The sequence below is a fragment of the Phoxinus phoxinus genome, assembly GCF_949152265.1.
Source record: "Phoxinus phoxinus genome assembly, chromosome: 17".
Lineage (NCBI taxonomy): Eukaryota > Metazoa > Chordata > Actinopteri > Cypriniformes > Leuciscidae > Phoxinus > Phoxinus phoxinus.
In genome coordinates, this window is record NC_136892.1 from 7,485,464 (window position 1) to 7,549,336 (window position 63,873).

A 63,873-nucleotide genomic window follows, 5' to 3' on the forward strand; every position below is an offset into this window, starting at 1 on the left:
CCAGACGTCATATAGTAGGGGGAGTCCTCATTTTTTGTTACCATGTGTGGCGAGGGGGGGGCGTGGTTCCGCGACATCTGTAACGGGAGAGAGAGAGAGAGGAGATGAGCGGTGCATAAGTAGGTCAAGTGCAAATGACCAAAGGACCAAAGGGAGATGAGCCTTTGAACAGGTCCGTTCCATCGACGGGCAGCTTCTCCAACCAGATCGACCGTTCTCATATCCTTATTTCGCTATTTTTAAAAAAAAGTTGTATCGAGTGACCCAAGACACTCAGTCAAAACAAGATACGACGCTGTTGAAACTAAAAAGATTGTAATCATTGTAATCCAATGGCCGGGCATTTGGGACAATCAGCAACACTTAATTGTCTAATGACCCGATTTTTCTGGCCGGGCATTCACAAGAACGTGTGCAGGTGGTGCGGGTCTTGTCGGGAATGTCAGTTGGTGAATCCACCGGCCACCCCAAAAGCACCATCGTGCCCACTTTCTCTTATGCAGGTCCCCTTCGAACGAATTGGCATGGACCTCATCGGGCATCGCTTTGCATTAGTTCTGGTGGATTATGCAACACGATGAGGTAGTGCCGCTACACAGTATTTCCGCAAAGAGTGTAGCAGGCGCGCTGTTTCAGTTAATCTCCCGGGTGGGAATCCCGAAAGAGATTCTCACCAATCAAGGCACAGGGTTTATGTCACGCACTATTTGCAAACTTTACGTATTGCTGGGCATTAAATTGATTCGCACCAGCGTCTATCTCCCACAAACGGACGGCCTGGTGGAACGATTTAACCCCACATTGAAAACCATGATTCGGAAGTTTGTGCAGGAAGACGCTAGAACTCCTCTTGTTCGCTGTGCGCGAGGTCCCTCAAGCCTCGACAGGGTTTTCCCCCTTCGAGCTTCTCTATGGCGTCAACAGTAAGAACGAAATTCAATATGTACTGGACCTAAGAACAAAACTCCAGACATTGGGGCGGCTCTCTATGGAGAATTTGTTACAGGCTCAGGACAAACAAAGCCGGCTATACAACAGGGGAACTAGACTTCGTGAATTTGCACCGGGAGATAAAGTGCTTGTATTGCTCCCAACTTCTAGCTCTAAATTACTTGCGAAGTGGCGAGGACGCTTTGAGGTCACACGGCGATTTGGGGATCTCAATTATGAGGTAACGCAAACAGACAGGAACGGGGCACATCAGATTTACCATCTCAATCTCCTTAAAAAGTGGAGCGAGGCGGAATCAGTGATGCTGGCGACGGTGGTGACCAGAGAGGAAGATCTCGGGCCAGAGTTGAACACAAAAAGGCAAACTCTCGTGCTGGCCCCAGGAGGAGATCACCTTTCACCCTCCCAGCTCACTGATGTGACCAATTTACAGGCAGAGTTTGCCGATGTGTTCTCGTCCCTGCCTGGGCGAACGGACCTTATTCAGCACCATGTTGAGACGGAGCCGGGCATGGTAGTGCGTAGGCGGCGGGATATTATAGAAGGTTTGTACCTAATTATTAAGACTTTACCAGCTCGCTGACTGACCTCACTAAAAAGGAAGCGCCAGATCCGGTCCAGTGGACGGAGCAGTGCCAGCAGGCTTTCACCCAGGTAAAGGATGCCCTGTGTGGTGGGCCGTTCTTACATTCTCCTGACTTTTCTCTCCCCTTTTTGTTGCGGACTGACGCATCGGACAGGGAGGGGGCTTGGAGCGGTCCTGTCCCAGGAGATAGAGGGTGAGGAACGGCCGTGCTGTACATCAGTCGGAAGCTCTCGAAGAGAGAGACGATGTACAGCACCATAATAAAAGAATGTCTTGCGATCAGGTGGGCTGTCCTCACCCTCCGCTATTATCTCCTGGGATGGGAATTCACTCTCTGTTCGGACCACACGCCCCTGCAGTGGCTCCACCGCATGAAGGATACCAACGTGCGAATCACTCGTCGGTATCTAGCACTACAGCCCTTTAAGTTCAAGGTGGTCCACAGGCCGGGGACGCAGATGGCTGTAGCTGACTTTCTCTCCAGGAATGGGGGGATGCAGGCCGGATCGCTTCCCGGCTTGAGTCGGGCGGTGGGGGTATGTGGCGAGGGGGGCGTGGTTCCACGAGGTCTGTAACGAGAGAGAGAAAGGAGACGAGCGGTGCGTAAAGTAGGTCAAGTGCAAATGACAAACACCTGTGTCCTTTTCTAACAATTCACCCTTTAATATTCTTTTTTAAACAGATGTGTTACTATAAACACACAAGGGGGTCTTCGGAATGAAAGCAAGTATCACAAAACTTCAGCAATGTCGCATTACTCACTGCTTTCTTGAACATATAAATATGCATATGAGCAGACGTAAGGGAGTGAATAAAACACAGCAACAAAATAAATATTCAGACGGCGCTGAACAAACACTCCACAAAAGACGCACCCAACAGTTCAATTGAATGACGCGCTTAGCGCGGTATATTATCAACCAAAATCAATTGAACCGTGCACCCTCACAGTTTTCCCTTTTTTTTTTGTCCCATTCCACTAAATTAAACTAAAAGAAAAAACTTCCAGGCTGGCTCATGAGCGTGCAATAGTCGTTTCAGCCAGGAAACAGGTAGTCTGCGAGAAATATCCTCTAGAGTTAGAATGTCCCGAGAAAAAAACTTAATCCACAACAAAAAAGGAAAATGTAGAGTGTCGATCCAGCGGTATACCACACCAAAAAATACAAAGAAATGAAGCTGATCTCACCAGATCCGTAGATCGCCGGGCTGTTATCCCACACTATTAGAAAGTTTGGGTCCGGGCTCGTCCTCTTGCCGGAGACGCGCACACGAGAAAACAGTCCAGGTGGTTCAACAATTTTCTGTCCTTCTTCCCCCCATTAAAGCCGTCTCTTAATGTATCATTTGAAAATGCCCTCAAACCATCAGGAACAAGCTCTAACTCTCTATAGCCGCAGCAAACAACACTGGCGCTCCTCCCTCAAAAACACCCCAAAACACCTTAAGTAAGCTAGGGCGCGCCCTCCTAGAAATTACGGGCGGCCAAGCCCTTAAAGAGACATCCTCCCATCCATACCAAAATACACAGTGGAAACCAAGTATATTACACAGGACTACATACGAGTATTCTTCCTCATACATAAACATTATATATAACCAATGTAACATGTCTTGAGCAACAACAACAAAAACAATACTGTTTCCCAAGGAACACTCAAATTAATGTGACACTTAATGTCACACTTTTGCAGTAATTAGCGTGGAGAGACCGGATATAAGCCGCTGTGGAGTGAGAGACGAGAGAGAGAAGGACTGGGGACTCGTACGCTGTCAAGTGGAATGAGAAGTGGAAAGAGTTAAGCTGATCCAGCGGAAAGAGTTTCTGAGTGCAAGTGATTTGAGCTGTGGCTTGTGGCTACGGTGAATGCGCTGTGGGCGCGCCTTTTGTTATGTTTATTGTTGTCTTGAGTTTGGACTAATGAAACGTACGAGTCCCAGTCACGCAGAGTCGCCGACCCTGTCTTCTTCCTTCCATACACTGAACCTCATCACACCATGGTTTCAGTTTCACCTGTTCCTTGTTTCATTGATCATCATCCCTGTATATATACACGAACTTGGTTTTCTCAGTTTCTTTGTTCGGAGTTGTAAATGGTAGTTGTGTTGTGTGCTTAAAGTATCTTGGTGTTCATTATAGTCTCCTTGTTCCTTTCATTCTGCGTTTATTGTGGATTGCAGTACACAGCCCATGACACATGGCTGACAATAATTCTGCTTGAGGACATGTTAATATTTTAAAGTAATTGCCAAATGACATCAGAGGAACATCTGGGAAAAAACTGAATAGAACTCACAAGACACTTGACAAACTTTTTAGATAGTTTTTTCTTTAGCTGTGTTGAATCGACTGTACTGTAAATGCATTTTACATTTAATGATTACAGTGATAATCATTACAGCTTAGGTTAAAACTAACAAAACGAACAAGTAACTATCTGCCCCTAAAATTTCCCAGCTTAAAAGTAGGGGGCAGGTTTGTGGTTTCAATGAATCTGCATTGAAAAGCAAAGGGGAAATAAACAGTATTCTCCCCACCCTAGAGGAGCCAGTAAACTCAATGTAGGTCATCTTTACTGTTGAAATAACTGACCTCCCACCATTTACAAAGATATTTACTTGCTTGTCTTTGCAAAAGGAGCATCTGCAATCGAATTCACTAGTAAATTTCTTCAATAAGCCGACACTCTCTCTATCCCAAATGTACTCTACACACAACTTGACATGTATCTACTAGATATTTTATTTTAGTCAAAAGAAGAATAGCATATTTAACAATAAAATTAAAACAGCAGTGTGTAACACATATTAGGAATTTATATACTCGCACAATGGAATTTAGTGCGTTCTAGTGAAAGGGGTGAAAAGAATGTAAAAGGAATGCTGTATACTCTCAAAAACAAAGCAAACAGTCCCTCATGCCTTTCCAAACCAGTAAGATTTTGTTTATCTTCGGGAACACAAATTAAGATATTTTTTATGAAATCTGATGAGCTTTCTGTCCCTCCATTGACAGCCTTATTATTACTACCACAGAAATGTATTAAAGACATCATTAAAATAATCAGTCACACATTACAATAAGGTTTCATTTGTTAACATTAGTCAATTTGTTAACTAACATTATTAACTAACCGAGCAATGGATTTGATACTGTATTGTTCATTTTTGTTAACGTTAGTTAATAAAAATACAGCTGTTCATTGTTTGTTCATGTTAGTTCACAGTGCATTAACAAATACACTTTTAAGCAATGTAAATGTTGAAATTAACATTAACAAAGATTATTAAATGCTGTAAAATTTCAGTTCATTATTAGGTAACTAATGTAGTTAACTCATTTTAACTAATGACCCAATTGTAAAGTATTACCAAGTAATCCATGTGACTCCATGGTTTAACCTCAATTATATGAAGCTTCGCGAGTGCTTTGTTTGCCGGGGGAAAAAGAACAAAAAAACATAATTTATGCTGAAGTCACAATGGACTCCTACAATCTCCCACTGGAATCTTACAAGAATCCTACAAGAATCTTACATATATGTGTAACAGTGATGTTAGTCTTCTGAAGAACTGAGAGGAGGCAAGGTGCTGACCACTATGCCAAAATAAATAACCATATAAGAAATAAGCTTAGCGAAAATGATCTGTATTTAATTATGTATTAAAGTTTCACAAAAAGGCGGAGAAAAACAAAACAAAAAAACAAAAAAATAATAAAGAAAAAAAGACACATGTGTGGTCCGGATAACCGTATAGTTCCAGTAATTCTTTATAATTAGTCATAGTTAGCTATTAGTTCTTATTAATGATGCCAATCTCATTCAATGATTATTGATTACCTATTAAGGAACTATCTCAGTCCTAAATGTGATATTACTTACTGATTACTGTTTCCATATTAGTTAATAGTAGTATCTGAAGTGTAAATGTACTGCTCATTAGTCCTGCATTACTTCCTATAAATGATGGACCATTGTTCTAGTGTTGCCCTTGTCCTTCTCTGGATGTTGTGTGCTGTGGAGTTCAGTGCCTGTGTTCTTTGAGGTTTCCGCAGTTTATCTTGTTTGTAATTATTTTTGTTTTATTTATATATTTGTTATGTTTGTTTTATACGTTTTGTTAAAAAATTTACATCTTGTGCATAGATCCTGCTCTCTCATGTTTTCTCTGCTCATGGCACATTAGAAATAATATAGATCAGGATTCAGGGGTCAAACTCAGTACCTGGAGGGCCACTGTCATTCAGAGTTTAGCTCCAGAAGTTTAGAAGTTTCTAGGTCAGTGTTGAGTAGCACCGTTTAAGTGCATTTCTCAACTCCAGTACTGGGGACTGGTGCTCTGCATATTGTGTATGTCTCTCTAATCTGAAACACTGGGGGGCCATTTACACGTTACACTAAAAATGGGCTTTAAAGTGGAGGTTTTTGAAAACAATACACTTATGAGCTGATGATCTGAATCCGGTGTGTTAAATAAAGATATTCAAAGTGTGCTAGGCAGTGGGTTTATGTATTAAACTTTATGTATTAAAGTTTCACAAAAAGGCGGAGAAAAACAAAACAAAAAAACAAAAAAATAATAAAGAAAAAGAACATTTGCAAACACAAAGTTACAGTAGTGCAAGCAAGATCATTGAACTAATGGCCCTGTCCCAAATGGCACACTCCGGACTTGTGGACTTCCTCAGAGTCCACACTTTGGTGACGTCATGTAGTGCAGACCTATAGGGCCTTTGGCGCGAGTCCACGAGGGCGCATTGAGAGGTATTTTTGGGACAGACTCGATCGTCACGCCGGAAATAGGAAGACGGTCCGGTTGTTGTTTAAATATTATATTTCTACATTTACATATGATTCAGTAAAGCCCTGACATTCGGTTATATTTATTTAATGAATCATAATGTGATCGTAGCCTATTATTCAGTGCACTATTTATGTTTATATTAAATATAAATATATATTTATGTTTGAGACATCAACCACTGGTTGATGACGATATGACCATATGTTTGTATAAACTGTAGGTAATAACTTGTAAAATGTACACATAGGTCATAAAAACCATAATGATATTTACACTTAAATATTTTCTTCTCATGTTAACGTGAGCGAAAGCTCCTCCCATTCGTTGTCTGATTGGCCTTTCGCAAATTCGCAAGGATTTCTGGGTAGTTAAAGTGCGTGAAACCTGCATCTATGCGGGCTTCGCGGAAGACCGCTTCAAGGGTACAAAGGGGGCGCTGCTGAGCACACTTCAGAGCGTTAAAATGATGAATGGGACGGTCTACGGACTCGTAGACTCAGCGAGCACGCGCAATTTAAGTCCACGAGACCGAAAGTCCACATGAAGTGCGTCATTTGGGACAGGGCCAATAAAGCAAGTGTGAAGTGTACCTGTGAAGAGCCCATGTTTACCATAACCATAAATCATAATTACCAGTGAAGTGCTCGTGATCGCCACCAGAGGGCACTCCTTCCATCTCCTTTGTTTCCTCATCATGAACTCAATTTCCCATAACCCATTGCCTGACTCATTATGTGTGATTATGTTCAGCTGTGTGTGATTACCTTGTTAATCACTTTTTTTAATTATTATTTACAGTTAATTACTTTAAAAGCTCTGCCTTTATAAGCCCTCATCCATTGCAAAATCTTGATATTATGAGAGTTCTTTGGTTTTAATATTTTCCTGTTCTTTAGACTACCTTGTTTGCCTGTGTTTCTTGGACCTTTTTTGTAGCCTATGTGTGGATCGTTTTTCTGACCCTGTGCCTGTTTATGGATTACGACTGTGGATTACCCTAAATAAAAGCTTGGATCTTCAACCTGTGCTTCAGAGGAGTTTTGTAACAATAGGTAACTATGTAGGACAAATGAGTTACTACATTAACACTTCAGCTACTACTATTACCATATATGGAAAAAAGCTTAACTGTAGCTTAATCAGTAAATAATATAAAATTTAGGACTAAGATAGTATAGTAATGTAGGACTACTATTAACTAATTTTGAAACCGTAATCAGTAAGTAATATAAAATTTAGGACTGAGATAGTTCCTTATTAGGTAATCGATAATTACTGAATGAGATTGGCCTTTAAGAACTAACCACTAACAATGACACATTATAAAGAATACTAATTACTAATCACAAGATTGTGTCTGAGATGTGAGTAATTGTCTTTTTTTTTTTACTCAAGTGGTCATAAAATGCATCACTATTTACTCAACTTTTTTCACTTTAAAATAATATTCCAGATAACTAGTATAGTTCCCGTGACTTGGTAACATTTGAGTAATTAGTGATGCATTTTATGACCACGTTGAGAGTTAAAAAAAAGACAATTTCTCGCATCTCAGACACCTTAATGTTGTAATCATTAGTAATTCGGTACTATACGGTTATCCGGACCACACAATGGCCTACCCACAACCCCGCCCCTAAACCTTCCCGTCACTGGGGTTAAGACCAATCATACGATGGCCTACCCATAACCCCGCCCCTAAACCTACCCGTCACTGTGGTTAAAACCAATCATACGATGGCCTACCCATAACCCCGCCCCTAAACCTACCCGTCACTGTGGTTAAGACCAATCATACGATGGACTACCCATAACCCCGCCCCTAAACCTACCCGTCACTGGGGTTAAGACCAATCACACGATGGCCTACTCCTAACCCCGCCCCTAAACCTACCCGTCACTGTGGTTAAGACCAATCACACGATGGCCTACCCATAACCCCGCCCCTAAACCTACCCGTCACTGGTTAAGACCAATCACACGATGGCCTACCCCTAACCCCGCCCCTAAACCTACCCGTCACTGTGGTTAAGACCAATCATACGATGGCCTACCCATAACCCCGCCCCTTAACCTACCCGTCATGGGGTTAAGAACAATCAGGGATGACTATACGGACTATACGGGACTAAAAGACACATGTGTGGTCCGGATAACCGTATAGTTCCAGTAATTCTTTATAATTAGTCATAGTTAGCTATTAGTTCTTATTAATGATGCCAATCTCATTCAATGATTATTGATTACCTATTAAGGAACTATCTCAGTCCTAAATGTGATATTACTTACTGATTACTGTTTCCATATTAGTTAATAGTAGTATCTGAAGTGTAAATGTACTGCTCATTAGTCCTGCATTACTTCCTATAAATGATGGACCATTGTTCTAGTGTTGCCCTTGTCCTTCTCTGGATGTTGTGTGCTGTGGAGTTCAGTGCCTGTGTTCTTTGAGGTTTCCGCAGTTTATCTTGTTTGTAATTATTTTTGTTTTATTTGTTATGTTTGTTTTATACGTTTTGTTAAAAAATTTACATCTTGTGCATAGATCCTGCTCTCTCATGTTTTCTCTGCTCATGGCACATTACAATAATATAGATCAGGATTCAGGGGTCAAACTCAGTACCTGGAGGGCCACTGTCATTCAGAGTTTAGCTCCAGAAGTTTAGAAGTTTCTAGGTCAGGGTTGAGTAGCACCGTTTAAGTGCATTTCTCAACTCCAGTACTGGGGACTGGTGCTGTGCATATTGTGTATGTCTCTCTAATCTGAAACACTGGGGGGCCATTTACACGTTACACTAAAAATGGGCTTTAAAGTGGAGGTTTTTGAAAACAATACACTTATGAGCTGATGATCTGAATCCGGTGTGTTAAATAAAGATATTCAAAGTGTGCTAGGCAGTGGGTCCCCTGGACAGGAGTTGAGAACCACAGGTTTAGTTTGATGGTGAATTTGTCTGTCCTCACTGGTTCACATCACATGTTTAAGTGTGTGTACCCCATGGTTTATACCTCTTCTGTTCCAATAAAACTTATTGTAAATCCAAAATAAAATCAAAGTAATACTGAACTCTGTACTGAAATATCTGATTTTATGCAAAATGTTGCAAATGTGAATCAGCTAAATGTGAGATGAATGTGTTCACCATTCAGTTCTTCACCAAAATTGCATGCATGTTCAATAATTATCCTTCTTTGTATTTGCTATATGAGTTGATCCCTCACATTCATTCTCTGTTCGGTGCATTTAGTGTGTGTTGCCCTTCCGGTCTGATTATTATTTTGTATTATTCTCATTAAACTTTGTATTGGAACTTTATTCTTCATCTTCGTCTGCCTTCCTGCCACCACCAGTGACACCAAACCACTATCATGGTGCCTAAAACCCAGGGTTGGCACAAACTAAACTGAAACATACCTGGCTATCATGACTTCATGGTATCGGCCCCAGGTTTAGCTGAGTAAGGAATGAGATGCTCAAGTCAAGTCACCTTTATTTATATAACTGCAGTTGTTTCAAAGCAGCTTTACTGAGATAACAGGGAAATTATGACTTTCGGCTGTGCTATAGTGCCGATTGTCTGAAGCCTGTGGAATCACACAATTTATTGGCTGATGCTGTAACTGTTTGGGGTTTATGACCGGATCCTCACAAAATGTTCCTGTCTTGTGTTTGGTTGACACATTTTTCTTAAGTAACACTGTCCAACAGCGACACCTGCAGGTAAAGTCACGTGAGAGGAGGCAACGCCTCCATCAGTCTCTGATTGGATATGATTGGTTTGGGCGATTAATCCCACACTTGTTTTTCCACCCGCTTTATATCACATTATCTTTATCACTATCAAACTTGAAATGGCCTCAAAACATGATGACTGTGGGGGGTTTAGTGAGCAATCACATACTAGCCTATATAAAACATACTTTTTTAGGGGTCGTGAATTAATTATTCAAAACAAGTACCTACTTAAAAGAGTATGCGATTTTGGATGCAGCCAGAGTCATTGAGTTATTACCTAATGATTTATTAAAACAATTTGTTTATAAAGTATTTTTCGAGCGCAAGTGGAGGCCCCTTGTGTTGCAAGGCCTGTTGCGGGTGTAACGCATGAAACATAGCAAAGGCCGCTACTGTTAAAGGTATACTTCTCTGTGTCTGTGACCAGTGCTTTCTGAGCTTGATGATCTGAAAATAAGTTGACTATTTAAAAAAAAAAAACACTGTTAAATTGTTACTGCCTTTAGTTGTTATTTTGGAATAAATATAAAAATGATTAAAAACACTAACTTGATGAGATTCTTGGTCTTGATAAACAGAACATTAATTACATTGTTGTCATGTACTTTACATATGTAAAGTGATGTTTATTTAACCAGGAAAATGTGACAACATTAAGTGTAACATTAAGTCAACATGAGTTACATTTTATTAAAAAAGGGGAGCGAATGTTTCAGTGCTCTGGAAGGATTCTGCGACTGATACAGCCCTTAAAATGGCCGACTCCCTGATCAGTGCCCTGACTACTGAATTAGGGAGCTGATTGAGACGCCCTTTGTAAGCTGTTGCCATCCTGGTTTCCCCTGTGTGCATTATGTTCCTGTCTCTGTTTTGGATTATCTTGGTTTGTGGTTTTTTTATATACACTGTTGCTGCACTTGGAGTCTCCCCTCTCCTCATTCCTGCTTAAAGCGTAACAATAAGAAACCTAAATAGGAACAATTTAATATATTGACATATAAATCAAGCCAATATATTATGTTAATGTATAGGCCTATATAATGTATATTTTGAAGTATACACGTCTTTGTATAAATGTGTATTGTACAAATTACACACATTGTTTACATATGACATAGAAGTCATATATTTTTTAAATAAAAATTACAGGTATTTGTATAGGCCTAAATGTAATGTAAGCTTTTCACAAATGTATTGTTTATATACATGTGGCATAAGTTATATATAGGCTATATATATATATATATATATATATATATATGTGTGTGTGTGTGTGTGTGTGTGTGTGTGTGTGTGTGTGTGTGTGTGTGTGTGTGTGTGTGTGTGTGTGTGTGTGTGTGTGTGTGTGTGTGTGTGTGTGTGTGTGTGTGTGTGTGTAAGGGATAATCCACGGCTAGCCATGCATAGAGAAAGAGAGAGAGAGAGAGAGAGAGAGAGAGAGAGAGAGAGAGAGAGAGAGAGAGAGAGAGAGAGAGAGATGCGTGCGCGAGTTACCTGTGTGCGTCTCTTCTCTAAAGTCTACAGTTCCCTCGTTGCTTTAAAATTATTTATGAATGACAGGGAACACTGACAGTGACAAGGCAATCTTTATTTGAATCATGTCATTTATTTAAATGAATTATGTAGAGTGTGAAATAAAACGGCGTCTCTAACCACGATTACTAGCCTATATAAAGACACATTACATTTATTGAAATGCATTAAATTAAATGAAAACAAAAAAATAAAACAGTGGGAAATTTCGATAGGGGATTGTTTTACTCATCATTAATTGATGGTAAACTCCACATTTCCATTTATCGTGAAGTTAGACATGGAAAAGGGTAAATAAACCTAAATAAACGTTTTCATATGTGTCTCTCACTCTGTTTGCAAGTGTAACTGCTACTATGGTTAACAATGTTTATAGTAGCAGATTAATTTCGAACTGTAATCAAACTGACTGGAACTGTTTATTAAACGGTTTTACTGCACACCTTCCAGCTAATCAGAATCGAGTATTTAAATATAGTAGGCTATATACACGTACACACACACACACACACACACACACACACACACACACACTTATATAACTAACATGTCTCTGAATAAATGTCTAGCATACAAATTCAATACAAATACTTTTTATGCCTCTCCTGTCATTAGTGTGCCCTTTTAGAAAATGTGACCCTAGTACAGCTACACCGGCAGTGAGAGAGTTAACAAGTACATACTTGTGAAAAGAAGGCGGGGCCACCGCGCTCGACCAGTCCCATTCCAGGAAATGTGCGGCCACATCGATATGCTGATAGTTTTCGGGGGAAACAGCGCGCAGGCGTGTTGCAGTATGGGTGCTGGGTGGATGTGGGGCCCCGCGTGAACAGGACGGCGTTTCTATGGTTTCTCTTTTATTCGCCACATGGACCTGGACACATCGCATCTTCTGCATCTGCCTTTAACGCATTTTATCGGATGATAGGTTGCAGCAGCGAGCTACACCGAACTCTGTCACACCGGTCGTGGTCGTGTTTTACAGTGTTGTTTATATATCTAAGGCCTCTCGCGCGGAACAAGAGCCTCTTTGAAGCTTTTATGTAATGGTCCGCTCTGGCCAGGAATATTCTGTACTCTCCTCTTAGCGAAGAAACCGTTTACCAGGCAAGACGTTACGTTTGGAAATGCGTCTTCCTCCTTGCATACAAACTCCAGCCCAGCCCTGACGATCATCTGTGAATAACACACCGCATCAGAGTGTGTAACGTTAGGTCTCTCACACAGGTGTCTTTCACATAAAGGATGCCGATCTGTTGAAACGGCTGAGTACGCCCTCCTCCTTGAGCATTTTATTATTCTTGCACCGAAGACAGATTTGAAGTTAATGTTTCGCCAGGAGGTTGGTGTCCTGTCCTTTATACCGTCTTGTTCGTACCTTTTTCAATACGAGCAGAGGAACATGTCTCGGTATAATATCTACAGTCTGCTGGACTGGATCTATGGAGGTGTGGACCCCATGTTTGAGGGTAATGGAGGGCCAGAGTGCGCAGCCTTCCTCTCTCCACGGCAGAGAATACTGGAGACTCTGGTCATTGTGTTGTTCTCTATTCTGGAAGTGGTGGTGGCCATGAAGAAGCTCAATGTCCCTAAAGAGGTCCGAGATGTTGGGAGAGATGGCAGGAGGAGTAAGGAAGACAGCTGGGGCAAGAACCTGTTGCTTGTGGCTCTGTGCATGACTTTTGGTGTTGAGGTTGGGTTTAAGTTTGCCACAAAGACTGTGATCTACCTCCTCAATCCATGTCATGTGGTCACAATGGTGCAAGTAAGTATATTTATGATACAATCATAAACTATTATAATTTGTGGAGATGTGGTTCTGCTTTTATTGCAGATTATTTGGGCTGGTAACTGAAAGATTGCAGATTCCAAAAAAATCCCGAAGGGTTGCTTCATCCATCAACACTAAGGCCTTGAACAAAACACTCAACTTCAGGTTACTTGAATGACCTGAACCCGTATTTAGTGTATCATAAGTTGCTTTGGTTAAACTAGTTAATGATTTTGAAGTAGTGAAGGGTTGCAGCAATTTATTTCCTTTAGTTTCCAAGCTTTGAGTGTCATTGGATGTCTTTTTTTTTAATTGCATACCACAAGCTAGAGGCAAATCATAACTTGTTATAAAATCATAACTCCATGGCTCTCAGAACATATGAAGTAAATGATAGATCGGTTGTAAAAATAAGTATAGTGTACATTTTTGCACTGCTTATTTACAGCTGTTTAAACTAGTGTACAATTTCTCCTCAGAAATTTTACTAGCTGAATGAAGAGGAATCTGTTTCCCAGTCATGCTTTTTTTTCTGTCAAAAGGATTTAATAACTACTGTCCAAAAGCAACAACTCAGACTATATAGTGAATAATAGTCACTCGTCTATAATAGTCACTTAACCGCAGTCTTTAACTTTGACTACATTCACTTATAAAATTGCCTCTCGTTCCTTATAGTTATAATAATAATCTTTAACTTTCAGTTTGATTTATTTTTTTCCAAAAACTTTAAAGGCTCATGTCCATGTTATTTGTGATTGATTTTTGCCTATATATATTTGTCTAAAGGTCAGCAGTGCTAGCACAGATTGTGTGTAGGTTGACACTGGACACATTTGAGTCCAAATAATCAGGGCTCACCTTTATTTACGGTCCGATGTGACCGTTATAGACTCAAAACATTGAGTATTTTGACTGTAGCCCTTTTAAAGCTGAGCTCTATTACAATCCATCTACAAACAGGTTCGTTAATGCTTCAAGTACAGCTCTGTGCATTACTGAAAACCTTATTTCTTTCATTGAAATAGAAATCATGATGCAGAATACCCTAAAGTAACGCACCCATGTAACTGGCCCAAATTTGTATATACAGTAGTCAACATTTGAAGTGGACCAAAACCAAAGTTATACATGAATTTTGAACAATACCCGTTCTTGTCTTAGGACAACTTTTTTGATCCACTTCAAACGTTGGTCTACTACAGATTATTGTAACTGGTCCAAATAAAAACATGAATTGTGATGGCCCAACCAGATGGACATGACAGTTGAAATAAAGATTTGTGATGGCTGAAGCCTTCCTTCAAAATTCAGCTTCAACCCTAATCATAATCAAACACCCGAATCGGCTTATTAAGATTCCCAGAAACCGTTGATAATCGCAGACAGGTGTGTTAGAGAAGTGTTGGAGCTGAATCTAAAACTATTTTAGATAAAGTATAGCATGTCACTGTCCCTGTCATCTACTTACTGATGTATTATATACGGATGTTTAACTATAATATGCGTTTTAAAATATACTTCTTGAATTGACGGAAATAAGACTAATAGGGTGTGATGATACCAGAAACATAGCTTCTATAAACAGCCAAGCTCATTTGGCAATTGAAAAGGGGTACTGGTAATTCCTCTTTAACCTCTCAAATATACAGGGTCCCCGCGGATCCTTAAAAAGTCTTAAAAGGTCTTAAATTCGATATTTAAAATTTAAGGCCTTAAAAAGTCTTAAAGTCTTATTTTTACTTATGAAAAGTCTTATTTTTACCTATGAAAGGTCTTAAATTTTAGATGACACTTTGACTTAGACGTATCTAAATACTTTCCAAATGAAAACGATCTTATTAGCGTACGTAGCCTATTGTTTTTTATTATTCTATCTTGGTGCATTTGCTTGCTCACGTGACAATTCGCGTCATTTACGGCAGCGTATTAGCCTTCGTCTGTCTCCTGCACGCGAGAGGAGAGGATAAGAGATTGAGTAAATGTCAGTTCAAAAGTAAGTTCATTTTTTGTGCTTAGGATTGTCTATGAACTATGATGATATTGTAATCATTGTTTAAACTACGTACGAGGCACTGCGAGTGCGAGCTGACATCGCGTTTGTCTCTCATGCTCCTTTCACTGCGTGATGTGTCAGTGCAGTTATAGATATGTCCCCAAATGAGTATTTGTCTTATATTTCTATCATATTATGTTGTTATATTAGAATATCACGAGCAAGAGTGCCGTTTTCCTGTGCACAATTGCAAATGTGCTATTTATTTTATACAACAGTTAAATTAACAATAACGTTAACATTGTGTGATATTGTCAATATTGTTTGTTTCCCACTTTATTTCGCCGACGAGAATTTCATAATGAAACTGCAGTCCAACAGACAGCGATGTTTTTTTAAAAACTGAAATCCGCGTTTTGAACGAATCATTTGATTCAATGAACAATCACTTTTTTTGAATGAATCGGCCGTTTGAACAAATCGGTTGAATAAAACTCCAACAACTCGCTTATTAAGACAGTGACTTACTGCCACCTACTGGCGGGTTTAGTTTCATATTTAAAGTACCCTTTAATTAAAATGTTAAAATTATAAATAATTTCATATTTAAATATTGAAAAGCTTTATTTATGCAATTGCAAATTAAGTGTAAATGTAGTAGGCCTAATGTCAGTTCGGATGGCCATTCTGTGTCACCTCTGCAGTGCAAGGATGGATTTTAATTTAATTATTTAATTTGACAGTGGTACTGTGTTATTCTAATAGAATTTAATTTGAATGTTAGAATTTGACATAAAAGGTGATGCATACCTCTAAATACGTTTAGAAATAATTTCCATAAATAGGTGAAAATGCCCCTGGAAATCAATTTAAAGGTGGCAAATATTGCTCCTTAATAAAAATGTTTTAAAAAAAATTCACGACTGTAAACTGACCACTGCATATAATGTTAAATGTGAATATCTTAGTGAGTCTGCTGTCAACAACAGGCCTAAACCAGCCATCAGTTGGTACCAACCACCAAATCAGTAAAATATCATCTAATTATTATCCACAAAACTTTGAAAATATCGATATATATTTTTGTTAATATTGCATACCCCTAATGTACGGTATTAATTTTGATTTCTTCAGGTCTTAAAAAGGTCTTAAAAAGCCTTAAATTGGACTTTAAAAAATGTGCAGATACCCTGATATAACTTGTACTCAACTGGTTCTGTTTTTGGTCAAAGTGGCTAAAAACAGAAGTGGTTAAATGCAGTGGCTATTTGTAAAAGGAGTTGTTTGTTGTTTCCACAGAAATTCTTTGAGGAGGTGTTTTTTTATGTGTGAAGTTTTGTTTTATGTACTTTTTTTGCACAAAGATAGCTAATCTCTTCATCTTTGCACTGTTTGCAGTAACTGATCAAAGTGGTCTGTGATTCAGTTGAACTAACAATGAATTGATGAATAATATATTTGACATTAATTAGATTAATCTGTCCCAAACTGAGGTTTGCAAATCCCTGGGTGTTTGTGAGGGAACTGCAGGGGCTTCGGTCATTATTATGCTAATTATTACTTAACATGTAACATTAAAATAAACAAATGCAAAATTAATTTAACTGAAATGGTAATATTTATTTGCATGTTATGTGACCTTTAACCAACATTAGAGAACAGTGAGGATGCAAATGTGTTAAAAATATTATATATTAACTTAAAATCTTAGTACTTTAAGTAAATATTGAATGGTTTTGGAGTGCAGCTGACAGAAAAGTTTGGCAACACCTGACCTGGTTCAAACCTTACGTGCTGTTTGTTTAGGTGTACACCTCAGGATGTTTAGGGTTTTTGTAACAAAATAATGTCTTTTTTTTTTTTTTTACTGAAAAAATATTATCATTTTATTATTTTTTTTTTTTTTGTTACTAAGCTGTTGTACAGTTTTAGGAGGTTTACTCCTAAAACTGGTATAATTTGGTATAATTTATTTGCCTTAATTTGTAATTGTTTAAATATGTTCACTTATTTAAAAAAAATTCAATTTCATTCATGTGATAACGTGCCATAGTTGATAATAGTTAACATAGGAAAAAAAAATTGCTGCCATCTACTTCCAAACGAACACTTTTAAAATGAAAATAACATGAAATTTCAAGTGCAGCCAGACTGGGGTGCGTTTCCCGAAAGCATCGTTAGCCAACTATGGTCGCAAGTTCCGTCGTTATCAGCATAGTTCAACGATTTGGTGTTTCCCGAAACCATCGTTCCAACGAACGTTCGCAAACAGCATCGCAAACTTGTGTGGTTGGAACGACAGCTCTCGAGCTGTGGTTAGAAGCAGAGTTTCTAGTTTACATGAGATGTAGACTGAATAAATCCTTATCTTTAGCAAATAAGCAAGCTGACATTCAGTACAACCCGTGTTATTTATTTAGAATACATACAAATGTCATTTACGTCTTTTAGTTTGTCAAGAGATTTAAAGCACCGTTTTTGAAGACTGCGCATGTGCGAACGTGCTCTACTATGTAAGAACGAGCCAAATATTGAGTTTGGTAATAAAGCAAAATAACTGAGAAAAATTAGAAATGGTCTTCAGATGCCATGTCTGTAAATTATATGACAAAATCTAGCGTTAATTCGATCTCAAACAGATTAATTAAAATAAGTTATTAGTCCACCACGTGCGAGAGGTCATTAACCAACGTGGTTGAACCATACTTTGCGACATACGGTTTCGGGAAACAGTCGTGACTAGCTAGTTGATTTCTCCAACGATGCATCGTACTATGGTAGTAAAGCAGTGAGCTATATAGTTGTACGGGAAACGCACCCCTGCATAGTCTCAACGTCTCATATGCCATTCCCAAGTTTTCATTTAGATTTGATTAGACATTATAAAATCATTATTATATAACAATAAAAAATGTCTAAATTAATAGTTACTAAAATTTAACACATGCCACATGGAAAATTATGCAAACAATTTTCAGTGATGGTGCAAACAAATAGTAATGCTAAAATGCGTATCATTGCTAAAATATTTTAATATATGAAAAATCACACATGCAAACTTTTGGAACATCTCTCTGTCTTGATGTTCTCATACTTGTTGCAAAAGACACACAGAAGTTAGTGGACAAATGAGAAGCATCATCAAATTCAAGTGTTCCTTAATTTTATTCTATCAACTATATTAGTGTAAATATGTGATACATTACCAAGTCCTACTCCGACATAAGCATTTTTTATTTTAAATGACTGGTTTATGAGAATGTTCCTGTCATCTATGTGAGTTTTTTTTTTTTTTTTGTATATTGAGCAACTAGATCAGGAAATCCTTGTTCCGTTTGCACAACCCAGCCCCCGGTTGCCCTTCTTTCACTGCACGCTATGATGCCACTTTACTAGGCCTCCAAATGTGTTCTCGCCTTGGTTCTCATAGTAACCTCATAGTTCCACTTAAGTCAATACACTTATTTGTACAGGTCTTTTAGTATTTGAACAAGGTCACAGTCTTATCATCTGGTAAATAATAAAGCCAGAACAGTGGAGAATTGTAAACAGATTCAATGAAGTGCAAAACCAATAATATACACAAGGAGTTGAGGGGAAAGTAACTGGCTTTATAAATCCTTCTGTGCATACAGATGAAACTCAAACATTTTATTTTAAGTACCTCCTTCTTCCAAACCTTATTGTCATGATATTTTATCTTCTGTCTCATGAAAAACAAAGCAATCTAATTGTTAATTTGACAGTGTAATTGCACCAGATAGGGCATGTAAAGCAGAATTATGTCAGCCTCAATAAATGCCAAAAAAATGGAGCAGGAGTAGCTAAAGGTGTAGTAGTTAAGAAGACACTGATGTATTGTAGATGCCTACAAGGAAGTTGCCTACAATTTGTGTTGTTGTTGGATGAGATCAGTATATATGGTGTACAGCGTTAGTCAGCAGAGTCTGTCAATCTCTTCAGTAAAACAAAATAAAAAGAATATAAAACTGATTTGTTGCCCATATATACTGAAATTTGTGTGATTTGAATGTCAATGTCATGATCAGTTACGAGACATGAGATGACACCAATGATGTTTGCGCCTATTTGAATATGTGCAAACATGATTGAGATTTCAGAGCTTTGATGGAGAAGACTAGAATTGAATGGTGACAAGGAAGTTATCAATAGCCCTGGTCTACATTCACTTTCAATCACTTTTTTGTGTTCCGGGTGAGAAAGATAAACAACAAAACATGGTTTGAACGACATATGGGTGAGAAAATCATAATGTTTCTGATGTGAATGAGGCTTGTTGATGGCTGAGAGACATATGATTGGTTGTACAGATCTTTTTTAAAGGGTAGCCTATAGGCTGAGTGAAATCCTTTTCTAACTAATCTGGGTGTAACTCGGTTCAGTATTTTTACACTCACTTTTTACACCCAGAGGAATAACATACTTCCTTTTTTAAATGATTAACTAATAGATGTCTTCACAGTTATGCTATGTTGTTGCATTAGTGGTCAAAAGAACAAATTGCACATTGCACCGATCACTGTTACATGGTGAGATGTAGTTAACAGATTATTTACACATAATCAGGATAAGTTCAAATAACTTTTATTTGTAAAGTTTACCTTTGAAGCGGTTCACTAGGGATTTAAGACGTTCATTAAACTGAGGCATACCAAAACACCCTTGCATCATGTCAGCAAATTTTGCGTGGGCAAACACCGTTATATATTCTTCAGAAAATGTCCACATCGAGTTTAGACTACCGTAAAATTAAATAAGCACTTACATTTTAAAAAAAATGGAAAAAAAACATTGTTTTATGATCTTAATTGCAGTATTGCTGTAACAGTGTTATCCAACTTTTCACTCCATCCCAGGATGAACGTATTACACAAGAAAGTGAAAGCGGTATCATCCTGTAGCGTGACGTCAGATTGTGCTCTAGTTTGACTCACCTGGGATGATGACATCTGCTGACAGGATTCAACTTTCTTCCTTCCTTCCTTCCTTGCTTCCTGTGTCATCCTCCCAAAGAGGGAAACGCTGGCTACCCTCCCAACAGATCCTAAACAATGTCAATATGTGATCTCATTAACCCTGTCCCTGGAGTAGATATGGCTCACAGTAGGGGTGTAACGATACCTTAATTTCACGATTCGATATATATCACGATACTGAACTCACGATACGATATTATTGCGATACTCCCAAGACATATGATAAAAGGTTAACAAAAAATGTACTGTTGATTAAAATGCTAACTTTGATATTACATTGTGGGTTTAAATGAACAGGTTTGGACTTGGTGCTTGTAATTCAAAGACAATGGTGACACCAGAATAAAAATATTCATGATTCTGAAGCTGACCATTATTATACATTATAATCAACATTATATAGTAGTTTAATGTAGTACTGACACTAAAACTCTGAAAACATGATTTTTTTCTTATACAGTAATTTCTATTTTGGGTGAACTGTCCATGATACATTTTGTCACGATCCACGATACGTATTGTTGCATTTTTGTATTGCGATATATTGTGGCACGATATATTGTTACACCCCTAGCTCACAGCCATCCTTAGTCATCCTTATCACTGAAAGAAAAGACTGCATTCTCATAGTGTTCGTAACCGACAAACATTTTTTTATCATACGAAAGTAAACAAATGTCTCTAGAATTTTAAACATTGAAATTTACTTTAATATTGACATTTATCTGAAATTTATAAATGAAACATCTGAAATAATTCTTGAAAAAGATTGTCTAAAAAACTCTTACAAATGCAATTTTATTTTTAGATTTGTCATTTTAACAGTTTTTTTGCTGATGGTGTTGTTGTTAAATTGGTGTGTTTGCATTGGTACATGAGAACAAATAAGTAAAATAAAGATGATCAGAGAATTTATACATTTCTGCCATAATCAAAGTGCTACATGATCCAAGTTGGTTTGAAAGTAGTTCTAAATGCAACACTGAACTGATCCAAAATGGTGTTGTTATCTTCAGGAATCCATTTTTGATGAACACTTAGCCACTGAAAATGTGATTAACTTGTACTGATAAGCACATCTTGGCCCATGGTTCAAAGATTGCATTTATCTTTTATCTATATTTGCTTTGTCTGAAAGAGTCCGTTATTGAGCTTTATTACTTCCTCTTTTGCAGATCTTCCTGCTTGCATGTCCCCCCTGTAAAACTGCAATGGTTATCTTTAGGTAAGTACTCAGACAGAGGTTGCACTGCAGAGAACTGTGAGCTTTCTTTGTCAACTTCACCTTGGTCTTGTGCAATGTGAGTCTAGTGAAAGTAACTAATGTAACATGTGGCCTCTCCAGCTTATGAGGAATTCAGCGTATCACCAGAGGCTGTTCTTAAAATAGCCTTTGAAACTTTCAACACCTTTTTCTGTGGATGTTTATGATACTCTAAATCTAGGGCTGCACGATTATGACACAAATCATTGTCGATTATTCCCTTAAAATTGTAATTGTGATTTATTAATTATGATCACAATTTACATTGAATGATGTTTTGAATTGCTTTAAACCATTGTTTGAAACAACTGCATGCCATATTTGTATATAAAAAACAAGTTAAACTCTTCCTGAAAAAAATATTCTATAGCATTAAGCCTCAAATGTCAACTATACATTGGTTTGGTGTCTCTAAAAAGTTAAAATATCCATGGTATAATAATAGGCTTTCGCACTGGGTAATTCTAGGAACTTAGTTATAGGAACTAGGGTAGTTATAGGAACAAGGGTAGTTCCCTAAGAACTAATGTTCCCCTATGGCCATTTTCCTGGTTGCATTGGCACCGCCAGTAGGAACTCTTACGAACTCTACACTTCTACGAGTCACTGTTATTTTCTATTGTGCTGGGTTCTCTGAAGTAGTCGTGATTCGCCTCACAACGTAACATGCTCTAAACACACCTCTTGAGAACGCAGAATAATGTAAGTGGACTTTTTTTTTGTAAACGTGACTTTGAACGGTATTTAATTGTGGCATCCGTAGTAATCACGATCAGAAATTCGATTAATTGTGCACTGTGCAGCTCTGCTCTAAGGCATGACTTAGGGTGTATTCACACCAGGAAAGTCCGATAGTTCACTTGCTTTGGTCCGGACCAAATAATTTTTTTTGTTTTTTTGTTTGGTACGTTTCGCTTTCACACTGCTCTTTTTGCAAGTGAACCAAAATGTGTAAACACAACCACACGTGTGCTAAGGTCGTCCATTCATTGGACAAGGATTCTCATTTCTCAAGTAGGGAAATCAGGAAGTGCAAAAAAAAAAAAAGGCTCGGAGATATAATAAAACATTTTTAAAAATAAATAAATTTGGAGATATTTCGTACTGCAATATTTGTTCTTTTACTGTTTTTGTGTTATTCTCTACAAACGCAATATGAAGAAACTAATGAGTATCATATGACACAATGTCATCTATACGATGTTATAATTCGGATTTTGAGAAGACGACGATGTGCTGCAAGACGGTTCCGGCGGAGAGAACATGCTCTCATGTGCGCCTACCATGACAGTGGGTATAAAGTAGGCTATAAAGACTATAAAGTTTAAGTTTGACCAGTTTAACGTAAATTAACGCAGCACCCCCCCCCCCCCCCACACACACACACACCCACCATCCTTGTATTGTACCTATCGTTACATTATATGAACTCGCTCGTATTCATGTAAATGCTTTTAAAGCATTTATGCGTGATTAGACTAAAGAGAACGCTCTGTATGTGAATGTCCTGATGCGCACACACTCATTCATTCATTCCATTCCAATGATGCACACACGACGCGCAGAAAGACGCGCTACAGTATCGTGTGGCCAGACAGCGCGCCGGAATGGAATTCTCTTTCGCACTTGAACGAACAATATTGGGTCGATATTGATATTGGGCCGATATTGGGTCGGTTCATGTTCACATCGTAAACGAACCGTACCAGAGTTCGTTTGGAACCGTACCGAGACCACCTCTTCAGCTGGGTCTCGGTTCGGTTGTTTGGTCAGCACCTGAGTTCGATTGCTGTATTCACACCTGCCCAAAAGATCCGCACCAAGGGGGGAAATCGAACCAATCGAACCAAACAAGGCAGGTGTGAATACACCCTTAGTTAGCCATGTCAGAATGAAACTATATCTCGTATGTATTGATGACTGTGTTGGCGGCAGTCTACACTTTTAGGTTATGTTTACACGACAACAGTGTACTAAAAACAAAAGTTTTTCCTTTGTGTCAAAATGTTCTCTGTTCACACGGATCCACGAAAACTAGTAAAAACACTGTATTGGGCAAGCCAGGCCAGTATTTGGTGTAGCAGGTGAGGTCACTTTGTAAAGAAACAGTACACACCTATCCAACTTTTTCCTTATGCCCCATGATACTTTGTGCACATTTTGGGAGTAACTTCCATTAAACTGTAAACAATCAGCGAAAGGTTTATTCTATGAATGCAATAAAAAGCATTTTCATAAACTGGGTACAATGAGATGACATTATTCTACCCTTCAACCATCAAAACAATAAAAGGACATTTAAAAGTCTAAAAGCATTAACATATTACTACAACAGACTGTGAATAATGTTAATTTAAAGGGTGAGTACCGGTAGTTTTATTAACATCTCATTGTACCAAGGTTTCGAAAATGCTTATTGCGTTCATGGAGCTAATCTTTCGCTGATTGTTTACAGTTTAACAGAAATTACTCCCACAATTCAAAGTGTCATGAGACCTAAGAAAAGGGTGGATAACGCATCACAATTACACTTTCAACTGTGAGCATATTTCTCACACATGGTTATTACTGCCCCTTTTTCAAATGGGTTAGATATTTTGACCATTTCTTGTAATACTGTATACGTTTAGTTTGTCAGCTGTTTAAGGTTTCTCCAAATGCAGCCACTCAGTTCCAATCTTGACTTCCACCTCCTAAGAATAATTTTTCTGCCAGTCATTAAACTGGTTTGGACCCAGTATCTTACATATTTATCTCTCATTGTCCACCAACCTAATATAAACTGTCTAGGACATAGTGAAACATTAATATCTAAAACCATGCAGATGTGTTAATGAACTGTGAATTCATTTTTTTGTACACAACCATAAAGCATTAGCTAAATCTCCATCCTCAGCCTTACATATCCAGAAATATGGTGTATCTTTTAACCCAAGCCTAAACAATCTGGAAGAATCTAGTAAAACAGTGCATTATCTTAAATGGTATAAGGTGTTCTATTGCATCCCTATGTTTTCACACTTGAGTCCTCTTTAAAAGAACTGAACTCAGACCCCTGAAAAGGACCAAGTGTGAAAACACCCCTAGATACTCTTTTAACATTATTTACAATTCTATTCCATTCCTCGCCATTGAATATCAGGTTCAGATCCTTTTACCATATCTCCTTAAGAGCTAGTAAAGCTCCAACATAAAGACTTTGAATCAACCAGGAGTAGTTCACTGATGCTTCACGACCCTTACCATATGCCAATATTACCATGCAATGACCCAGGAAGTTGTGTACTAGAACCAAACGTTGTACATAGTAAATGTTGTAACTGTAAATAGCGGGAAAAACTGAGATCTAGATATAACATAGTAATGGGTGGACGTTATGGCAAAAAATATTATATCACGTTTTTTTATTTTTCAGGAAAATCAAGATTTTATCACGATTTTGCAAGTGACTGAGCATTGTAGCCAAATTAATGTCCCTATTTTAAAAAATAAAGCCTTACAAGGTAACAAAATATAAAATAAAAAAGAATGGCAGACATTTAGGCCAAAGTGGCGAAAATTCAAATCTTTGTCATTTTCTTTGTTATTAAAAGATTAAGAACAAAGATGCACATTACATATACACAATATACAATATACAAAATAAATAAACAGTGCTTTATTTTTTCAGCTACAGTGTATTTAACAGAAGCATTGAAGAAAGATATTAGCAAATATAAAATAAAAAAACTACATAGACTTCACTGGATATTATACATTGATACTCATTAAAGCTACTTTTAAATTTCTGTCAAGAGCAGTGAGTGATTTTCTCTGTTTTTTTAGTGTTTTATTAACATTAAAGGGATAGTTCCCCAAAAAATGAAAATGATCATAATTTACTCTCTCAAGTTGTTTTAAACCCAAATAAGTTTCTTTCTTCTGTTGAAAATAAGTTATTTTGAAGAATTTGGCTAACCAAACAGTTGCTGGTCCCCAGTGACTTCCATAGTAGGAAAATATATACTATGGAAGTCAATAGGGACCAGCAACTGCTCAAAATATATTTTTTGTGTTCAACACAAGAAAGAAATTAATACAGGTTTGGAACAACATTAAAGTAATTAAATAAGGACAGAATTTTCATTTTTGGGTGAACTATCCCTTTAAGCAGGGGTCACCAAACTCGGTCCTGGAGGGCCGCTGTCCTGCAGAGTTTAGCTCCAACCCCAATTGACCGTTCGCAAAAGCCACGCCCCTTAGTTATTGTTACTACGCCCGTCAAACAATTGAGAACCATAGCCATGGCTGGGTTGAGATCCATACATTAAGTGATTGGTTTTGGAGTAATGCAGCAGACATATCCTCCAGGGCACGACAGAAAGTATAGACAGAATAGCGCACGGGAGCACATGTACAAAACAGTTTTGTAAAATTATATATCAATCATTTTTATTTGATCATATATCATTTTACAAAACTGTTTTGCGCATGTGCTCCCGCGCGTGCTATTTCAGTCACAACACTTCAATCAGAGGATGCGCTGAAACATCAACTCTCGATGCTGTTCTCTTCATTCATAACTCGTAGCCGACTGACTGAGAAGGATATATTTGTGTAAATAGTTGTGCAACTGCGCGAACTTTGTTTTGAAGTTTAATGCTTGAGTTCCAGAGGAATTTGTGACTGTGTTCCTGTTCAACCACATCAACGTTTCGTAATTAAGTTAGTAAGTCCGTGCTTTTCTCTTTTTTTTCTCTTGTTTGCTGACTGATGAGGGGGCCGCAGTGCCGTAGTGAAACGGTGTTTGTACATGTAGCCTATTTTTTAATAATAGTTGCAAGCAATCATAAAATACAGCAAGTTTTAAGCCCGTGCAGACCTCACTGCCATAGGTGCATCATTGCACTATCTTGCTGAAATCGGAATGTTTGACGGAGGTCCTTCTAGTTACAGTTGCTGAGCTAGGATTGGACGAGAACCGTTAGAGGGCGGGGTTTTGCGAACGGTCAATTAAACACACCTGAACCCGCTAATCAAGGTCTCGCTAGGCATACTGGAAACTTTCAGGCAGGTGTGTTGGACCTGGTTGGAGCTAAACTCTGAAGGACAGCGGCCCTCCAGTACCGAGTTTGGTTACCCCTGCCTTTAAGGACAAGCGGCAGCATGTTTACTATTTAGGCTACTGTCACTTTAAGACCGGGACGCATCTAATATACACGCATATGACACGCACCTGATTTTCACTCAAATGTTTGCTTTCACTTTAGACATAATCAACTGTGTTTATATAAACCTGGTGTGTATTTGACAGTATTAGCGCAATAAGACTCAAAAGATAATTTAGTCCAGTAACCGGGCGCTGTTTGACAGGCTTTAAGTGCCTGAGCTTTGGGTGTATGCGCTCAGAAAAGTGCATGTTTTAAAAATGCTTGTCAAACGACAGCGCATCAGTAATTCACAACTTTTGTGAATTGCAGTGTCCCTTGAGTGTAACTCAACCTCTGCATTACAGGGATAGTTCAATTTAAAGGGGGGGTAAAATACTTAGTTTCAGTCAATCTCATGTTAATCTTGAGTACCTATAGAGTAATAGTGCGTCCTTCATATCTCCAAAAAGTCTTTAGTTTCATCATATTTATAAAATAAAAATACAGCTTTCCGATTCTATCCGGAAAAAGCCGAGGTCCTTGATTCTGGGCGTGGGCGGAGCTATAGAGTCAAGCGGGAGCGCGTGATACCGTTGTACTTACATGAATGGGGTGTTTTATCACTGGGACCGCGCCAGGTTTTAATTGCAACCGGTTTGCAAATCCAGCGACGACCTTGTTAATAAAACATTCGTCACTGAAATGACCAGAACACAAAACCGCACTTGCCACACTCCTTTGCTGTCCCGGAAATACAAACTGCAGAACACTGGGTTCTTTGGGAAGCTGAACAAGGTAAACTTTCCCTCACATCCCAAAACACACTTTTTTGGAGACATTCTTGACATCAACCATTCCTATTTAGCGCTGATGATGATGATTTCCGGTAGTAGCGCGTCGATATGCGCTTGGGTCTTTCCATAGACAGTATATAAGAGGGACTTTCTCTCCTCTGGTCGACGTGTGCGTGAACGCGCTTTTCCGAGAGCAATGCTCATATAAGGAGTTCCACTCTGGTCTACGTCATTAGATCTACGATAGAAAAAAACCAGCCGAAACGTGTTGCAACCCGGAAGTATGATTTTCAGCACAGAAATTCTCTGTTATTCGTTCAAAATAACTTTTCAAACTTTGGCCATTATTAGCATGAGAATCCATCTCTTTAACACTGTAAACAACTCTGAATACATGAAACACGATTGTACCCCCCCTTTAAAAGGAAAATTCTGTCATCATATACTCACCGTCAAGTTGTTTCTAACCTGTATGAATTTCTTTCTTCTGCTGAACACAAAGGAAGATATTTTGAAGAATGTCGGTAACCAAACAGTATTTTTCTTTTCTACTATGGAAGTCAATGGGACCAGTTAAACTGTTTACTATCCCTTTAACGTGATGTGAATGTAGTTGCGTTGTAGTATGTTGCAGTATGTTGGGACGGAGGTGCCAGAACTGCAAATGATAGAACGCACTGTAGCACGATATTACAATATTTCTACAAAAGCAGATTGTGGAGACATTTTAATCCGTCCACGATGAAAAATTGTGATATTGCACACCCCTAACCATAGTACTGTGAGTGTTCAAATGACTTGACTTCAGACAACCATTTTCAAAAGGTCACCTAATATAACGTCTCGGGTTACGTATAGGGCTGAACGATTAATTGCATTTGCGATAATTTATATGATAAAACGCGATTTTCTAATCGCAGAGGCAATTAGACATGCCCTTGACATGCGTGAGTAAATCACGCGATATAATCAAACGAGATTTTCTAACCACAAAGGCTGCACTCTGGTCACGTCACACGCAGAGCCGTTAAATATGTCACATGGCACGGGATCGTAACGAGTTCACTTGGCAAATGTACAATGGGACAATGGCTTCAATCCACACTCGTATAGTTTTTTTTTCTCTCATCAAAACCAAATATCAGTGGTTACAGTCTACATCAAGCAGGGACACATTTGTGTGCATTTTTTTGTGATTTCAACGGAATGAATAGAGAGTCTCCGCAGCGGCGATATATTGAAGAGCACATTCGAGTGAAGACTGTGCGCGAGCCACAAGAGAACACCATATCCATGCAACCGATGCGCAGCGGCAACAAGCGCTCAGCTTGATAAAAAAAAAAAAAAAAAAGATTTTAGCGCTAGATCTCTTATTTAATATCGAACTAAATGAATGCTCTGCTAGTTAACTGGAGATGTTACATCCGTGCCTCAATGTTTCAAAAAGTGGTGGGGGACAATTTCCCACCCGCAAATTACGCCTATGATGACAACTTCACTGGATCTAAACAAATCAATCTAACCATAGATGTGACCAGGCTTTCTTAATCTATTTAACATAATTTTGCAAGGGTTCTATGACATCAGTATATTTTTTACCAAATTTAAAAAGATATATATTTATGTTCGGATGTTTACAAGATTGGAAGTTCTAATATACTATTGTGATTGAAGTAGTTAAAAAAAAAATGTCTTTCGTCAATTCATGCATCACCTCATGTTATCATAACAGAGATGGCTTCCAGAAAAGAACAGTTTCATACAGAAGACAAAGAGCTTAAAAAAAATCGCATATCGAATCGCAATTGCAATATTGGTGAAAAAAAACGCAATTAGATTATTTTCAAAAATCGAGAACAAAGCGCTGCGTTTACGCTGTGGAAACACATCTGGTGATTGCGTTGTGAAGCACATGTATGATCAGTCCAATGAATGAGCGTGACGTCATAGACCAGGAAGCTATAAAGCACCCCTGAAAGCAGAGCGCGTCAGCTTCTGATAAGCCTGAAGCATGTCGATCAGGGCATGCAGGAAGTATGGCAGGCATACGCAGCGTTTCGTTCCCTCTCAGGGAACTAAGGTTACATACGTATCCCGAGACGTTCCCTATCAAGGGAACTCCTGCTGCGTTTACGCTGTGGGAACCCCATACCCACTACGCCATAATGACAAGTGCCTGTTCTGTGAGAAGTCCTTGCGCACACTAAGAAGCAAGCAACCTAGCCCCAGGAGTGGAGAGGTCCAAGTCATAAAATTTGACAAATGTATGCGGCATAGCCTTGATCATAACTTTGATCATGCGAAAACGGATTTGCCCTCGGAGAAAACCCCTTGGTCCTGAGCCACCAATGCAGGGGGGGTCTCATGTACAGAAGGCCAAAAGTAATACGTTGGACGCAGCTGCCATGAGACCCAACAGTCTGATACTGTTCCACAGTGTGACTGGCCTACTTTTGCCCCATTTATGGCGAATCATTGTCGAATCCCATAATACACCTAGAAAAGTGGTCCTCTGAGCTGGGAGGAGCACACTCTTCTTGGCGTTGAGTCGCAACCCCAACATCTTTAAATGAGACAGAACGACATCTCGATGCCGAACTGCCATCTGCTCAGATTGAGCTAGGATCAACCAATCGTCGATATAGTATAATACGTGAATGCCCTGGAGTCTCAGAGGAGCCAGAGCTGCTTCCACGCATATTGTAAAGGTGCGGGGTGATAAACCTAGGCCGAATGGAAGAACCCGATACTGGTATGCTTCGCCCCCGAAAGCAAACCTCAGGAACCTCCTGTGATGAGGATGGATAGATAAGTAAGCGTCCTTCAAGTCTATTGTGACAAACCAGTCCTCTGACTGAATCTGTGACACAAACATATTAGCGCAAGTATACTTTGAACTTGAGATTCTGAAACCTGCTGTTTAATTGACGCAGATATAGAATAGGACGCAACCCCTCATCCTCTTTCGGAACAATGTAGTAACGGCTGTAAAACCCTGACTGTCTGCTTGGAGGAGGAACACCTTCTATAGCTCCTTCTGCAGAAGTGTCAGTACTTCCTGCTCCATAACCAGAGCCTGCTCGGGGTCCACCACTGTGGGGAAGACCCCTAGAAATCTGGGCGGACGAGAACCGAGCTGAATTCTGAAACCCTTTTCTATAGTGTGAAGGATCCACTGAGAAATATGTGGCAGTAGTTTCCACGCTGCCAGAAATTCTACTAAGGGCACCAGTCTCTCGAGACTGGCCTCTGGATTTGGTTGAACAGTCACTTCGGTGCCCTGAAGCGGCGAACCGGCAGGGAACAACCGAACTGGCAGCGCTGCGACCCTCTTCAGAGAGTCGCACCCCAGAGGGCGCCCGAGGGGAAACTATTTCTCAAAACCGTCCCTGCCCCGGAGGAACCTTCAGAAACCTGATAGCCTCAGCGTCAGGACTTCTTGTCTAAGTTTTATTAGAGATAGCGTCAGTCCTCAGATCTTGCCTACCTCTAACTAGCTTAGTTCCTACGACCCTCCTCGGAGGATCGTTGGAAAAAGCAGGCACCTCGGTGCCCTGAAGCGGCGAAGCGGTAGGGAAACCGAACTGACTGCTCTACGACCCTCCTCAGAGGATCGGTTGGGGACGTTGACACCTCGAAACCGTCCCTCCCCGGTATAGTTTATATGTTGTGCGACACAAATAGCGTCAGTTCTGACATCCTCACATTTATCCATGTCCTTATATAGTTTACCCACCAGCGCTGCCTAATAATATTTATATATTATTTATGATGGCTGGTGGGTAACGTCGGGGTTATGATGACGCCAACTCTGGAGAGAAATAGCTCGCAACTCTTTAACCCGAGGCACTGTCATACCATGATACTTAATACCCATAACATTACTATAGTAGAAGTTTGGGGATTAAACGCATAAAATAGAAACCGGTTTATTCCACGATCTCAACACCTCAGTGGATAGGGAAAAAACGGCATTCCCCGACGAAGAGGCTGAGATATAGAGTTTTCATTATATTCTCACTCTCATAATGTTCAGCTGGCCAGTAAATATTTAGGATATATATATATATATATATATATATATATATATATATATATATATATATATATATATATATATATATACTTAGCAACAGCGCTAGATAAAACCTCCTTTTATAAGCTCCTCTTTATTCAACAGAGTTATGAGCTGACTTATTTATTTATTATTGAAACATCTGCCTTATTCATTATATTTTTAATTGTTTTGTTCTCTTTTTCTTAACAAAACACTAACGACACCAATTCCTCGGAACTGTAAAATCGCAGCATGAGTGCTTCATCCCGGTGAGGAGAAACCGCAGAGCGTGCTTCTCCCTGATATAAGGCACTGGATCTGGCAGGTGAAAGCTGAGATAGGGCGGCGCCCGTCTCAACCCCTGCTGTCAGATCCGTTTGCGAAACCCACGATGCGAGTCGCCACCGCGCCTCGGCAACAGCGGGACCCGCGCCTCGGCAACAGCGGGACCCGCGCCTCGGCAACAGCGGGACCCGCGCCTCGGCAACAGCGGGACCCGCGCCTCTGCAACAGCGGGACCCGCGCCTCTGCAACAGCTCTGAAACAACACAACGCTTGCTTGCTCTATTTTGCCATAATATGTATATATATATATATATATATATTGCAACTTGACAGACAACAATAAATATGACAAGGACAGTATACAGAGAGTGCTTGCTGAAGGCTCAGAAGCTGACGCGCTCTGCTTTCAGGGGTGCTTTATAGCTTCCTGGTCTATGACGTCACCCGCCTATGACGTCTCGCTCTTTCATTGGACTGATTATACATGTGCTTCACGACGCAATCACCAGGGGTGTTCCCACAGCGTAAACGCAGCGGGAGTTCCCTTGATAGGGAACAACACCCTTAATTAATACACAATTTAGGGTTCAAACTTCTACTTGAACAAGCATTTAAGTAAAGGTCAAAGATGCACAGACGAAAAATCTTTAACCATACTGCATGTAGGTGTGAAATAACTGGATTTTTTTCACCTCTCCAACCTGTGTAATTGACAGACCCAAACTCCATCGGTTCCTTCTGTTTGAAGATTGTCTGGTTGTCTGGCTGTCGTGTCGATGAGTTTTTCACAGGGTACTTGTTTCTTGGGCTTATCTAGTTGTCATGTTCTCTGCTGACATTTAGCGCTATTGTGGTCGTCACTAGGGTCCAAAAATGTTACGAAATGTTACATGAAAGGCTGTTACGAAAATTAATGTTGACAAATAAAAATGACATATAACATGTCTATTCAAACATGAACGTATGACTAGAAAAAAATAACACTGCTAGATTATGATGCATCAACGTTATCGAAAAAGAAATATCTAAAAGGAATAGCTGCTTGAGGTAAAGCTGAAGAGTAAATGATCTCCAGTAAACTGAAGCCCGTTCTATGACACATCCTATGAGACTAATAATCAGATATCGTAGATACAGAACATTACAACTTGCATCTGCATAAAAGGAAGCGAATGCGCATGTGTATTAGTTTTTTACATTCTATGGTTTGAAAGGGAAACTCTGAATACGCTCTTCCCTTAACAGCGCTTTGATACACGGACAACTGAAGCAGAGAATTTACAACATTCTATCATAATCCTGTTCTTATTATAATGCTGAATATCTCCAGTTCATTGGCGCTGCACATCTTGCACTTAGTTTTATTTTTCATGATAGAAAGTGATTACAGTCTTCGAAGCCATAACTAGAAACAATTTAAAATAAAACAAGTTTACTGTTATAAATTAGAACAAAAGAACACGCAGCATTATTAATATCATCAATGATTTTGTTCTAAAAGGAATATGACCATCTCAAATTACCAAATCATAGTTAGTAATCATTGCATTTGAGCTGAAACTGAAGAGTGAATGTAGTCTACGGTCTACAAACTGCAGCCTTTTGCTAGCTGGTTATTAAACTCAACCAAATGTGTCTTATATTTGTGGTTAATCAGATATAGACTACATAAGCTAATCTTGCAACTTATATCTGCACAAAAGGATGCAAATGCACACATGAACTTGACTGTGCTAGTCTGACGTGTAACTCTTGTTGTGGATGCGCTCTTCCTTTAACAGCGCGCTGAAAAACGAAACTTCAGAGAATTTAAAATTCTATTACAATCGTATTCTCATTATAATGTTATGTACAGTGGGGAGAACAAGTATTTGATACACTGCTGATTTTGCAGGTTTTCCCACTTTCAAAGCATGTAGAAGGTACTCTTCATAGGTACTCTTCAACTGTGAGTGCCGGAATCTAAAACAAAAATCCAGAAAATCACATGTATGATTTTTAAGTCATTCATTTGCATTTTATTGCATGACATAAGTATTTGATACATCAGAAACGGAGAACTTAATATTTGGTACAGAAACCTTTGTTTGCAATTACAGAGATCATACGTTTCCTGTAGTTATTGACCAGGTTTGCACACACTACAGCAGGGATTTTGGCCCACTCCTCCATACAGACCTTCTCCAGATCCTTCAGGTTTCGGGGCTGTCGCTGGGCAATACGGACTTTCAGCTCCCTCCAAAGATTTTCTATTGGGTTCAGGTCTGGAGACTTGCTAGGCCACTCCAGGACCTTGAGATGCTTCTTACGGAGCCACTCCTTAGTTGCCCTGGCTGTGTGTTTCGGGTCGTTGTCATGCTGGAAGACCCAGCCACGACCCATCTTCAATGCTCTTACTGAGGGAAGGAGGTTGTTGGCCAAGATCTCGCGATACATGGCCCCATCCATCCTCCCCTCAACACGGTGCAGTCGTCCTGTCCCCTTTGCAGAAAAACATCCCCAAAGAATGATGTTTCCACCTCCATGCTTCACGGTTGGGATGATGTTCTTGGGGTTGTACTCACGGAGAGTGGAGTTTAGATCAAAATGCTCTATTTTTGTCTCATCAGACCACATGACCATGTCCCATTCCTCCTCTGGATCATCCAGATGGTCATTGGTAAACTTCAGACGAGCCTGGACATGCGCTTGTTTGAGCAGGTGGACGTTGCTTGCGCTGCAAGATTTTAATCCATGACGGCGTAGTGTATTACTAATGGTTTTCTTTGAGACTGTGGTCCCAGCTCGCTTCAGGTCATTGACCAGGTCCTGCCGTGTAGTTCTGGGCTGATCCCTCACCTTCCTCGTGATCATTGATGCCCCACGAGGTGAGATCTTGCATGGTGCCCCAGACCGAGGGAGATTGACCGTCATCTTGAACTTCTTCCATTTTCTAATAATTGCACCAACAGTTGTTGCCTTTTCACTGTACGGTACGCAATTATTTGCGTTTCCACTGTCAAAAGTTGTGAATGGTACCAAAATGCCGAACCGTACTGTACCACTTTTTTGGGTACCCTTCTTTTGGGGTACCTATTACAGTGGTAAGGTACTAAAGGGTGGAGCTGGACTGGCTGCAGAACTTTGATTGGTTGACAGAGAATCATCACTTGCGCGTGCTACAAGGGGAATGACAACATTAGAGGCGCCATTTTTTTTATATACAGTTGAAATATAATACTACTGTTTAGGGCTGGGCGATAAAACGATAACGATATGTATCGCGATAGACACGTAATCAATATCAATAAAAAATGCGTTCGATATAATGTTCGTTTTTTTTTTTTTTTTTTCGTTCGAAGAAACCAGAGGTTGCAAAGCAAGTTTGGCTGCATGAACAAAGGCACTCTCTAACCTAGCAACGTAGGGAATGAACAACTCGGGGTATCGCACACCGGATGCGCACTTTCTCAGTTTATGGCCAGCAATATTGTTATGTTTAAGGACATTATGGAATTAAGATAATATATGTACTTTGTTATGATTGTACTATACAATTGCTAAGTCTGAAGTCTGAACACTTTGTCAGAGGGTCCGTTAACTGAATTAATTGAGAAGATCACCTGAAAATCAGATAACAGTAGCAATTAAATTTTCATTCAAGTAGCTGATTTCTGTAAATGAATGGAAAGCTAAATGTATATTGCAGCACAGGGTGAAGTCGGTATACATTTCGTCAATTTGAGACAAATAAATTTTAATTTAATAAAACTATGTAAATGGCGCTCTGTGGCGCGGCAGGATTTTGAACAAGGTCCTGAGCAGTTTCTGGCAGTACACCTTTACAGTCTATGGTGTACACTCATAGAGAATAATGTGTTCGAATTTTAAATATGAGGCATTGTGCAACGTGGCGCTGCGTCGTCTGCGAATTATGCAAGACTGTAATTATTTTTTTAAGAAACCGGGACAGCATGCAATAAACATTAACCTCAAGAGGAGAGATGCATTGTACCAGGTTTTAGCTTAAGAGCTAATTTCCATCCGTAGTCCCTGGGCAGGCTGATGTTATAATAAAATACATCATACATGCATGATTAATGAAATTTACAAGTCTTCACATGCACAACATCGCTGCCACATTTGCATGTGAGTGCAAATTTGATTTGACAAAAGCCATTTCTTTGCCAGACGTGAGAACGTGTAATAATTTGTGCTTCTTATCAGATCTATAGGCAACATATTCCACTGGCGAGCAGCCACACAAAAAAAGCATAGTTTCCAAATGCTGTCCTGCGTTTAGGGATCCTGCATTCGCCTCGCACTGTAGATCTAGGGGCTCGAGCTGTTGTTTCAGAGCCCAAAGATAATACCACAAACTTGTTTTACCACCTTTGCCACGCTCACCCTTTGGAGCACATCCATGGTTATGTTGACATTTATGCCTTCATAACTGAGGGGATTATAATCAGAGGAAGGTTACGTTTAAAAAAATAATGTTTAAAAGTAATCTATTTTTCTCCTGGTCCTTATTTTAAATGGGTAATAAAAAAATATCAATAATTATCGATATCAACCGATATGAAACACTTATATCGTGATACAGTTTTCAGCCATATCGCCCAGCCCTACTACTGTTATTGTGTCACAAAATGTAGTTTTAAGAGTTGTTTAGGCAAGAAAAAGCTCAAATCTGTGGTTTATTTATAAAGATTTATGAAAATTTTATCCAGGTTATGAGATTCAAGCGATCACCGGGCGCTCGGCGCTCATGTGGAACAGCCTTTCCTCGGCTAGTCATTCTGACGTTTGCCGCTGACTCTGACGTCTCTGTAGTGGTGTTTTATAACACATTTTGTTTTATTGTTGCCAAAAATTTACATATAACCGGAGTAACAGAGCGAGTTGAGTGACGCTTTCAAGAACGCGCTGTTCCATTTGCAGAATTACCAAACTCACGTCCTCGGGAGTCATTCTCCTGAGTCGGACTTGGCAAGTCCGAACTTGGCGTACTTGGTATTGAGAAACGCCTAATGTCGGCGCTTGTCTTCTTGTGACAAACATGCTGAGAAGCAAGAACAAGATCTGCTGTATGTCACCCATTGTTGTTTACTATGTCGTTTCTTCTTCGTGCGAAAAATGAGGTTGATCGCTTCTTTCCGGCAAACACCACTCCTATCAAGTAAGGGTACTGTTGGCGGTTGAACCAGATCATTGTTTACCGACCCGAACCGTACTGTACTGTTCCGTATCGTATCGCTCAGTGGAAATGAGCATAACAGGTCTGTGAGAGCCGGAATTCTTACTGGTTGGTAGGTGATCAAATACTTATGTCATGCAATAAAATGTAAATTAATTCTTTATCTCGACAGATAGGCCTCGATTCCTCCATAACTCCACATTTTTCTCCAAGCTCTTGTAATCACATATTAAACTCTCTGTTAAACATATTTTATTGGACTGTCCTGGGTATTATACAAGTAGAATGCTCTTTTATTAAAGGGTTCTTAAAGGGTTAGTTCACCCAAAAATGAAAATGTCATTAATGACTCACCCTCATGTCGTTCCAAGCCCGTAAGACCTCCGTTCATCTTCGGAACACAGTTTAAGATATTTTAGATTTAGTCCGAGAGCTTTCTGTCCCTCCATTGAAAATTTATGAACGGTATACTGTCCATGTCCATAAAGGTAATAAAGACATCATCAAAGTAGTCCATGTGACATCAGTGGGTTAGTTAGAAATTTTTGAAGCATCGAAAATACATTTTTGTCCAAAAATAACAAAAACTACGACTTTATTCAGCATTGTATTCTCTTCCGGGTCTGTTGTCAATCTGCGTTCACGACTCCGCAGTGACGCTGCTGACGTAAGACGCTGCTGACATGTTATCTGGTGCGCCCGAGCTTCGTTTACAGTCTGAGGGAGATGCACGATGTAAACAAAACAATCTTCGCAAACATGTCTGAGGATTTCGACACAGAGGAAGACTTGCATTTTTTTGCCCATCCATATTTATTTGAACCCGAATACTACACGGACGAGATAACACGTCATCAGCGTCTTATGTCAGCAGCGTCACTGCGGAGTCGTGAACGCAGATTGACAACAGACCCGGAAGAGAATACAATGCTGAATAAAGTCGTGGTTTTTGTTATTTTTGGACAAAAATGTATTTTCGATGCTTCAAAAAATTCTAACTAACCCACTGATGTCACATGGACTACTTTGATTATGTTTTTATTACCTTTATGGACATGGACCGTATACCGTTCATACATTTTCAATGGAGGGACAGAAAGCTCTCGGACTAAATCTAAAATATCTTAAACTGTGTTCCGAAGATGAACGGAGGTCTTACGGGCTTGGAACGACATGAGGGTGAGTCATTAATGACGTTATTTTCATTTTTGGGTGAACTAACCCTTTAAGAACTTTAGTCAGATTATGCCTGAAAAGGTTTTGGATTTGTTTTATCATGTTCATTTAAAAACAAATAGTATATTATGACTTTGAGTTTGTTTGCTTGGTTTTATTGTATTTTTATGATATTTGTATTTTTGTAATTACATTTTTGTCCGTGTCTGTCTGTCTGCAGTGCGCGCTTTCAAATCCAGTTTCACTTTATTTCCCCGGTCTGGAAGGCATGCTGTCTAACGCTAACAAATCAGACCTCAGGAACCACCCTGAATGCAGCAATCAGAAAAAAGAGAAATATATTTTTTAAAGTCAGGGCGATCATCGTTTTACTCACTTGAGTACTCGATCGGTCTTGCCCATCCCTAGTTCCTAGAACTAAATTCCTAGAACTACCCAATGCGAAAAGGGCTTACAGTAACCTAAGGATACGGATGAAACTAATATGAGCGTAGATACCATTGACCTAATTTATGCAGCCTAAAAATCCTTTAGTGGATTTGAATTATAGAAATGTGACAATGTGCTTTGTGTATGCATAGTTAAAGAGATGGGTCTTTAAAGGGATAGCTCTCCCAAAAATGAAATTTACTCCATTATTTACTCACCCTCAAGCAATCCTAGGTGTATATGACATTCTTCTTTCAGACGAATAGAATCTGAGTTATATTTTAAAAATGTCCTGGCTCTTCCAAGCTTTATAATGGCAGTGAATTGCCGTTTCTGTTTTGAAGTCCATCAAAGTGCATCCATCCATGATAAAAGGATTAATTTGAGTCACAGGATTACAGAGTCCACTTTAACGGACTTGAAAACAGAAACGGCCATTCACTGCCATTATAAAGCTTGGATTAGCCAGGACATTTTTTTTATATATATATACATATACTTTATATTTAATTGAATCAATATTTAATAAATTATAAATAAATGAGAAAACAATCTTTAAAATAAACATGCTTATACTTTAGATGGCGACTTCTTGAATCTGCAATCCTATTACAGTATTTTTCACAAATAAAGTAATTGTTAAAAACATGAATATGTGAATAAAAAGGAAGTAAACACTGTAACAGGGCACTCAGTAATTTGGTAATTTCGTGCGCACTGGTAATCATATTTTTTCAAATAAAGACAAGGTAATGCTAATTGTACATACAGCACACTGTGAAACCGATATGAATATGACACAGTGGGCAACTGGATATAGCACATAATATTTAAAATGAAGCATTTCAAGTTTTTCGATCACGTCTCCTGTGAAGCTGATCTTCTGTTCGCATTCATTCACTTCGCATGGACCGACCGTCACTCGCAGTAACACGTTTACGCAGGCTACAAATGCACACATCACAAGATATCTCAGCTGCATTCGATTAAATCTGCAAGGTTTGTGAAATTAAATGTTTATTAGTTATTCAGAGATTTGTTTAAATGATGTATGCGCATTTGCTGAATGTTGACGGTAAATGAGAAAGTATTTTAGCCTGATTGTTTGCATTTCGCTTATGTGGTCGATCTCCGAATGCAACGTAACGTGAGAGGAGAGTAAAGATGGAAAGCTCCTAAAGCTTGTTTCCATATAAATTCTAAGTGTCTAAGTTATCATGTTGTCATTGGAATTACAAGTTCATGACATTTCCTCATATGGAGTCAGTTCATTACGTTGCATTCGGAGATCAACTACTTTTGAGTGACAAAATTCCAGCCACCGGAAACACTGATGAAGTGAGTCATACAAAACCTTTCTTTTTAGTGAACTTTGTGTACACAAACAATGTTGTCAATGCTCGAATTCATGTTTAGAGCCCCTGGTGATGATACTTCAAACACACTTTCATGTTGTTTCGAGCCTCCTTAGTGTTTTTTTTTATTATTATTTTAATTTCTGTAACAACATGGCTCATATCTCAGGTACTAATTTTGTTTTGTTCATTATTAAAATAGTATGTATCAGTGTATGACTTTATTAGCCATAATAAAAGCAACAGGATAATTTACCCTAAAAAAATAATGTTCTTCTAACTGTGAACTCTATGTAAGCAAACTCTATGCAAGCAAACAAATATATTCCCTGAATGGATTATCGGGTCTAGAGTATGTATTTTGAGTAATGTTAAAACCATTAATATTTGTAGTTAATTTTGTGGTCATTTTTCATCCATGTCGCGTAGACAGTCAAAATGGTTGTAAATCTGTAAAACACAATGTAAATCTGCTTTGAAACAATCAGTGTTGTATAAAGCGATATATAAATAAACATGACTTGACTTGATAATCAACATTGTACCACAAGTGCTGTCCATTAAGCCGCATTTTTCCATAATTTCACCTCATGTTTAGTAAGTAGTGAGTAATCTCTCTCTCTCTCTCTCTCTCTCTCTCTCTCTCTCTCTCACTCACTCACTCACTCACTCACTCACTCACTCACTCACTCACTCACTCACTCACTCACTCACTCACTCACTCACTCACTCACTCACTCACTCACTCACTCACTCACTCACTCACTCACTCACTCACTCACTCACTCACTCACTCACTCACTCACTCACTAATCAATTTAGTATGTCACGTCATAAACGTAAGCAATTGTAAAAAAAAAAAAAAAAATAACGTAACAGAGCGGAGTTAATGTCCCTATTTGGACTTTCCATTATAACTAACATGGTGGTAACAAGTTCCTCACAGGAGCTTCTAATGTCTTGAATGTTAGACCTGCTGTACTGGTAATGTCACCAGATGGCAATAAATAATAAATAAGCTCAGGGATGACCTGAATTTTGGATTAGTCTAATTATAAATTGATTTCTTTCTAAATGGATCACGTGTGCTTGAATCTAGCCCTCTTTTCCCTGTGCTTTTCTGCATTTTAATGTGAAAAACTATAGCACATGTATTGGAGACATTTACCTCTTTAGTGACTGCTGTGGCTAAACATTTCGAAATAGATTGTGACCCTTAACTCTTGGGCGAGTTTTAATGCAATTCAGCATTAATTCACTAAAACACCATCAAGGAGCTCTACTAGGTGACAGATTAATGTGTGTATTTGCATGTAAACGGGTGTTCATGACATCAGATGCCTGTTAGCTTGCATTTGCAAAGGAAGGAGGTTTTGAGCACGTAATGCCGTTGGCTGCTTTGGGTTTCTTTTGTAATAGTGGGACTTGTTTTGGACCAGCATATTGGAACTGACTTGAACTCAACACCAGAGATGTTGATGTCTCTAGCGTGGTTTCAATAAATAGTTTTAACCAAAGTCCAACTTAAAATGTAAAGAATTATGGAAATGATACATAATATTACTTCTTTAATATTTAGTAATTTAACTGAATTATAGGGATACATTGATCATGATTTTTCATGGCTGATTCCAATTCCAATTGGCAATTGTTTTTACAAGGAAATAGCGATTGCTGTTATTATTTTAAGCAAATGGCAAAAGGGAAAACAGAATGGCCTGACTTTCAGCTTTGTGAAATTATGCTGCATAAAACAAAAACAAAACAGCAGATGGACTGAATGAAAATGCAAATGTACTCTCTGACAGTACTTATGGAACAGCTGCGATATACAGTAGTGTTCCCTTGGTTACCGCTGTGCACAAAGCAGCGCTGCACTTACTGTATAAACACTACTTTAATAGGCATTATACGGACACAGGAAAAGAAAATGACATCAAAACTTTTCATAAGACAGTCAGATCCTATCAGAGATGCATTCAAATAACCCCCAATTCAATATATATATATATATATATATATATATATATCTCCTCTCTTCTTTGTGCTCTCCTCACATCTTCAGCTTATCCCGTCTCTGACCTGTGTCAACGACGGTTTACAAACTTTGTAATATTTCCACATTACATTTTGGGACATGATTGCAATGCAATTTGTGTGCAAGTCCAGAACATAGATCGGCCTAAATGAAACCATCCGGTTCCGATTGATGGCCAGTCGACCGGTGCATCTCTGCTGAATTAAATTTCTCTATACGCATTTAAAGCAAATGGGGTGCCTACAATACTGGCTTTTGTAGCAAACTCAAAAGCAAAGACCAGGAGATTTGGGTATCTCTTCAGCACGATACTTTATTGAGAATGTGCGGTTTTGCCTGCAGTCATCAAGTCTAAGGGAAGCATACATTGTAATTTACAGTCTTTCAAGGTGTTGCTCTTATGGCGCCTTTCCACTGCATGGTACGATTCGGCTCGCTTTTGCTTTTATACTGCAGTTTAGTACCGCTTCAAAGTGGGTGGGTTTATAGATTGCTCGTTAAAGTCGCTGAAAATCTTTTTCATTCCTGGTCGCAATATTCAGCTCTCGCTGGATCTGTTGTAAAGTTTTTCTTGATCGAAGCAGAGACCAGTGAGACAGTTGGGATCGCGTTCAGAAGTTGTTATTTATTGAACACGGCTGCGGGTTCCAAAATCAGTCTAGACCTAACGGTCTTCCAACATCAGTCTAACTCTAATACAGTATTGCATTGTAGTTATATACATTCCCAGGGGGAGGAGTCTTCTTATCCAGCAAAAACCGGTATGGCAGGTTCTCTAGATTGCTCTAGAGAAACCAAGCCAATCAGCTTTTGTATTGCTAATCCAAGCATCCTGACTTGATTGCTCAAACCTTAACATTATCATAGAGACAAAAGCACCGCTGTACATTGAGCAAATGGCTCTGAAAGTAATTTGCAGAACAAAAGGTGAGAGAATTCAATGATTTGACTCATTTACAAGTCTGGCCGGAATCTACTGCTGGAAACTCAATAATCATCAGTTAAACCTAAAATGAAATAGATTCTTAAAATGTGTTATCCTTCAGTCCCCCGTTTGAGAGTTCTTTAAAACTCTCACATAATATACAAATTTAAACACTTAAAAGTTCATTCTTGTAACTGGTGTAAATTACAGGCACATATAACTTATTCTGTGTAGTTCTTCTGTAATTACATGCGGACACAGAAACAAACATGCAATTAGGTTTCGTGAAACTTCCAGTCATCTGGTGGAATTTTGCTGAAAAATCAAGAATGTCTTGTTGGATTTTGTTCAAGTTCTCTGTTGGATCCATTAAACCTGTGAGATGGGATTAAAGCTCCAAAAGTTCTTTCACCACCATGGTTGTGCACAAGTGAGTCCTGGAAAGCAGCCATGTTCTTTGTTTGTGGCAGAAGCTGAAGTTGCATGTGCCATGCAACGTTCTTTCCAGCAAACAAGGCGTTCTTGACATATTCCTTAGCTCTAAGAATATGTTGTTTCTGGAGTCTACACTTTGCGCGATGTCCATGATGGTTAGTAGTGTGACAATCTTGATCATGTTCGATGGATGACTGAAGGTTCCACTGTTGACATACGGAACGTATGTGATTCTCTGCGTTGTGTATTTTTTTTTTTTCTTCGTGATAGTTGGCTCAGCAGTGGGTCGAGTCGTTTTCTGGAAGTTTTGTGGCTTCATACGCAGGTGAGGAGGTCTGTGCATATCGGTCTCGGGACAGTCATCCAGTGGTATCTGCACAAAGGAAGAAAGAAAACAAAAGAGAAAACGGCAACAGAGCAGTATTCGTTGTAAAGACTGGTTGTATCCTCTGTTCCATCTGAGTCTGCTATTTGTTGTTCCTTCTTTCCCTAATACTTAATTCATGAGACACCTAACGAAACAGTGAGGTGATGATGGACTAGTGGAGGGGGAGGGCCTATGAGGGAAATGTCTTCACCGCAAGGGTTGGCCCCCGAAAGCCTGTTGCTTCCGGTTCTTCCCTGGGATCCTCACTGATCCATGTGTCCTATCCTGTCCCTGTAGCTGGAGGAACAAATTTACATTGTGACACATGAGTCCAAGTTTTCCTTCCCTGACACAACACTGTAGCTGCTGTAATCAACATCACTCGATGTGGTCTGTACCACTTAGGTTCTAACGGCTTGTTTCTTGAGCTGAACCATCAACAAAACAACTATTTTCAAACTAAATTTTATATGGGAGTTTTTTTACTTCCCTCGTAGGTGTGTATGTAAACGTAACACAATTGTGAGTCATTTCTCCTTCATCCTCTAACACAACTTCAGTCATTGCAGACATCATACATGAGGATGGGTTCGTAACTGGTGCACGCTGTAATACAATATTCGGAGCTGTGAGGGTCGTTAACCAATTTCTTTTGCTTGATTCATTAGTACCTGCATGAGGGCTTTTTACATTTACAGTCTGACCTAACACCATTACTGATGAAGCCTGTGCTGTGACATAACATTTTAGGCTGTGAGTTTACTTAATCAGTGTCCCCCAAAGGAAAACTGAGACAGTCACTTTCCTTTTGTGCTTTTAAACAAAAACAAGTCTTTCATCTTTGTTGTAAGTTACTGGGGAAATTAAGCACTCACAGCCCAAATGGCTAACACCTCAACAAGTTGCCCCACGAGTTTAATGACGAGGGGAGCGGCTGCTTCAGAGAGCAAACAGACTGAGTAAAAGCTGAGCAATATTGGTTACGTCTCTAAAATTCTTTTTGTTTTTTCTACATTCTTTCCCAAAATGTCCATGCTTGCCACAGTAAGAACAAGTGGCTTCTCTAGGACTTTTACGTTTCTTTGGCTTCTCTGAGTTGAACTTAACAGTAACTGCTGCAATTCTTACTCTCTCTCTGACATCAGAGTCTCTTTCCCAAGTGACTAAACTGTCCAGGTTGTCTTCCAGGGTTCTACTGGACCATGTTAATTCTAAGTAAGGCAATGCATTTTTGTGTTCTGACAGAAGACCCTGAAACCATGTGCGAACTAGGGGACCATTATCATCTAGCACCTTCTCTGGCGTGTCTGCAATTCCACTGTACCCTGCAGCAGTCTGACAGAAGCGTTCTGTGTACTCACAAACAGATTCACCCTTCTTCTGTACACAATTAGTGAGCTTTGACCAGTCCATGTGTGGTCCAACAATGTTCTTTAGAATTTTCAAGACACCTTCTCTCAACTCATCTTTACTGGCATGTAGCAGTTCAGAAGTAACAGCAGATTCAAAACTGTTGAATTCAGATTCAGTTAAAATTTGTGACATCAACTGTGTGACTTCTGTTACCGCCATGTCATATAGACGCATTTTGCTGATCAATGCCCTTCTAAATTCAGAAAAATTTGTGCGTGCTGGAGGTAAGCTCTGAGATATTCTCTCTATATCTTTAGGAGCTAACGTTGAAATGACTGCTTGTGACTGCAGTACGGAGGTTGCAGATGGAACTGTGTCAACCCCTTTTACCTGAGGCTTTTGTCTAGCTACGCACACTTCAACTGCATTTACATCTGCATTGACATTGTCCTCTATACTATCAAAAGACTGTAGATCAGGATAGCTTTCATCTGACTGTTGGTCTTCTGAGTCACATTTGGTTGAGGCCGTGTTATGGCCCACCTTGTCTGTGAGACAGGACATTCGAGTATGCAATTGTTTATTCTGTTCTTTTAACTTATCAATACAACGAGCTTGTTCTTGTACAATGGATAAGCTAAACTCTCTGTGACATAATATAATACCTTTCACATTTTTCTTCCTGATACATGCACCCAACACTTTCTTGCAATCTTCAATTGACCATACTTTGTCTGCATCAATGCCAAATTTCTTTGTTAAATTCAATCTGACTGGCTCAGTCACGATGGAGTCCATGTGCTCTGATAACAAAGACTTGAATCCACTATCTGTCCATAAAGGGGTAGTCAGTCTAGTACTTTTCCTAAACATTGTTAATTTCTATGCTACCACACAAACAAACACTAAACTTCTCTCTACTGTCTTACAAACAGAGGGTACAATCTTATTAGCACATGACGCTAATCTTCTCTAGCTTAAAAAAGACAGGCCTTCTTTGGCAAGAGGATACACACAAATCTTAACATGTATCTGTTAAAATCTTCCCTGCCTAGCAGAGGATAAACCAAACTATCAGCACATAATGCTAACCTTCTCTGTGAAACAAAGGATAAACAAAATAAACTAGCAATTTATGCTAATCTTCCCTGCCTGAACAGAGGATACCAAAATATTATAAAATGAATCGTCTCTAGCAAACGTAGAGGGTAACACAATAACTAGCACGTAATGCTATTCTTCCCTGCCTGAAAACAGAGGATAACTTTCATCTCTAAAAAACAAACTTTAGAGGATAAACTTAGTTAACCAAACCCTGCAGCTGTTTGTTAAACTACTTCTCTGAACGGCGCAGAGGAAAACAAATTTGTACTGGTCTTGTAGGTTCTTTGAATGGAGTGAAACTCATCAAATCTTTCGTTCATTGTTCAGAAGTTGTTATTTATTGAACACGGCTGCGGGTTCCAAAATCAGTCTAGACCTAACGGTCTTCCAACATCAGTCTAACTCTAATACAGTATTGCATTGTAGTTATATACATTCCCAGGGGGAGGAGTCTTCTTATCCAGCAAAAACCGGTATGGCAGGTTCTCTAGATTGCTCTAGAGAAACCAAGCCAATCAGCTATTGTATTGCTAATCCAATCATCCTGACTTGATTGCTCAAACCTGAACATTATCATAGAGACAAAAGCACCGCTGTACATTGAGCAAATGGCTCTGAAAGTAATTTGCAGAACAAAAGGTGAGAGAATTCAATGATTTGACTCATTTACAAGTCTGGCCGGAATCTACTGCTGGAAACTCAATAATCATCAGTTAAACCTAAAATGAAATAGATTCTTAAAATTTGTTATCCTTCAATCCGTTCCTCGACTACCAACGAAAGGAACGTTTGCACCTTGTCTACTGACCAGTCACCATTTCTTTTGTCAAGTTTATTATTTATTTATTTTTCAAGCAAGTCGTTTAATAAAAATTGTGCGAACAAATAATACTGCGGTGGCTGTTGCTGACTATTTAAATCTAGCGGGTTTGGTGTCTCGTGTTGCAAATCCAATGAAGCTGCTAGTAACGATTCTCTTTGACCAATCAGTGATCTGTAGTGTTGTCACGTCACATTTTAGTATCGGAACCTCAACAGAGATGGTACCATTTAAAGCGAGCCGCACCGAGCCGTACCATGCAGGGTTCCTCCAAGCCAACGGGCTAGGGGTTTTTGGCCTGCTGAATGCCATGGTCCAAAGCATAGACAGTATATAAACTGGACACAGCGACCCCATAGGTTTCAATGGAGAAAAGTGAAGTCAATTAGAAGCACTCACTTCCTGATGTGCAGGCTCAAACTGAGCTTGACGACGTAGATGTGACGTGAGCAACCAGACCGTTGTAAGTCTTCTAGTAGCTGTGCCGAGAGAAATCTGAATATTTCCCTTCTGAATCTCGCAGAGACGGAGAGCGTGAGTATCAGCTGTCCATGAGCTAGCAGCAGGAACAACTTTATCACTCCCGGACCCTATGGGCTTCTCCCTTGACTTTATCGGACTTTATGCCTCCACGTCCCCCCGATTGCTTGCAAGCTTCTCCTCCTGTCTATACGGTAATATCTGGTCTGTGCTCCAGAGAGTCGAGTGGTTATGACGCAATCGTTAGGCTATTTTTACAAAAACTGCTTCTACGGGCCATAACGTAAGATACAAGGTAATGGAGCCTTTTATACATTGTCATGTTTCTTTGGAAATAAATAATGGACAAATGGAGTCTTTAAACGCCTCAGATGTAAAGTTATTCACTGTCAAAGTGACGGCAAAATGAATGGGAGTTAATGGAATGCTAACAGCAGGTGATGGGTTGATAGCCAATTGGTGATTCTGATCACCAAATATGGCAGAAATATATTTAAATGCTATGCTAAAGGCTACTTATGTTAACCATTGTTACATAATAAATACACATATGCAAAATAGCAGAGACTGTTTTAAGAACTTGGACAAATCATATGATTACAGTCCTATATTTGTTTGGTTTCATTTGTTTCTTCCCTGTGCCTTGGTTGATATTAGACTTTTGCATCTGCATATGTCATAAATTACACATACTCTGGTTAACTTCTTGTTTTCTGTCCGTGAGCTTCCTCTGTTGCTCTGATTGCAAGTATTGCAAGGATAACAGTATAAGTTATACGGGAGAGATCACTCAAACTTCAGATCTCATCATTTTGTGGAAAATGAATAGAAATTATCATTCTTTCTAAAGAAATGTGATGTAAACATGGTATTTTATCAATATTTTTCTAAATATGTAAGCCTTTGGACTTAAGTCTTAATAGAGTTGTTTTGTGCATTCTTGTGATCACAAATAAATGGAAGCAGGCGTTACTGAATAGGTTCTGTATGAGTTCTCTTTTTATATGTGAAATAATGATAAATACTGTTTGATTCCGCATTATTAATGTGTACTCCTGAGGCGTGTAAAGGGCGGGTCTAGGGTAGCACTCTGGGGCTGGAGAAATATTTGCTTAATTTTCACAAAAGCTCTGTCTATTTTGGTGTAGATCATTAAACTGTTATGCTGCCTTAGAAGTTCTTACAAAATCAACCTTCATGCGCAAAGAGTTCAGTTTGGCTGCACTTTATCAATGATAGCCTGTGATTCGGTTAGTTTAATGTAGACTAGTTATTGAAAACGTTGTTTTACTTGTCTTAGTTTTTGCTTAAATAACAGAAAACATTAGCTTTACTGTTATGTTGATATCACAGTGCAATGTGTCTTGAATAAAATGGGCCTATCTTTTTTTATAAGGTGGTGCAATGTTTCTCTTTCTTTTTGAAGTTATTGCCTGAGTAGACACAGTTCATTATGATAGGTTTCATTTCCTTAGTTTCCTGAGGTTTAATCTTTGTAACGCTGTTTAGTTTCCTTAGATTGACTACGGGTTTAAAAACCTCAGGTATCTATCCATCTATCTAATCTAATCTATCGCCTCTCTATGCACGGCACATATTTAGCTGCTTCAAGGCAGCATAACTGTACTGGCAATGGCCAGCCATATGTATGTCAAAGTATATAAATAGGTTGGGTTGTGATGAAGTAATTTTTGTGTAGCGATTGCTTCTGGCCTATCATATCCTCAGGTTTTGAATGACATTTCTGATATTGTCAGTTTAATGATATTTCTTTGTCAGTTTATGTCACTGTTTTCCCTTGTTTGGTTTATATTTAGAACTGTGTGATCCTGTACTGTTGAAGTAGATAGTGTTGCTGTGAGCTTTCTACTGTAATTTTTAACAATCTTTTTTTTTTTTGAAGACTTCAGGTCCACATGCTGAATGGAGCCCTTCTAGCTCTTCTCTTCCCAGTAGTCAACACTAGACTGGTGAGTATATTCATTGTAATAATGTAAAGTTATTAAATAAAGTTACTTGATTAAAATGACATTATAGTAGTGGTTTAACACTTAAATTGTCAAGTATTCCTCACTGTGTAGAGTGTAGCACGACGATGACATTGCGTTAGGGCTGTAAACGATTAATCGTGATTAATCGAATCCAAAATAAAAGTTTGTGTTTACATAATATATGTGTGTGTATTGTGTATAATTATTTTGTATATATAAATACACACACACATGTATATATTTGAGAAATATTTGCATTTATATACTGCATATATATATTTTTATATAATTTATATTATATATAAATATAACTATTTTATATATAAATAAATAAAACTTCTTAAATATATACATGCATGTGTGTGTATTTATATATACAAAATAATTATACACAATACACATATGTAAACAAAAACTTTTTTTGGATGCGATTAATCGTTTACAGCCCTACAGTAGTGATGTAACGTATGTTTTAGTGTGCATTTGCAATCTGCCAACTGGTGATATATGTCTTTAAAACGTATGTGCCATATTGGCTTTTGCTACTGGCATTTGGTTTTAATGCCTGTAGGCCTGTCGCAATAGTCGATAAATCGATTAATCGCACGATAAAAAAAAATGACCTCGATAATTTTTCTAGCCGCGATAATTTCATTTGCATACTTTGTTATCCGCGACTGAATGACAACTCTCGTTTCCTTAGCGTAGGAGAAGTGAACCCTCTTGTCAGTTGCATTGTTTTTTGTGTGGGGAAGCGGCGCTTGTCAGTCACATGGACTTTGTGTGGGAAGGCGGGAGTGCTTGAGGCGACTGCCGAGAAGAGCGAAAAGACGAGACGCAAGTTGTGACATGGAATTGGTTTCAAAGCCAAACGCGACAGCTGCAGTGTGGGAGCACTTCGGATTCAAACCGAATGACCGTGGCGAACCACTTAACCTGAGCGAGCCGGTATGTCGCATTTGTTGTAAAACAGTATCGACTAAAACCGGTAGTGTTGTGCATGAACGCGTTCATATTTTCGCTGAACGCTGAACCGAACGAATCCCTTTTCATACAATGAACGTGAACGAGAGATTTTTGCCTTGCCTTGCAAAATTCAGAATTAAATTAATGTGCAGAAATTTGTACAAATAGAGAGTAGGATATGTAGGTCTACTATAGCCTACTATACTGTTGTAGCCATTAAAAAAAGCGCGTTTCATATTTGTTAAAATATTATAATGTTATTTTTTTTCCCATTTATGAAAAGTGAACAGCACGACCGAGTATAGGATGCGCAATATGAGACATGGAGCGGGTCAGACATGATTTTGACCGTTGAAGTTGTTATAGAAAGCTTTTCTTTAAAGTGAATTTCGTTTTGTATAAATTGTATCTTAATTTTAATCAATTTTTCATCAACCAATTGCCTGTATTTAATGAATAGGCCGACGAAACAAATATAGCAGAGGCGCCCGCGCGCTCACTTGTGCACGTGAACTAGAGCACATCCTAACTTAACGAAACTCAGTGTATGCCTCACACAGACATGACAAATACACAAAATACACAAAGCTTGAAATGTCTTTAAACGAAATAATTCAAAACGAAAAAAGAAAAAGGCTACTCTCTGATTATGTAGTAATCCATTATTAGGCTTATTTATGTGCATTTCTCTCTATAAGCGCGTTCACACGGAGATGGTGATCGTCAACTTCATCTTTGCAGCCGAGTCGACACTTTTAGAGAAAACGCTTGTTTATTAATAAAAATCAATGCACGCGTCACCGGATTTACAGATGCACGCACACATATTATTTCGAAATAACGAGATATTGTGTTGAAATAACATTATTATTAATAATAGCCTACATCTTTGTTAAAAGAATTTTACAAATGAACGTGAACTAGTTCATTTTTAGATATATGAACTTAGTTAATTTTAAAAAAAGAAGAACTATGAACATGAACTAGTTCATTATCATCTGTGTGAACTGAGAGACAGAGTTCAATGCTTTTATTGTTTTTGGTTGTTTTGTTCATTGTTATTGTGGATATTGAAAATGTTTTCCATTTTCAGTGTTAAATAGTCTTTGGAAATAAACGTTTATTGAATTTTGAAAGGTGTATGTGCATTATTATGCCATTATCATTATTCTAGATGAAAATGGTCTCAGATAGACAATATTATCGTTTATCGCGATAATTTCTTGGACAATTTATCGTCCAGCAAAATTTGTTATCGTGACAGGCCTACATAGAACCCAGTATTTGTTTTGTGGCTAGCATTCTTTTCAGGATTCTAATGTTTTTAATGATGGAGGGGAGATCCATCCTGAAGAGCAGTAGATAAACTGAATTTTTAGTTTTTGTTGCTGTTTTGGATGTTTATTATATTTTATGTGGCAGAAACAAACGTAAAAGGGAGGACACCAATTTTTTCTAACATTTTAGACAGAAACGGGAGATTTGAGATAATCTGTTCTCCTGGGTCAAGCTGGGGCTTCTTGAAAAGGGTTTGAGTACTGCCAGCTTTTTGGGACATGCCCTAAAGAAAGTGAAGAGTTTGAGATTACAGGTAACAACTCTTTCAGTAGATTAGTGGATGTAGGTTACAGTATATGTGTAATAAGTTTTGTTCACTCTTCCTGTCCTATAGCATCAAATGACTGAAGCTGTTCACTATGAGACAAAATGTTCAGAGATGCTAAAATTCTTTCTGCTTGTTTTAATTGTATGGTTGATTCAGGTATTCATTAAGGTATTATTTCTGTGCTGTGAGGAAGTGTCTTGTTCAGTTTACGCTTTGTTTCTTGTCAACTGTCAATTCTTGTCTTGGCTACTGTATTAAATTCCTGAGATTGTTTTTGTTATTTTTTATGAGCGTTCTGAAATATGTATATCTCTGGCCTTTCTGTAGCTGGAAACATGCCCCTTGAAATCCCTCTAAACTTGTAATCTTCCACCTGCTTTGTGTGGGGGGGTTTCTCTTTAACTTTCTTAAACAGAGGGGTGCAACACTAACCAGAGTCTTTATTCATAGTTTCTATCCTCACATCAAGTTCTTCAGATCTTTTGGGCACTGTACAGTAAAAAGTAAGCACACTTCAAGCACTTCCATCACTGTAGTATTTCACTGACAGTAGTCAGAGAGATGGAATTGTGTGTATTTACTGCCACTGTCTTGTGGAGGTGCTGATGGTTATTTTGGTTGACTACCTACATACTAGGTTAAATTGGTGATGTATGTTGATGGGGGCTGATCACATGTTTGTGGCTATTGTAGGCTAAGGTCATAGTACTACCAAATGGTAGCAGGAAGTGTTGTTGTGTTTTTTTTTACCTGACTTTTATTGTTTTCCTAGAGCCGCCAGGTGGCGATGGCCCCATAGTGCTCGAGCCAGTCATCACTGCTTGCATCGATACTATATTTTTAATGGTTTAGCTGTTTGTTTAGATGCTTATCGCATAAGCATAGACAGTAGTAATAGTGAAACATGCTGACACCAAATAAGGCTAGAATGCAAGGTATGTTTTTGTTATCTAAACATACTTTTTTCCCCTTCACAGCTTCCATTTGAAAAGGAGATCTATTATATTCAACACTCCATGCTGTATCTTGTGCCTGTCTACCTCTTCAGAAAAGGAGGTGAGTTTCTGAAGTTTGGTACTGGGGGGTATTCCAGAAAGCAGGTTATATGACAATCCCGGGTGTGTTTAAGGGAAAGTAATCGGATAATCTTAACTTTTGGTTCCAAAAATGAAGGTAGCTTTCAGGGTATAAGTAGCCATAGCAACTTACTCTCTGAACATAACATGTTCCTGAGCAGCTCATGTTTCAGGGTTAGTTTACTTCAGAGGTGTTCAGGGTTAGTTTACTTCACAGGTGTTCAGGGTTAGTTTACTTCAGAGGTGTTCAGCACATGCGTGATCTATTGATGAGGCTCCAGTGGGCGTAACAGATTGTGCACAATATTATAGTTATATATAAAGCGCTATTTAAACCAGATAATGTTGATTTTATTGGAATATATAGCTATATAATTCTCATCTCACACATCGTTGAACTGCATTCAGATGTTTTGTTTTTATTAAATTTTTCTATGCTAAAATGTATTTCTATGATATGATCTGATATATGATATATCTTACATTTGAAGCAATGTGGAAGCAAAATGACAACAAAAAATAAACTTATACAGTCATGTTATCTTTGCCAGCTTAGCTATATTAAGCTATATTATGTATTTAGTTTAATTAGTCTTTCTTTTTATTATATAATTAGCTTCAAACAAACAATATAGTTCTTATTCACAGTGATATTGAATATATTGACGAAAATATTGAAAAATGATTGCACAACCACCAAATAGGTTGTCACATTTATTTATATAGCGCTTTTTACAATATAGATTGTTTAAAAAGCAGCTTTACAGTGGTAACAGAAAAATAATGCAACAAAGTTTGTTTAATTTTTGTTGTAAAAAAGTTAATTTAGTTCCTTTTATATATATATATATATATATATATATATATATATATATATATATATATATATATATATATATAGCCGCTCTGGAGAAAAACGTGATGTCATCGTCCAGCTCAGTTCAGTTCTCATATAATGGTGTCAATGCAGGCAGATCAATATTATTGTTATTAAATGTTAAATTTAATGTCCCCAACTAAGCAAACCAAAAGCCAATGGCAAAAAAGGCGACAGTGGCAAGGAACTAAAACTCCATCAGGTGACAGAATGGAGAGAAAAACCTTGGGAGAACCCAGGCTCAGTCGGGGGGCAGTTCTCCTCTGGCCAACGAGCAAACAGTGTATGATTATGATTTGGAGCTTTACAGGTCAGAAATCAGATTGGATTGGAACAATCATAGGTGGTGCACAAAATAAAATATGCATTTAAGTATGTAAATCAGCATTTAACAAAAGAAGTAGTATGGCACGCTTTTTCGCGTCCGTTTCCATGGTGATTCGCCGCTTTGTTGAAAATGTCTGGTGTGTAAACCATGAACATACTCTGAGTTGGATGAACTTCCTCCCGGGTGCGTTTTTGGAACCAGCATATCAAGACCATTTGGTTCCAAATGACCAATCAACCGAGAGTTCAGGCTATGTTTGACGGTAAAATAATATTGCTTTCTGGAATACACCCCTGGACCCTTTTACCCCACATGATTCTATCTTCCATTGTCCACATGTGCACCACAATGTAATTTTAGCTTCCCTGTCTTTCAGTTGAAAAATGAGCGATGTAAATACTATTGAAATCAGTAGCACGTTATTTATAGAGCTCTACCAATTGCAGATCTCCGCCACAGTTTTGAGGAAACGGCTGAAGACTCGTCTCTTCCGTGAGCTGTACTGTAGCCTCCTAAAAAACAGTTATATTTTACTACCGCTTTCACTATTCCTTTGTCTGTGCTCTCACTATTTAATTCACTCCCTTATTCTAGCTTGTACTATCCTGAACGATGGCTAAAACGTTGTATTACTAGCGTTTCTCGTGTTTATGCCTCTTTAAGATTCATTGATTTCTTTTTATAACAGTGACTGGGAACATGAAGTGCCATTCTGACATCAACATTTCAAAATTGTCATTGCTAAATAAATGTACATTTAGTTGATGAGTAAAAGATACATGAGTGAAGCAATGGCGCTCTGAGAGAAATAAGTAAACCTGTAGTGTCTTCTAATGTTCAGACTGGACAACTACAGCTCCACAGTTTCTGGGATAGCAATTCTTTGTGTGAAAGAAGGATTGATAATGTACAATTATTTTTTTGTGTGAAAGGAGGATTAATAATGTACAATTATTATTATTTTGTAAAAGAAGGATTAATAATGTACAATTATTATTTTTGGTGTGAAAGAAGAATTGATAATGTACAATTATTATTTTTGGTGTGAAAGAAGGATTGATAATGTACAATTAGTTTTTTTGTGAAAGAAGGATTGATAATGTATAAGAAAAATAAAATGTATAATAGAGATCATAAATATATAAAGATATATAAATAAAGAAAAAATAAAGTCTAAGAGATCATTCTTCTGAATTACATTATATTGCCTACAGGCCTATATTTTTAGTTGATATATCATAATAGTAGTAGATTATTCTGATTGAATGATTCTCCAGTTTGACTGTAGGTAATAATGAATAATATATGAGATACACTTATAATTTATGGAAATATTATATAGTAATCCCCTGAATAGTAATAATTATTACATATAATGAAAACATGTCACTGTGGGCCTTTTTGCCCAAATCTATCAGGGAATGAAGCTCACTTTAACTTTTTACTTCAAAAACTCTGTAATTATTACCATCATTACCCTATAGATCTCTTTTTATTTTGAAGGACTTGAAGTTGAAATTCTGTGTGGTAACAGATTTGGTACTTGGTATCTGAACCCAGATTATTCCTTCAGGTCATGAAAATAAATCAGTGATCCAGCACTTTACATTGTATCTTTAACGTGTGTGTCATGTCTTGTTCGTCAGGTGTGTATAAGCCAGAGCCGCTGGGTGACATGTGGTGGGCGCTGCTGTCCTCAGGAATCCTCTTCCTCTACCACTTTCTATTCCTCCAGGGCCTTGGAATGGTACGACAATCAACTTCACAATCGCTATCGCAGAATCCAGAATAGCAGACTAGTCTTTGTATTTCTGTTAAATATGGAATACTAGCTTACTACTTACTGAATACTTGCCTTACATAGACACACTGCATGCTTCCCACCTTATCACATTATGTGTTTAATTCAGCAAGTGGTTATTTAGCATTTTTAATCCAATATTGTGTAAAAATGTCAAATTCTGGCAGTCTAATCAAATAACATGTCAATTCATCACTTCAAGTGGAATATCAAGTCAGATGCATTGTGGGACACAACATTCTAACAGTCTGTTGTTTACTGGTCATTTTAATGAATGTAGTAGATTATCTTGGTATTTTATATATTTCAAATTGCATAATGTGCATAATCAGATTGCATAATGTGCATAATATATTCATACTATATATATGACAATAGTAACTAGTACAATATGTTAGTATAGTATGTCTGAATATAGCCTTCATTACTAAAGTTTCTTGCACAACAAGCAAGATGATCAACTATCAAGTAATGAATGAATAAGCTGAAAATGTCCTTAAATATGTCTATGGCTGTTCCTGGACAGTTGCTGTACAGAGAACACATGTTGAGTGCTGTGACCACAGTGGGTTTCTATGGTCTCGCTCAAAGCTGCTCGATTATTTGGACACAGAAAGGTGAATGTGTGCTCTCACCATTACACTAAGGGTCAAAAGTTGAGTAATTAAAAAAAAAATCTGTAAAAGAAGTATCCTATGCTCACCAAGGCTGCATTATTTGATCAAATCAATATTGTGATCATTTAAAATAACTAGCTAAATTAATTATAAATTACATTTAGCGCTCAATTATTGTTTTTGTTTTTTCATGATTAAAAGAGACAAACAGCAAAAATATTTATATTTTTACATTTTATAATACATTTAATAGATCCATGCTGAACAAAAGGGTTTAATTATTTTCTTTTTAAATATTACCCCACACTTCATGGTTTGCACAAAAATATTAAGCAGCAAAAACAGTTTTCAACATTGATAATAAGAAATGTTTATTGAGCACCTATATTAGAAGGATTTCTGATATATTCTCATATATATGAACTCTACATGCATGTATGATTTGTTACATGCCTTTGCTAAGGGTTTGTGGTCTGCCCAGCACCAGTCATTCAGCAGTTTCTCACACCGCTCCAGAATCGAGTTGCTCTCACAGTTGGTACCAAATTAATACCGAACCTCTTTCCAGAGACCTCGGCATTAGTGTGTTATTTGCATTCCGCTCGGACATGTGATAAGATGTCGTCCACCGGTAGTGCTGGGTCGCTTTGCAACGGAAATGAAGAGCTGGACTCCATTTAAACAATAAGACTGAGGAACGCTGAACTCCTGGAGCACAGACAAGCTGTGGAAGAAGATCTGGATAATCTCACAAGAAGTCTCAGAAGTTTGTGCAGAAGGTCTTGAAAGTTGAGCACATGCTTGGTCGTTGTTGCTGTAGCTTTTTCTGTGCTCTCCAAAAATTCCCTTCTTGCAGAACTTCCTTTTTTTTTTCTCTGCTTTGATTTAAACTTGCAACATTGCAACAGCACAGAAACACTTTTTCTGTGTCAGTGAATCTTTCAATTCTGCTTGAGTTGGAGGAATTTGGAAATTGGCGTAATAAGTATTTGCATAGTTTAAAGTTCAGTTAGAACCGAGACATTTAGGCATAATTCACTTTTCAAACCAATTCCAGATTCACATAAGCATTGTACTGAACACCACAGGATTGTGTAGCGTTGAACTTTCACCTGTGCATTTATGTCTATCTTGTTGTGTCCCAAACAGCACTCATTACGTGAATACAGATCTGTTAATGGAAATGGAGAGGATTTCCATTTTGTTTTGTCTTCTGTGAAGATCTGTCCTTTTTGTTGCAAAACTTTTCTATTCCTGGGAGTCCTAAGAAATGTACGATCATTCAGACTTATTGATAAGAATGAGGGAGAACAAAACCGTTCCGGTTTTTGCGTGGGTCACTGTGTTAATAGACGATGTTAAAACCATTTCACTAATGGTCATAGACCTTTTATAACAATCTGCATCTCATCACATCGGCTCCGGTTAGTAGCGTGATCAAATTTCCACCTGTATTATTGTCAATGGAGGGTGGCTAAATTTGACAAGACAATTTACTTAAATTGACTATTTCAAAATACTTAGCCTTACTTGATAACCTGATACAGGCTAGAGCAGAAGTTATATTATGGTTCTCAAGCGTTGGAGTGTGATAAAGGCCTATAGCACCCCTTGTGGCTGTGTTGAAAATGCAACTTGCACTGCTCTATTAATTGCATCCTGGTACGTTTCGTAAAATGAAGCATGAAATGGAGCAAATTCTGCTTGAATAATCTGCGTTCATATGTTTTGGATATGCATGTTTAGTTATTGTGTCCCTATACTAACTCCATCTTGTATTGTGCTTCCCACCAGTTGACCGAAGTGAATTTGAACAACATGCTGTGTCCTGCTGTCTCTGACCCGTTTTATGGACCCTGGTATCGAGTGTGGGCAACGGGCCACCAGACGGCCTTGACTTTACTGCACGGCAAGGCTCTGACCATCCTCTCGCAACACACTGCTCCCACATGCCGGGATTTACTGGATCTAGCACGTCTACGTCTACGCAACAAGAAGATGGACTAGTGTTTTTATCAGCAGTCTCACATGGACAAAACCTCATGCTCCTGAACCGAAACTAGTCCAGCATCCTAGATAAAAGCGTTCAAATGATTAGATAAAATGTTTAGTACATACCCTTATTTTCCTATTTGTTGTTGTTTGGTCCTAACCTTGTTTCTCAAAGCTGGATCGAAGAATTGTTTTTACACCATAGGAGCAGGGGACTGCAGGATCCAAACATCAACCTTGCCTTTTTCTTTTTAGTCTAAACGTTTAGCAAAATGAAGACTCGGTGAAGTCTCAACAGACGTAACCATTCTTCTCCTGTTGCCTTCTTTAATTAACGCTCATCGAACAGTGAAATGGGGCCAACTCATTTGCTGAATAGCGGTTGCACAATTCCTCACGCCTTGCGTCCTGGAAATGCAGTTTTAAAAGATTGTCTCATTTACACTTTCTTATTTTTGTTGACCTGTTAAGGAAAGCATAAATGTGGCGGTACTGTATGTCTAGGAGATTTTCCAGGGCTTTTCCAATCCCCTGGCAGTATCTTTCTTTAATACCATAATGTAAATAGTCAGAACGTTACACTCGACGCTGAAGCCGTTGGCTGAAAGTGTCCGTTTGATTCCATCAGCCACTCTACTGATGATGTTATTCAAGGGAAATGACTGTTGTTTGTAGATAGACCGAATGATCGGTTTAAGGGTAGTTTTTTTATTTTTAACCATTAGTTCTTTAGATGTTTCTTACTGGGCCAGTTAAAAAAATTCACTTATTTTCCCTTTATTTTCCAGACTTAGTTTTTACAGTCTCAATATTTAGCTAAACACAGTTATCTATAAATGATTCGATATCAGATCGGTGGAAATTTATTTTACAAACAACTCGATTACTAGAACTTGAGCATGGCTGTTTCAGACTTGCATTAAAGTGTTAACCTTATACTGTACATGACAGACTGAGTGTTTATCTTATACATGAAAACGGTGTACTAAAAAGTCAAATGTGTAGCCAAATGAGAAGGAAAAACAAGTCCCATTAGGAGGTTCTTTTGGTCCCAAAAACTGCTCCGCACTTGAAGTGTATTCCATCATTTCCATGTCAAAGATCCAGTCATAAAACCGAAGCAGTTTGAGGCTGTTGAACACATGTAAGAAATACAGTGCAGTCTTGTGAATTATGGGATCACTCATTTCAATGTATGCAACTTGACTGAAAGGGAAACCTTAGTTCTGATCTCAGTTTTGTACATATGTTTTTATGAAATATGGTCTATATTAAAGGTCTTCTCCAACGTGTAGCATCCATGAGGATTGTCTTGGTTTCTGTTGTTCTGTGAAGCATGAAGACACCCAATGCTTGTTCTTTCAGATTTTTTTTATTGGATAAATGATTTAAAAGGTAATAACAATAATGCTTTAAAACTACATTATCATTGCCACAGCCATAGCTCACATACCCACATCTAACCCGTCTATTTGCCACCCTCCCCCAACACATTTTTTTTTTTTGATTTTGTCATTTTTGTCTTTTTTTTGGAGCCATACTATCATATTCATAATAAATGCCCATTTCAAGTCTCATCACTCTAACAGCAATTCAATGGGGTAAAGGATCTAGTTCTACAGGATACTTTTTTTTTTTTTTCTATTTTCTTTTTTCACCAAGTCTTTACTTCAAAAATTTCAAGTTTGTAAAGCAAGAGATAATCCAAACGCAAGACAGAAATAAACCAGTGGTGGGCATAGAGAGCTACGCCAGGCAACCCCATGCCCGCAATGACAACACTGCAAGATGTCAATCATCCAAGGGCATGTTCAAAACTCATCTTCTTAAAGTTCCAGAACACAGAAATCCACTAAAATAATAATTAGAAACTAGGTCCAAAATTTTTTTTTGAAAAGAATTAACTTGATGTACAAAAACAGTCATTGTTTACTTTTTTAACTTCTTTTTTTTTACAAAAAAGTTTTCAAACAAGTTTATTGTAGTTCTTACATTTAGTTTTATCATCATCATCATTATTATTATTATTTATAGTCCCCCCCCCCCCCCCCCTCCCCTCTATATATCTACCAGTGCGATTGTATGCCAGTGCAGCTACTGGGTCCAGAGTAAAGGAAAAAGGCTTCTTTTTTTCTCCTTTTAAATGGCATTTAAAAATAAGGATTAGCTCATCTTTTGTATAAAGTATAACTGCTGGTCTTAGGGAAAAAAAACAACATTAAGAAACCCATAAATCTAAGAGGCACGCTATGGGGTTTTCTTTCTTTACAAAAATAGATAATAATAACAATGATGAAAACAAAATAAAAAAGTGCAACCTAGTATTACGGTCGTAGACACCGTGCAAGGTTTCAAAAACAGCTACAATGAAAATTCATTGAACTTAGGTAGCTAAAAACCTAAACCAATATTAGAAATTGTACAAAAGAAAAAAGGTAAATACACAAAAACAAAAGACATTTCTCTTGCAGGGAAGGTTTTTGGAAGGACAGGAAGGCAGGTCTGTAGAGCAGCATTTGGACATGGCTGGAGGCATCTTTGGTTCGGTTGAACACACAAAGGTAACATGAGCCTAACTTCCAAATGACTATGTTTTAACAGTAAACGTGAAGCTCGTATGAAGGTGTTACAACCCAACATTTATGCCTAAAATGAGCATTAGCTATACTTACGAAACATTAGTCCCAGTTTTGTTAAAACGTACAGAAAATTAAGAAGTGTAATGAGAAAAATGTAAAGAAAAAAAAAAAGAAAAGAGCCACGACGAGCACATTTTGAACTCATCTTTGAGCAATGTAACTGTAGGACAGGTGCTGAGAGTTTCTACAGTGTTCAGATGTGCCAGAGATTGCTAAAGTTAATGTCCCCAAAGTGTGTTCAAACTACACTAGGAATCACACAATACTTTAAACTCTACTTGCAGTCGTTTCACAATTACATCACAATTTTTCAAAACCTTGCTTAAAACTCAATGTATAGACATATACATATAGTTCAATGAAAGAAACAAACAAATGTCTTTCATCACCGCAACAAAATGAACCAATGATATTTGAACAAACATTGTTAGCAAAGCACTCAGCACATTGACCATCATATCGCTTGGGCCATATTTCGGCAACAGCGTTCAGCCAGTTAATCCAGCCGTAGTTCAAAATGGCAATGTAAATGAACGCGAACATTGACTGATACACAGAGTGAATTTCCAGGGTAATTGTGTATTGCGTAAATGTGTACATCTATAACAGATGATATAAGCATATGCCCGAATCCCCCAGGCCATGAGGGAAAGATGGGTTAGACTCGTCACTACTTGTCCTTTCAAACCTGCAGGAGATTGTGTTACACTGGTAGGAAAAAAAACACCTGTAAAACAGATCTGCATATTTTGAGGATAATAAAAAGTCTGATATGATCAATGAGTCCGCATGACCAGTCACATTTGCTGCGACCACCCCCAACATGAGGTCCAATAGCACCATTTTATATAGTCTGTTTTCTCATATCTATATAGCAGTGAAACAAGCATGCCATGTTTAACAGGAGGCCTCCAATTCATGCAACAAATGTATTGCAAGTTTGTATGCATCACATTTTCTCAAATGCAAACACTTGGTTTTGCAGCAGCAAAAAAAAAAAAAAAAAGTTCAGTTTGTGTCGTTTTAATGGACCAGAAATGAGGCCCGGATTGTCCAACTATAAAACAATAACTGGGTTCAAAACTGAGGCAGTAAAGTAGAAATATTTAAAGGGTTTTTAAAAAACTGAGACAGTGAGACACCACAAATGTGTCTTATTGGTAGGTAGGATTTAGATAAGCAAATTATTATTATTATTATTAAAAGGTCATAACTGGGCAGTAGAGGGCCTCTATGAAAAAAGAAAGAAAAAAGTAATAAACACTTGACAATCTTCCCGTTGTGATTCTAGCCTAAATAACCCGTCTGACGCTAGTTGGGCACTCTGGGCAACATTTGTTGGTCCATGTCTTAACCATTTTTAAAGGCAACAACTGAAATCAGGTTGTTTTGTTTTTTAGGTTACAGTGAACTAAAAAATGACTGTGGATGGAACCCCAAAAGCCCTTAACATTTTGCATATGAAAACAAATGACAGGAAATAGTTTTGCGATTTTCGAAAGAAGCTCACCTATTTTTCCTTTCAGAGTCAATCTAAAAATGGAAACGTCGAAAAGCTAATTCACTGCATCTACAGATAAGATGACACTAAAGAAACACTTAGACATGGCCTTTTCAGAACGGACCCAACATTGTCAGTGAGAAAACCATGGAGACCGTTCTAACCATCGTATATAAATTAATTTCCTGGTGTAAAGTGACAGACCCGACAACATTATTCAAGCAAACTTCAGCCACAATAGCAACTGTATCTACTCAATGATCTTAATTACAGCAACTGTAAATGTAGTGGATTTTGTACGGAGATGTAAACATTGTTGCTATGCGAGACAGAAATGATATTTATCCATAAGACCAGATCATTAAAAACAAAGCAAAAACTAGCTTTCTGAAGCATTTCCCATGCCAGGAGAAAATGAATTTAAAATCGCCTTTAGAGCAACCACCCAGCATTAAAAAAAGAAAAAAGTATGGCTTTTTTTTTAGCTTGTCCCTGTCATTTGACCTTGGTCTCTCAGAAGGTTTTCCTCTCCGTGTGACAAAATAGGAGCAAAACAAAACCAATTTGGACAGCTTTTTGCCCATGAGGTTAGTCGTGAGCCCAGTTGACCTTAACTAACTGTAGTCTCGGACTCATTGACTCCCTTATTCTGAATAGACTTATACTTGCGATCTCACGAACAACACTAATAGCCTACAACACGTCAACATAAGCAATTAAATAAGAGATGGATTACAAACATTTATATGCTTTTTTCCCTAAGAGAAGCAAATCTACACAAAAAAGGGCTAACTGACTGTTCATCAAAGTAAATTCAATTCAAATCAACACCAATAATGCTAAGAGCAACAGGCCTTTGCATTATGGTAAATATTCTGGTATCCCCAAAAGCAAATTTAATATAGTGGTTTCA

At 38.4% G+C, this 63,873-nt stretch overlaps 1 protein-coding gene across 1 annotated transcript; it reads left to right on the plus strand.

Moving 5' to 3' along the window:
- The first annotated feature begins 12,319 nt into the window (after positions 1-12,319).
- tmem164 (transmembrane protein 164) lies at positions 12,320-60,474 on the plus strand. Its single transcript, XM_079585628.1, has 6 exons — positions 12,320-13,377; positions 21,552-21,601; positions 49,470-49,536; positions 53,107-53,185; positions 56,057-56,157; positions 58,623-60,474. Exons 1-6 carry the CDS (start codon positions 12,940-12,942, stop codon positions 58,833-58,835), a joined length of 948 nt encoding a protein of 315 aa, XP_079441754.1. The 5' UTR covers positions 12,320-12,939; the 3' UTR covers positions 58,836-60,474.
- The last annotated feature ends 3,399 nt before the right edge of the window (positions 60,475-63,873 follow it).

What these genes read in the sequence shown, in the direction of transcription:
- tmem164 (XM_079585628.1), top strand. Translation starts at nt 12,940, where the DNA reads ATGTTTCGCCAGGAGGTTGGTGTCCTGTCCTTTATACCGTCTTGTTCG. An exon ending in ACTGCAATGGTTATCTTTAG is followed by an intron (nt 21,602 to 49,469) that starts GTAAGTACTCAG and finishes TTTTTTTTGAAG; the next exon opens with ACTTCAGGTCCACATGCTGA. An exon ending in CAGTAGTCAACACTAGACTG is followed by an intron (nt 49,537 to 53,106) that starts GTGAGTATATTC and finishes TCCCCTTCACAG; the next exon opens with CTTCCATTTGAAAAGGAGAT.